The sequence below is a fragment of the Plecotus auritus genome (genome assembly GCF_963455305.1).
Source record: "Plecotus auritus genome assembly, chromosome: 1".
Lineage (NCBI taxonomy): Eukaryota > Metazoa > Chordata > Mammalia > Chiroptera > Vespertilionidae > Plecotus > Plecotus auritus.
The window spans coordinates 94,450,478-94,522,566 of NC_137770.1; the positions used below are offsets into that span (position 1 = coordinate 94,450,478).

At 42.3% G+C, this 72,089-nt stretch overlaps 1 protein-coding gene and 1 pseudogene across 2 annotated transcripts; both read right to left on the bottom strand.

The window, feature by feature from the left end:
* Positions 1-9,034: 9,034 nt before the first annotated feature.
* Positions 9,035-38,756, bottom strand: EGLN3 (egl-9 family hypoxia inducible factor 3). The gene is made up of 5 exons (XM_080667707.1): positions 37,925-38,756; positions 14,713-14,832; positions 13,020-13,156; positions 10,970-11,043; positions 9,035-10,111 (listed from the first exon to the last, which is right to left on the bottom strand). The coding sequence occupies exons 1-5, from the start codon at positions 38,279-38,281 to the stop codon at positions 10,080-10,082; spliced, it is 720 nt and encodes a 239-aa protein (XP_080523833.1). The 5' UTR covers positions 38,282-38,756; the 3' UTR covers positions 9,035-10,079.
* On the bottom strand, positions 26,963-28,753 carry LOC308254277 (intraflagellar transport protein 70B-like; annotated as a pseudogene). Its single transcript has one exon. The product of its transcript is annotated as an intraflagellar transport protein 70B-like (transcript).
* Positions 38,757-72,089: the final 33,333 nt, after the last annotated feature.

Here is a 72,089-nt window from a genome sequence, read left to right on the forward strand (position 1 = left end):
TTCAATTCCAGGTCAGAACACATGCCTGGTTTGCAGGCTAGATCCCCGGTGAAGGGTATGCAAGAGGCAGCCAATCAATGATTCTCTCTCATCATTGATGTTTCTCTCCCTCTCCCTTCCTCTCTCTGAAATCAATAGAAATATATATATATATATATATATATTTAAAAATTACGGGAGGATAAAGCCACTCAGAGTCCTTTAACATATTCCACAGGTGACCCTGGGGCAAGCAGAATAGGAGCGCACTGCAAAGAGAAAGACTCCCCTTTCTTCCTGTGGTGCCCCTCCAGCACCAGCTAACAATGCTTAGCATGTGCCCAGTGGCAAAGGAGAAATGTCTACAGTGTCTAGCTCCATTATCAAGGCAACGAGGCTGGATTTGGAGCTGAGAGGCAGTACACTGGTAACTGTCTAACTTCATCACTCCCCATTGCACCTCCTTTTCCTTCAACCAGCTCCCCAGCTGTCCGGGGCTCTTTACCTGGAACAGTACCCTAAACCCTCATTCCGGTGGAGCTGAGCCCCAGGCGGTGAGTGCCGCCTGAGGAGTGCCACTAGAGCTGCCCGTTATCCTTTATTCCGGGCATGGTAGTCCTAAGACAGACCCCTGGGGAAGCCCTGCACATGTGCCATCCATATGTCTCTGAATATTCCTTAGGCAGCTTCAGCAATCATTCCAGCCTACCTTGGGCTGTGCTGTTGTCACTCATTCTTGCCCATTTGCCTGGTAGTGACTTCTGAGGCCACAATGGCCAGGCTCTCAACATCCAAATTCAATAGACTTGCGTTTGTCCTTCAGGCACAAAAACCTCCAGTTAGCAGAACCCAGATTCAGGTGGGACAGGAAACGCTGTGTGAGTGAGTTATCATATAATCATTAAGCAAAGTTATAGAGAAAACAGAGGCACAGACACCTCACAAGGTGCACAGTTAAAAACAGCACAACTGAAATTCAAAACCAGACCTGACTCCAAAGTCCGTGCTGTTTCCAATAAACCATGGTGCCTCCCTACCATCTGCCAAGCTGCTATGAGGTACTGGGATGAAGTGTCGCACCTCAAGCAACCAGTGCTCTCTCAGCATCTAAGAGAATCGCCCACATCTCACAGACACACCCCGAGTTGTGCTTAGCTGCTCACAAGATTCCTTGCCCGTTTGTACTGTTTAATTCCCCCAAAGCAGCACCATCTACCCAAGAATGTCCAAAGTGTCTCACCTGTGTAGCTAGTTTCCCTCCCTTATCTCAGAGCTGCACCTTTTCCGAGCTTGAAAATACTACAAGAACCAGCTCCTGGGTCCAGACCACACTTCCTACCCTGTGGGCAGGGGACAGAGTTGGGCTCAGGTGTGGTCTTGCCGGAAAAAAAAAAGAAAAAGGCGTAAAGGCGTAACTGGTGGGGAGGAACTCAAGCTTCTGGAGAGGAACAGCTGACCTTTAAGGCGCCTCCGAGCCAGAGCTCGGCTGTTTAGTTAAAGGAGCAGCAGCTGTGAAGGAGCTCAGCCCTTCAGGTGGTTACAGGTCACTAACGCCTCTGCTTTGAGAGGTGGCGGGGTATGGCTAACAGCCTTGAAATGGCTGGATTTTATGAAGATGCTTCCTCCAGGGCACACGAGGGGAGCAGGAGAAGCACATGGCTGGGATTTGGGGGAAATACTAACTAGTACGTACAGTAAATACAGAGTAGTTCCCCCCCCCCCCTAAGAAGCCCCTGGCCATAATCTAATAAGGAAAGAAATGACCATGATATAATTACTCTCCTTGAAGCTGAAACTTCATAATAATATTACTTTCATTTGTACAGGTCACTCCCAAGATGTGGGTTTTAGACATGATCTAATTTGTACAGCTCAAGTGCTCAGTCCGGCCATTACTCATCCACTCCCTTCACTTCACCAGAGGCAGAACCCCCTTTGGGAAATGGGAAATGAGGAAAAGTGCCCTAGGCTGCTGCCACCCAACAGGGTGCCATTCCCCCCACCCCCTCTCCCTCCACACTCCACCAAGCTCCAGAGCCCCAGTCTCCTTCTACTCGCCTTCACCTCCTTCTGAAACTCACTTCCTGTGTCTCAGGCGCTTCAAGCCAGGATGTCCAATGGTAAATCTGACTCACAAATCAGTGCACGTGTGAGGAGGCAAGTAAGCAGCCTACCACTATTTCAGTACATTTTTCAGTAAAACACAGCTTTCACCTTTTGTCGAGTGAGACTAGGTGCAATTATTTCACTTCTATTTTTAACAAGGACCAAAAGAGTGAATGAGACGCTGTGTGATCTAGAGGGGCCTGCCCCGCCCACCTCCCCTTCCTAGAGAAACAGCCCCAACAGCTGGTGGGGAACTGGGTGATGCGCTGCCTTTCCCCTCCCCCATCCACCCCTGACCACCCCTTCATGCCTGCGTGGTACTGCGCTCGCTATCTCTTGTGGCTTACCCTCCCAACCCTGGTAAAAAAGTCCCTTTATTTAACTCTCCTCCAGTTATCCTAATTTGTACGTCATCCATGTCTTCCCAGGGCCCTGACTGGTACATGACCAAAGCGATGTTATTCTTCGATCCTCTGATATTAGTCTGCCATGCTGTGAAGCTGCACCATGGATCTCTTTTTGTTTGCAGCTTTTGTTCCCAAGTGCCTATCACAGTGTTATAGGAAATGCATAGCAACTGTATGTGGAATGCGTGACAAAGCTAAGTGATACTTGAGAGACGACCAGTCCACTGAGAACTACATGCAGTTGGAGGCCATGAAGTTCAAGTCTCGAGCACGTTCCCATGCACAACCCTCTCTGGGGAATGCAGCCAGTCACTGCAAACCCCACGCCACTCTCAGGTTAAAAGCGTTCTCTTTACCCTAGTGTTAGTTGGAGAACTTTCAGCCATAGCCATATTTAGTCATATTTGGGGAGGGGGCGTGTCAGGCAGGGCAAAGGCAAAAAAGAAAAAAAATAACGTATATGTACTTAACCTAGCTGAGATCAGCTTAACTCCTAACATGCTTGTCTGGGAAAGCCGCAGGCAGAGGTCACATGACAAACAAAACAAACAAAACCCCTTCCCTTCACTTGGGTGGACACTGGCTGCTTTCATTCATCTCAATCCTAGAATCATCCTGTCAAGTCAAGGCTCAGTCACACTGCAGAGCCCTAAGTGGCTGCAAGGCCACTGCCAAGGGGACATTCAGTCTCTTCTAATCACTGCAAGCCACAGCTGTCTTTTTTTTTTTAAGCATGTTTCCTTTATCAAGATAAGATAAATTCACAGACAAAAGGAAATCCACAGATAGCCCAGAGCGGGAGGAGAAGATAAGAGTGAATTGCCCAATTTAAAACAGGAAGGAACGTGGGCAGAGGAGAAAGTTTCCCTGACCTCAGAAGCTGAGCCAGATTCCCAGTACCCTGAGCAGCTGCTCTGGACCCAAAACCCTGGCACAATATGTTCTGCTCACACCTTCTGAGGAAGCCAGAAAAGGCAGAGAAAAAAGGCAGAAAAGACTCGTGAAAATAAGAAGCAAAGAGGAAAGGATGTAGAGACTGGTTAAAAATAAAACGTATCAGATGAGAATTAAGTCCTGAGAATGTTATCTCTCTCCACAGGAGGGTGGAAAAAAAATAGGCATGTCATGCAGAACGCAGGCCACAGGATGAATAAGCATAAAAATAGGAGGAAATGACCAAGCAAACGTGCCAGCAGGCAGGGGAAGGGCCTTGCTTGAGGTGCTAACTTTTCAGGATGAGGCAGATAACCATGGGGAAAGAGACCTTCCCCCTCTATACATTTTTCAAACTCTTTGCTTTTGGTTTTCCAAGTGCATTTATTATCTTTTTTTTTTTTTTTTTTAAGAAAATAAGGCTCTTTGGAAAAGATTCTTGGGAATTCCTACTTCCCAGCATTTTTATAGCAGGTAACCTGGGCCCAATGAATGCTTCAGAATGCAGAAAGTGAGCAACTAATTCTGTTCCCTTCATCCTTGCCAGGCAGCTGCCCACTCCTAACCACCCCTCCCCCGCCCCCCCCCCAACCCCTGCCACCACAACAGCTCTTCTGAGATCTGACCTGAGTTTGGGCTGCTCCCAAAGCTCCCTTCCAAACAGGCCCACCACACCCAGACCCTGTGTTAACTCCCATTCCCCTGGAAGCTCCCCAGTGATAAATGTTCCTTTCATTCCTTAGTCCCAAGTCAACTTCTACATCTACATCCACCAGACATCCATCATAAGGGGTATACCATTTTCCCCTAAATAGCCACAAAAAAAAAAAACAACCCACAAAGACTACTTGTTAAATTAATTTCTAACAACCCAGTGTTTATCTGCTTCAAAAATAATGAATTTCTCTCCACAACTCCTTAAATCTGTATGTAAAATTGTGACAATAAAACACAACAACTCTGAGATGTTTTTCTCATTTTAAAAAATGAATCATAAAATGGTCTTCATAAATTTTCTGAAAAATTTCAGCATTCAAGAGCATGAGCGGCAACTATTTCCAAAAAAAGCTGCCTTTTCTAAGTCCTAAGTTTATCAAAGGTCAAACAAACAGGATTCAAGAAAGAAATCTGATGCTTTTTCAACTCTAAGTCTTTCATAGTATTTAAGCAAAAGCGCTGTGTTTTAAAGAAATTAAAATGACATCCTTCTACAAGCCACTTTAAAAAGATTAGGTAGTGATCACTCAAGTGCCTTTGAGAATTAAACAATGTTTCTAAATCTCCTCTCAACTCAGAGGTGATAAAAGTATTCCCTGAGATCCCATGTCCTTGCTCAGTCTCTTCTTTTAGTTTCCATGTATCACATACAAGCATTTGTCAGTAACAGAACTCCACTGACAGCTCTACTTCAAGCCCAAGCTGGAATGTTAGATTTATCAGGAACAGAAAGAAATGTTTCCTTTCCTCCCCCTCAGAGCGCATCCGATACCATAGTAATTAACCTAGTTATTAATAACAGGAAAGGGGCAAAGGGAGGGCCAAATATTGTAGTCTTGTCATTTGGGCAGCTTTGCCAGGAAACTGCAGTTCAATACTCCCCAAGGGGCCCCTGGTCTATTCCCCAGGGATCTCTGGAGGTGGAAGGAAGGACTGGGCAGGGAGAGAATAGACACACATGCCTAATAAAGTCTGGGTGAAAGAGGGAAGGTACTTGTTTGTTTTCAGTCACACCTGGGAACAGCTCATTGGCCAGAGTAGGTGTATGAGTGTGGTGTCCAGGGGGGAGGTTGGGATATTTAATCTCCTAAACAAAGGAGTTCATTCTCTTTCACGCTTGGCCCATTTGGTTGCTCTTGGTTGTGCTGTCATGCTCCTTTGTTTGCCCCACACACAATGGACAATGGACTTCAAGCAGCCTGAGGCTAAGCCAGACCCATTTCCAACATGGAGTGGAAACTCTGGCCTCTGGCTTTTCTTTTAGCTCTACTGAATCCCCAGCTGCACTTCTTCCAAGACTGGATTAGGGAAATGGGCCTTTGGAAACCCAGAGATGTGATTCCACACAAATAAAAGTCACTTATCCTCTTGTGCCAGTCTCAGAAAATCCTTTTCTCAAGATATTGTAAGGAACCCACCCCCAGCACTCAGCAGGGAAAGGAATACCCCACTTCCACCAATAACACATCGACATAAGGGCATAAGGGTGGCAGCTTATACATTGTCTAAATGTCCCAATGCACTGCGGCCCACTGGGAGGTCTCCAAATTGCACCCAGGAAACCCAAATCTGTTTTCACTTCCAGATGGCCCACACTGCTGAACTGTGCATCATCGGTGACAGCACACCCCATACGCTCAAGCCCAGCATTAGTCAGAGGGGCCAATGTTGGACATATACCCAAAGTTCCTCCACAGTCCTGTTATGCGGGCAGGAAAGAACCTGTTGCAAAGTCGAGAGAGAATTCAAATATGAACTTGGTATTTTCTGTTCATGTGGTTTATATTGAAAACTTGACATTCCTTTAGGATGTTTGGCATGAGACCCTTGTTGATAATCAAAATCTATAATAATAAAAGCGTAATATGCTAATTAGACTGGACAGCTGAACGACCTTCCGGACGTCATTCCAGATGTCTTCCGGATGAAGCCATGGTGGTGGGGGCTGAGGCAGAGGTGGTTAGGGGAGATTAGGCAGGCAGGCAAGCAGTTAGGGGTGATCAGGCAGGGAAACAGAGAGGTTAGGGGCAATGAGGCAGGCAGGCAGAGTGGTTAGGGGTGATCAAGCAGGCAAGCAGGCGAGCGGTTAGGAGCCAACCATCCTGGATTATGAGAGGGTGCAGGCCAGGCTGAGGGACACCCCCCCATGCACAAATTTTGTGCACCAGGCCTCTAGTATTATATAAAAATATCAAGTAACAATCATTTATTTAAAGCTCCCTCTCTGCCAATTCCATTCATTCCCACTCTTTTGTTTGGCATCTCTTCTGCAGGTAGGAGACAGCAAAGGCAATACTGGGGAAGTTGGAAGTCTTGAGTCAATCCTGATGTGTTACCTCATCACTGTGTAACCTTTGACAAGCCACTCAGAGTACACTTCCTTATCTGTAAAGAGGAAGAACTGTCTCAGAGGCTGCAAAGAATGACTTGTAGAACAGCCATGGCATACAGGTATTCTCTGAGTGCTTAAACCAATTGTTTTATATCATGAGTGTTTAGCTACTGAACTTGGCCTTGTAAATATAAAGGAGACAGGCCATGCTAATCCAGTCTCTCAAAGGGCCTACACTGCCAACACGGTGAAACAGCAGCATATTAAAAAAAAAAAAAAAAAAAAAAAATCACATTTCGACAGATTGAGTCTAAAAGTACATTGGGTCTTTAATATAAAGGAGCATATATTATCCAACAGAGTTCAACTATAGCTAGCTTCACTTTGAAAAATAACTATTTATTTCCACTGTTTTGACAATAGTCTCTAACCAACTAGCTATTCAGTATTCTTGTAATGCCACTTAAAAGATTCAAGACTGAAACTCAATTTTGTACTATTTTCATTTTAAATAACTTTACTAAGAACATTCCTTGTGCTTGTCCTCATAGTTATCAACATAAAAGTACCTGACATGTCCAAAATCCCATTTTACACAAACTGCTGACCCAGCATGGCATTTCTCATCATTGCTTTCTGAAACACAGGAAATTTGAAGAGCTAATGGCCAAAGTAAATTAGGATGACCCAGCCTCTAAAAAATCCGAGTTATTTAAAGAAGGAAAAACAAAATCATGTCTGAATGGATAATTCATGATTCAGACAGCCTAGCATTTAATTGGTATTAACTACTCTACTGAAGATCTATTTAATGCACTCAGTAAGACCTCTTATATGCAAAAAATTGGATATTTGGTTCAAAATTTAATCTCCTGCCAAGGACTCTGCACTATATAGATGATGTAACACTGAGGTAGGCTCTTAATATTTCATTGCCAGGAATATAAAGGAAATTGATCAGATTATTTGCCAAATAATATTGCTTTAGCAAGGCTAAGTCCTCCCCTAAGTGGGCTGTCAGTGAAGCAAAATAGCAGACACTATTATAGCTGTATTTTCCAGGTTAGTCTTCCAGAACTCAAATTCATCCAAGAAAAACTTAGTGCATTAAAAGTTGATTTGATATATAGTTTATTAGTTTATAGGACCTTTGTCTGGAAGGAGTAAGCAAGGCCTAAAAGGTTTGATATTTTGGCAAGTCAAAATATTGAGCAAAATGAAAGATATAAGGCATATTATTAAAACATGGTATTCCTTCAGAATATTCTGTCATTCCCATGACATTAGTAATCATGGAAAAAAATCTTAGTTACAATTTTATAGATTATAAATTCCTAAGAAACAACCTTCTTTCTTTCTCTCTTAATGACATTTTTCAAAATTGTTCCAAAGGAGGAATGTGTCTGCCCTGTCTGAAGCTATTAGTGGAAGTTACCAAAGGGTATAATCCTTCATTCAATTTTCAGCTTCGTAGTGGTCAATGACCTGTTCAAATAGGTAAACAAATATGAAATGACACGATGCCTAAAGCTTTCTAAAACTCTTAGCCTAGATTTATAAGTCAACAATGAGAGATGTATGTACAAAAATTCTAGCGAGTCCTTCTTGCCAAAGATGAAGGAAATTAATCAGACCATTGACGTGCGAAGGTAGGAGAGGGAGTTTCTTCAAAGAGTCCTTGCTGTGTGTCAGGCACTATTTTAGGTGCTGGGAATACGTCCCGTTGATTAAAAACATACAAAAATCCCTGTCTTCTTTGTGCTTACACTCTAGAGCAGTGGTTCTCAACCTTTCTAATGCCGCGATCCTTTAATACAGTTCCTCATGTTGTGGTGACCCCCAACCATAAAATTATTTTCGTTGCTACTTCATAACTGTAATTTTGCTACTGTTAATGAATCGTAATGTAAATATCTGTGTTTTCCGATGGTCTTAGGCTCTACAGCAGCAGTTCTACAGCAGTGGGTTGAGAACCGCTAGCAGGGTCGCCTAAGACCATCGGAAAACACAGATATTTACATGTTGGGGCTCACCACAACATGAGGAACTGTATTAAAGGGTCGCGGCATTAGAAAGGTTGAGAACCACTGCTCTAGAGGAAGGATACAAGATAATAAACATAATAAGTAAGAAAATTACATAGCAAGTTAGAAGGTGATAAGTACTATGAAAAAAAATGAGAGCAGTTGTGAGAATGAAGACATGTCTTAGCTAGAAATTTTCTAAAACCAGAAAAGGAAAAAAATAAGCTTGTTTCTTGCAAAGTCTGAAAATGACCAAAAAAAATATTCCTGGCTCTTTAAAGTTCATGGGATTTCCAAGCAAGTAATTGAATGATTTTTAAAATATGAAAATGGAATTGAAAACTAGGAAGAGTAACTTTCATAGAGCAGACACTCGATGCAAAGTTCTTCAAGGATCGGTGCTTACAGTAGGACCCTCCACAGTTCCAGCAAGTCCCATGATTCTCCACACTGCCAACCGCAGTGGATCTGGAGAGTCCAGTCTGTTGAAAAAGGCAATTCGGGACAGAAACCGTGAAAGAACTCAAACAGCTTTTCAGGACATTTGTTTTATTTCCATTTCCTTTTTTTAAATACAGCACCCTATTTCTAAAAATTATTTTATTTTGTTAAAGAAGGGTGAGCTCATTTAAAAGGAAACTGAAGAATGAGAATGTCCACATTTCTAACTCTATCTCGCACTCAAAATGTTCAAATGCACACACATTTGTTGTATATCTGTACACCCAGATCTTTCAACACCAGTATCAGAGGTTGCTGACTCTAAACTACCAGGTACATTGTTCCCCCTTTGCTTTAAATTCAAATTCCATTTTAACAAAGCAAGTAAACAATTAATGTCTAGTTTTTGCCTCTGAGGAACTAGGTTCCCCAAGTAAGAAGTGAAAATAGAAAACACCTGGTGTTGCCATTTTTTATCAGAAAGTCATATGTTCAGTAAAATGGGGCAGAGGTCAAAAGTCCAGGTTGTAGGACAAGGAAAAAGGAATATCTACCCACAGGACACTTATAAATGGGTGACTGAGACAGCAGCCCTTTCTAGAGATAAGAATGTCATTAGGTTGAGATAATTCTACAGAAACACCAACAGCCCTGGGTTAAAAACATCTGGAAATAGTTCAGATGGCACAGATTCCTGTTTCTTGCTGTCAAAGGCTTCAAAGATGCCTCTCTGTGGCACCTGTCACCATTTTGTCTTCGTTGTAAGCCTCCTCCTTTCAAATCAGGAAGTGTACATAAAGTGCAAATAAGATTTAGTCCCTCGCCCATGCTTCTGGGCTCTTGTTTAACAGACAGTATTACCAAAGCTATCAGTTAAACCGCTGGCAAAAGAGGTCGTCTGCAGGTGTTTTCCGAGTTAGACAATGAGTTCATCTGGCAAAGAGAGTGTCTGAAGATGGATGCAGTCTTGGCAAGAAAACACAAAGTACCATTGGCAAGACAGGGATGTAAATGATGCAAGCAGGAGGGGGTTGCACATCACCAATTCACTGAAGAGGCCTTCTTTGGGTCTCAACTCTTAAAGAGAATTCAGGAACCATTGCTAAAATGAATGAGGCCAGCGGATTTCAGAGCACACAGTCAGTCTTCAGTGAGGGAAGAATCTGTTTTCCCTGGATTAGGGACAGAAAAGAAAATGAAGAGAGTAAGGAGTCAGATCTGATGAGTTTAATATCACAAATGTCACCCAAAAAGCTCTAGTAAATACCTCCCATCTTACACAACAAAATTGAGCAGAGTGCCTCCTGACAGAGTTTAGCAAAATGTGTTTTCTTAGTTGTTTGATAGGCATATAGTCCAAATGGGTCATGAGTTAGGCAATATTATGTATGCCTTTACTGCAGGATTTCTTAGATTACTTTTTCTTGGTTAATATGCCAATAAGGACTGTGACTCTTCAAGAGAGGAATATGATATGTAACATTTCCCATATTGTAGGGCCCAAGAATTTACCTTCTCATAAACTACCTTGGCAAGACTAGCAGGATTAGTGTTTCTGTAAAATGTATTTGGGAAAATGCTGTACTGAGGGGACAGGGGTGTTCTGAAGTCATATTCAGTTTATATCACATGAACCCAGTTTCCGTATTGGGAGTCACAGTCTCACACCAATAAATGAATCATTCTAGCTGGGTTCCATCATGTTTCCTTTGCAATGTGACAAAATTATGGGCAACATTTAATGTTATGTTGGATGGGTGAACATTAATAATAAAAAGTTAACAATTTCCCATCAATTATAACCTCTCATGCAAAAGTAGGCATTCACAAAGGATGTCCTTTGCATTTTTCTGATTTTTCCAGCAGAGCTAAGGCTAGGGTTTCAGGATTAAGCCCATCAAGATGTCATTATATATGAAGCTAAGGCACAGCTGAGAATGAACAGAGTAGATGAGAATATATTTTTAAAAATTAAATAAAAGTCAAGGATTGACTTGATCAAAAGTCACAGAAAATTATCAAACACATACTAGTTAAATTCCTGAATTTCTTTTTGGCTTCTGCTCTTTCATCAGCATCAAAGTACCAAACAGTCATAGCGTATCTGTGAAAGATAAGCAGATATAAGAAAAGAGATTTAAAAATACTACCAAAAAATAAAAATGCATACTACAATCTCCCTTCAGAGTCATTCATAAAGCCAACATTTAAAATGTCCCTTATTTTTAGAAATCCATTCCAATTTTAATTTAAAATACACTTCTCTGGTTTCAATTCTATTTAAATGTAATAAAACGTGTAAGGAATTCCAAGTATGCACCAGGCATCAATGTGGGCAATGGGAGTTCCAATGATCATGTGAATATATCTGCTTCTTCCTCAAGGAACTCAGCCCCTAGTGGGGAGACAGGCAATTTAACAAATACTGTAACAGGCCGTGCAATGATCTACACAGAAAGGACTAGAAGGGAATCATTCTGCTAAAGACTGGGAGACCCAACTTGGTGGGGAGAGCACAGAGAAGAGGAAGTGACCTCTGAGTGAAGCTTTGAAGAATAACTTACTTAAATGACAGGACACCTAAAACTCTCGGCTGTCTTTCTTTAGTTTTGGACACCGAGGCAAAGATGCAATGGAATAATGATGCCCTCAAGCTATCTACTGTATTCTCATTAATAAGCTTTATCCCATCTATGGGCTAGGCTGGAATAGGAGTTACTTTATGCGTGAGTTTTCAAAGTTCCATTTTATAACTATTATTAGCTACTCAAATTTCTATAGCACTTGATTTTCTTCAATGGCTTCCCATCAATGTTCGCTAATGTTTCCTATGACTCCGGCCATCAAGGGATTGTGGAATAACAAGGGAATTCTGGCACAAACCACAGGGTCCAATTATTATACCCATTAAGCAAGCCACAAGCAGGCTTTGGTGGTAGAATTAGTTACCTGCTCACCTAAGACACATTCCACTTTGACATTTAATATGTGACTCTGTGTGGGACTCAGATCTGTGACTTCTGGAGGGGGACACATAAATCTTAAGAACTTTACATGTGTGAACTTAATTCAATGAATTTAATTTAATTAGGCTTGTTAAGGTTTAGTCAATATCCTTCTACCCATGTTCTCACCCCTCGCCCAGATCTGCTATTCCCAATTCAAGCTGTAACCCACAGCACTCTAGTACTGCCTGATTTACAGCATTGACCATAAAACAACAGCAAATGAAAGGCAGAATCCAAAATTAATATTGTATCAAGAGTTTCTAGATTAATACTAAACAATACTAAGTTGTTCAGTTACTCTGAAAATCTTCCCATGTATGATCTAAGGACATGATTATTTTAATATTTTATATCCAATTGTTGGGATCTGATTGGTACAGTGAGCCCAAACCAACTTTATGCTAAGAAAAGGATAATAAAAGAATAGAAGTCAAAACAAATTCCTCTTTCTTTCCACAAGATTCTTTCTCTGCTTTTAACTGGCAACTCATAAACTCATCCAGAGTTGACCAGACAGAATTCCTGGTGTGTGACAGCCAACATTCTTGGGGAGCAGTTCAACATTAGGTTTTTGAAAGGAGTGGGGAAGAAAGGACAGAAGAGAAAAATACTCTGGGAAATTTAGAATCCAATACGCTCACCTAATGGAAAACAGTTTGTTAATAATTCAAACCGGCGATAGGTTTTGCATACTAAAGAATCCAAAGCGCCCTAGCTGGTTTGGCTCAGTGGATAGAGCCTGCGGACTGAAGGGCACACGCTCAGCTCAGATTGCGGGCTCGATCCCCAGTGGGTGGCGTGCAGGAGGCAGCCAATCAATGATTCTCTCTCATCAATGATGTTTCTATCTCTCTCTCCTTCTCCCTTCCTCTCTGAAATCAATAAAAATATTTTTTAAAAAGACTAAAGCTTCCACTTTAAGAAAAATTAAAATGGACTCCAAAGAGATTTGCTATCAACTTTGGGGTGTGGTTACTCCCTCATCTGCATAAGATACAAGTTTAGAGAATTCTCCAGGAACTGGTGTTTGTACAAGAAACTACTCATGAGGACTCGAGGCCCTGGCTGTTACCTGGTTGCATAGGAAGGCTGGACTTCATGTGGGTTCCTGCGGTCTGACCAGAAGAACAAGAGTCTGTCAAAAATGGGCTCCACATCTGCTACGAATGACTTCCCTTCTGGAAATATCCGCAGGACCCCACCATGTAGCTAAGGGCCACAAAGAAGGTAGATTATTTTCTGGCCTCATACATAGTTAATTAACAATGATATTTAAGACTTGTTTAAAAACAAAGCCATCTTCCAATCTCCACTCTAAGAATATATGACTCCTACATTTTTAATTCAGTCTCATACTTTGTATTAAAGTTTATTTCAAACTTGGCTAGAGCTATTTCCTTATTGACCTCATGCCAAAGGAAGCCTTCCCACCCCCCATTCATGAAGCCCATGGACACAAAATGGAGTTCTATTAGGTCCAATCATACAAATCACTAATATGCGACAGATTTTGACCTACAAAAAAACCCCAGCAATTTTGTATGGTTCAATCTAATTTTAATAGCTTCCTAGGATAGTCATCCCACATAATAATTATTCCCCTTCAATTAGAATTTACAGCTTTCCTCTGAACTCCACTAGCTCCTATATGACTCTGTTAGTTGGAAGTGACATGCTTTTCTTTCTGAACTCTCAGATCACCTTATCTGTACCTTTTATTACATGTGTCTCTCTTTTCATTGAATTGCTTTTCCATGCTACATGTATGCCCAATCTGTCCTACTAGAATAACCATAGCAGGGTAGAATGCAGGCCTCATACATCAGTGTTTCCCACAACACAATGCCTGGCACACAGGCACTCCACTATTTGCTGAATGGTTTTATATTTCACCATTTATTTTCACTGACCTGACAACTTCACTTGCTTGCCTGTAATACCACCTTTCAAATTTTTAAAGGACAATCAAGGGATGAATTCTAATCATGATTCCCAACAGGGAGACGAGATGAGCCTTGCCACTGATCCACTGGCTTCCCAGGTTTAGTTTCTCTGACTCCAGATAAAATGTCCTAGCCCGGCGACAGCCGGCAGCTGCCCCAATGAACAGGACATGGAGATGCAGAAGTTTCAAAAGCCAAACAGGCTTAAAAAGTTCTGACTTCTCAGACTCCTAAATCATCCCCAACGTTCAGAAGGCATACACATTCCAGACAAAGGTTTGTACGTGTGGGACCAGACTTCGTATCTCTATCTATCTATATGTTCAGAAATACAAAAATAAACCATAAAGGCTTTGGCATTCACAAACCACAGTAAGCCGTGGCAGGCAGCCACCAGTCAGATGTATCACCCCAAGAGAGGACTGTGTGGGAAGCCTCGCTTGGGGAGGTTATATCCCACAGCTCTATTTTTGTGGAATTCTCTCAATGTTGCTGCTAGAAGAAAAAAGTGTACATCTTATTCTGCACTGAGAGTCCCATCAGCTCTGGACTACACTAAAAACATCGATCCCTAAAATAACAAATCACCTTCTCTTCATCAACCACTCCTTCCATATCCTAATAATGACTCTACCTACCCCTGTAAAATTAACTTGATATCCATTATTTTCATCTCAACTTTAGTACCATGAGGTGTGGGAGGGGGTTGAAAAAGAAAAGATGCATCTGTGGGAATTATGAACTCCAAACTCTCCTCTAAGTCATCTGCCGTCTTTTCCTTTAGTTTCTAACCCCACACTCTATTCCCATTATTCCAAGTACCTTGGAATCCCAATTCTTGTTCAGATAGTAGATGCAGGTGATGCAGCGGCCGTCACCGTTGGGGTTGTCTACATGTCGAACATAACCTGTTCCATTCCCTGGGTAGCAAGCCACCATTGCCTACGAAGAAACCCCGAGAAAGATGGTTAACAAAGCTGAGACAATCTTCTCCCACTAGTGAACAGTTGAGTAACACGTTCTCCTTGGGTACTATGTGACATCTATAGGTGTCTGCTGGCTTCTTCATTGCATAAATTTGGACTTTTCAGCATACAAGATTTAAAGGCCAAGTCATCCCTATGGCTCAGCCCAGTAGAAAGTGGTTCAACAATATTTCCATGGTTGTAGAATGTAACCCATATACATCTCAGGAGGATGCCCACCTTTCTTCAACCCTCCTTTTTAAAATAGCAGTTTCCCCCCCTAGACCCACAAAATCGGAATCCCTAGGTATGGAATGTAGGGATTATGCCTGCTTAACAAGTATTTACAAATATCTTGGAGGAAAGGGTCAGGCTTGCTCAGTAAGGTGCTTAGGACAAAAGGAAAAGGGAAGGGTCGATGGGAAGCTTGTCCTAACTTGTTAGCATAGAACCAGGTGGCCTGATTCCTAGAAAAAGCCACAGACACCCAGCTTATGTTTCTCAATGTCTGTCTTCTTTCTACTGATCATTATCAAATCAGATGATAACCTTAAGTTCTCTTCCTTTTCCCAAGGGCTTCCTGTGTCAGCCAAGTGTGGGAATAAAGCAGAAAGTCATACTAAAAACTTTACTGAAAGTTACTATTAAGTTACTATAAATTCTCCTGAGAATTACTGTTAAGAGGGTAACAAACCTCTAATTGTTCTATGGAGAAATTATAGCGAGGAGTAGAAAAACATAGGCAAAGTGCAAAAAGCTAGTTCTTTTCACAGACACTGACATATTTCTAAAATATTTTATAGAGATGAGATATATACAGGGAAGATACTGGAACTGGCAACGTAAGATGAGAAAAGGGATATTTTTCCTGTTTCGGTCACTGATGTATTTTTAGTGCCTACAACAGTGCCTGATACATAGAGGTGTCTGTTTAAAATCTGGTATAAATAAATGAATGAATTAGTGAATGACTCTTTCCTCCAAAGCGTATGTTGGCATTTTACCTAAATCATTATAGATTTCTGTCATTTTTAAAACCTATCTTCCAATATACATGTAGCAATCCAGTTCATACTTTCTCTTATAAATGGCAGGATTGTTATATTGGTAAAATAATCTGTTGGATAGAGGCCCAAACTAATGCGCTGGTGCACTTAATGAATCAGCTTCAATGCCGTGGGTGCCAAGTCACTGCCAGTGGTAACACAAAGGCATGAACTAGGCATGTAGCTTTAAAGACGTCGCACACATTGCATACCTACTTAATACAAAGCCATACCTCTGGGACAATAATAAGTCTGAAGGTAACTTGGCTTTATGGTGCTCTTAAAGCTTAAGTCACCATATCTATCAAACTTTATATCCCTACGCAGCTAGCAATCCCATACCCTACCCTTTGAACATCCAAAAGGTCAATGCAATGTCATCTTAGAGATAAAGTTAGGCTGTCAGCTTGAACATCTTTCAGAAGGTGAAATGTTGAGGCTACTGCCATCAAGATTTAACAAATGATGGTACCACCAAGCAAAGAATGGCTTGGGGGAAAGGTGGCAGGCAGCAAACAGAAACGATGGGCCTCGCTGGGGAAGGAGAGATAAATGGAGTCACCAATAATGACTGGGGAATTACCCATCCCTAGAAGCAGCTATTAGGATTAGAAGAGCCACCACTGAGCCAAAAATGAAAGTCATTTAAGCTACAAATAATTATAAGCTGCGTTCCCTACCATCTCAGCATCTCCCACTGTGAAGCCCTGAAAAGAAAAAGTGCTCCATCAATGCTACGTAAACTTATATTCTCAAACAGCTCAACTCCAGGGAAAAGGTCAATTGTCTGGATGCCTACCACCTAGTTCACACTAGTTGCAACTATTTGTGTGATCCCAGGCTTGGTTTCTTTTCCATAAAGAGGGGCTTGAGTTACATGCCTCTGACAGTCCAAGAAGATCTAAGACTAAATCTAAGCATCAGCCCCCCAAAAGCAAGAGAGAGTTCTTCAGGGCATTGTGAAGTGCACATCTATCTCAGGGCCCAACTTAGACTCAAATATTGAAAAATTAGATACAAACTCACAAAAGCACATCCTTTACGAATTGCTGCATCTGAAAAACACACACAGAGAAAGAGCGAGCACATTCCAGGGGCCTTACCAGTTGGACAAAACCTCTAAGTGTCAGCAAAGTATCTGATTGCTCAAGCGAGAGGAACAGAGAGAATTCTCTGGCCAGAGTGAATCTTCACCCTTTCTCCTGGTTCCTGCAGCCACCATATCAAGTTCGAAACAATGGAAGGAAATCACTGTGGCCCTCAGTGGGCCTGTTAAAACTTCATACAGTCAATTTTATCAGTGTTTTCTGGACAACAGCCATAGGAGATGGGTCTTGGCTTGCGCACATTCCTGGCTATTTGCTGGTCTTTGGCACGGTCTAAAACCAGGAGGCTTAGGATACGTTCTAAAGCAAGGATCACGTCATTAACGAGTCACTCATTTCTGTGCCAATTTGTGCACGGGGCAGGAACAAACCCCGGAAACCGATTGGGTCAACTGAGCTGCTATCTAAACCTCATCAAGCTCGGGAAAGGATTTAGAGTATGTAAAGGAGGAGAATGCTTCAGACCAACAGGCCCAAAGTACTTTAATTATCATGTGACAAATGGGCCACGCAATGACACTGACACAGATCAGGAAGATGTCTCAGTTATTAAAGACTTTGTATTTGCCAAAACTTCCTGACTGGGTTAATATTTGAAATGTCAGTGTCATCTACAAACCCATATACTATATAGTCTTATAGTTCTATTGTTGGATGTGCACCTTAATCCACATATCCCCTTATGCATTTCGCATTTCTTCCTCTGACCCCAGTGTGGACACCCTCCCACCAACCTTACAGGCCTCTCCACAGCTCTGTAGCCAAAGGAAAATTAGCTGAGGGATGAACCCCTCCCAGGCTCCCAGGCTGGGTCCAGACCAAAGAAATGTATTCTAGACACTGTGGCTGTCACGTTCAGGCAGGAAATGTGTATGTATTCTTTCAAGATAGACACAGATATGTAAACTTTAACAGCCAAATACAGGTAACAAAATGTGCTCCCCAAATGCTACACGTGGAAAAGAAAACAGTTGCTCTATTAGAGTTATTGGTAAGCTGACTTCATAAACAACCAGATCGCATCAATCCCAAAGGTAAAGTTGAAAAATGGAAGTCCAGGCTTTCTATTCCAATGCCTAAATAGAGTGTTCTTGATTGAAACCAACTACAGCTTGATTCCACAGATAACCCATTTCAAAAATTGGCGTTGGCAACCTCCACTGTCCTTTCAGCAATGATGATCATTTTAGACTCACGGGTGGCAAGGGGGTATATCTGCTCCACCCCAGCCTCCAGGAAGGCTCACTAGTTCTCCAATAACAAGCAACAACACGGATTTTTATAGAAATGTATTTTACATCACGCATAACTTTGGAGCCAGATTCACTAGTATGACTTGATCTTGAACAAGTTATAATAAAATGGCATTTTACATAAATTTTAGCTCCACACATTGAAATATTAATCAAGTCTCACTTTATTTGCAAAATTTATAATAAATGGGAATCCATTTTTTAAATTGTGTCAAAAAATAGCATAACTTCAAAGCTGTCTGACTGAGTGACCTTTAAACTGGCATTTTGGTCCACTGCCAAATGCTAAGACCCATCTAACTGCTATGCAGAAATACCAGCCAATCTTTGGAAGGATTTGTTTTGAATTATGAATTGGTCTTGAACACAGCAGACATGGAATAAAATGCAATCTAAGTACAAAATAACCTGTACTTAACCTTTTTACATCTCAGTTTTCTCATCTGTAAAATGGGTTTATGGGGCTCGAAGGAGATACTCCTTATGCTGCCTAATGTTTACTATTTTTAAAGCTGATGATATGCATGCTTCTGTTTCCTCAACTGCGGCTTCAGTATGTCTCCTTCAGGGATCTGATCCTACTTAAGGGATTTGTAGTTTCAAATCCAGAGCTGGCAAATTCAAATAGCTTTTGGAGCTTGTGAGTAGCACAAATAATTGAAGCCAATCATGTATATATGTATGTGTCAGAACTCTGGAGTGCATGCTATGCTACCTACACTATGGAATTTACCTTCCTTTGCAATGAGGGCCCAGTATTACAAAATCCTCACATTCTAGGATAGCAGTAGACAACCAAACTGGATTTGTGGGTTAACACTCCTGAATATTTTTATCCCAATTTTTAAATTAGGGCCTCAAAAAAGTACATCAGGCTATATTTGGAGATCACTGTCTGAGTTCTCTTAAGAAATCGAGCCACCCTGCATTAGCTCCTGGGCTATACATGGGCACCTTCCCTGCTCTCTTCTCCAGGTTCAGATATTTGCTGTTCAAAGGCACAGCCTCACCACTCAATGCCATTCACATTCCACATGCCTCCTCCACACCTCCTTCCCCTCAAGTCCTTCCCCCGTGTCCACTGTGGACAAAGAGAAGGGGACCCAGGATCCTTCCCACTCCACCAAAAGGCACTAACTACCTGGAAAATTAGATGTGGAAAGAGTTGAGAAGAAATACACAAGACTATGCACATTCTTTAGCTTGGAAAAACAGCCAAGCAGCTTATCATAGTGGAGAAAGTAATAGCTGAAGTTTTCTGGCCAGAAATGGGTATAACTTATATTCGGGTGACAACAGCCTAGGTGACAAACTTGCCAATGTTTCTAGTCCGTGGGTAGAGGTGCCAAAGGCTATATTCCTGGGGTCATTTTTCTGGGTGGTTTGTGTTCAGCACAATTTTATTTTAACACGTACATTTAAAATGGACAGTAAGCAGGGCAGCCTGTGGTTGTACACTTTATGTCCTATGTTCATAAAGGCACCTGCTGGGGAAGGGGCCTCATTTGGTAATTCACTGTGGGGAGGTGTTGAGAACTGGAACAAAGGCACTGCATGTGCCAGCAGCTGCTCTAAAACTGAAATTTTCTTAGTTTAAAAGAAAACAAGAAATTAAAACATCGTTATGTATTCAAAGTGCTAAGTGAGGGCACCACAGGAAAGGCTGGTGTGGGAGAATAATGGGAAGATCTTTGCAAGTTTTGCTCTCTAAAAACCAAACAGAAAAACTAAAGACGGTGTTGATTAACTGAGGAACTTATATACTGACTAGGGGCCCGGTGCACGAAATTCGTGCACTGGGGAGGGGTCCCTCACCCCAGCCTGCCCCCTCTCACATATTGGGAGCCCTCAGGGAGCAGACCTAAGCTGCAGTCTGGCCTCCCTTTGCGGGAGGCGACCGGGCTGATCAGGGGAAGGCACCAGCCCCATCACCCCGCTGCTGCAGCCACTGCCAGTCACCGCAGCTGCAAAGGTATTTTCATCAACGCTGACTCCAGTCCCTTCACCATGAAAAAATGACAACTTTAAGCATTTTCAAGATCTGTCTTTCATAGGATATGACATTTCTTTTTTTATTTTTATTTTTATCCTCACCTGAAGATATGTTTCCACTGATTTTTTCCCCTTCCCTCTGATCCCAGGCTCAGCCCCTGCCCAAGCCTAAAGCCTCCGCCCCAGGCTTTAGGCTTGGAAAGGGGTTCCCCCACCCCCGCTCCGATCGCAGGCTCGGCCCCTTCCCAAGCCTAAAGCCTCTGCCCAATGGCCAGCTGGGAGTGACCTGGGTGCTGAGGAGGTTCCCAGGACCCAGGTATGTATGCAAATTAACCGCCATCTTTGTTGGGTTAATTTGCATACTCACTCTGATTGGCTGTGGGTGTAGCGGAGGTACGGTCAATTTACATGTTTCTCTATTATTAGGTAAGATATGCATAGCCATGGACACAGACAATAGCGTGGTGAAGGCCTGGGAGGGGTGGGTGCAGGGTTGAGGGGGTCAATGGGAAAAAAGGGGGGGAGCATATGTAGTACTTTCAACAATAAATTTAAAATAACACAAAAGATAAATTAAGCCAAAATGTCATTTTCCATTATTTTCCATTTGGCTGTGACAAGGAGTGAGTGAAGAAAACTCCAGAAATCCTCTGCAAGGGCAGTAACTGAGAGACGGAGGCCTTTCCCTATCCTCCTTGTCCAGGGGTATGTACTCTTCAAGGGGGTATGTACTCTTCACTTAAGTTAAATTACTACAGTACAATCTTCACAAGGCATCATCACAAGCTGATGACAACTGTGCAAAGCTTTCTCCAGGAGTTTCAAGAAAATGTCATTAAACAAAGTTCACATTGCTGTCAGTCGCCTCCTTTATGCAAAGTTAAACAAAACAGTAAGCTCTCAATGTGATGATGAACAACGCATACGCTTCAAAAGTACCTTAGAATTTTTACATGTTCATCCTCACTTCCTCTAGCTTGGCCTAAAGAAATTAGCTGTACATGGAGAAACCAAGATGGTGGCATAGGTAAACACCTAAACTGCTGCCTCGCACAACAATTTCAAAACTACAACTAAAAGACAAAACGGACATCATCCAGAACCACAGGAAGGCTGGCTGAGTGGAAATTCTACAACTAGAAGGAAAGAGAAAAGCACACTGACACTCAAAGGAGCTGCAGGAGGCAGAGGTACTGAGACAAATGCTAGGAGAGGACTGGCAACTGAGTACGCGGCTGGCTTTCTCTATAGGGAGGGAGACAAAAGCTCCTGACTGCTCTGAACTCCAGTTCCAGGCGAGACTCTGGGGACCCAGACTCATTCAGGGTGAAACTGGACTGTCAGGAAAGAGAAAAGCACACTGAGACTCAGAGCAACTGCGGAAGGCATAAGTATTGAGGCGCGCGTGCACGGAGAGGGTGGGCAACTGAGTATGCAGCTGGCTTTCTCAAGCGGGAGGGAGACAAAAGCTCCCGACTGCACTGAACTCCAGTTCCGGGCAAGACTCTGGGGACCCAGACTCATTCGGGGAGAAACTGGACTGTCTAGCAGTGGGCGGAACTCGAGGGCGGCTTTCTCTCAGAGGTGCTTGCAGCAATTACCACGGGACACTGAGACACAGGGGCCTATTAGGGCAGGGCTGACAGGAAACCGAGGCTGCCTGCTCTGCCCTGAGACTCCGCCAAATCCAAGCTGAGCACAGAGGCTCTTGCAAGTCTTGTCTCATAAGGGTGTCTCCAGCACAGAAGTTCTCCCAGCGTAGACACAGCTGATCCTCACAGCCAATTGGCCTGGAGGTTAATTCCTCCCAGTGATACCAACAACAATCAAGGCTTAACCACAACAAGACTGTGCACACAGCCCACGAAGGGGTGCACCAAGAGTGTCCACCTCAGGTAACTGGGGAGGCTGAGCCACTGGGCCCTATAGAACACCTAGCACACAAAGCCACTCTATCAACTCAGGGAAGCAGCGAAAATGCGGAGACAACGAAACAGACCACAAATGAAAGAAATGGAGGGCAGATAAAGAGCTTCAAAGATAAGAAAAAGCTAAAGGAGTTCATCAACACCAAACCAGTATTATATGAAATGCTGAAAGGTATTCCTTAAGAAGAGGAAGAAGAAGAAAAAGGTAAAGATAAAAATTATGAACAACAAATACATATCTATCAACAAGTGAATCTAAAAATCAAATGAATAAAAAATCTGATGAACAGAATAAACTGGTGAATATAATAGAATCAGGGACATAGAAAGGAGTGGACTGACAATTCTTGGGGAGAAAGGGGTATGGGGGGTGCAGGAAAAGACTGGACAAAATCATACACCTATGGATGAGGACAGTGGGTTGGGGGGAATAAGGGCAGAGGGTGGGGTGGGAACCGGGTGGAGGGGAGCTATGGGGGAAAAAAGAGGAACAATTGTAATAATCTGAACAATAAAGATTTATTAAATTAAAAAAAAAGAAATTAGCTGTAGGCAATGTAGGTACTTTAGAGAAAAAAGTAGGGAACTTTGTGCACAGTGTCATTAGCTATCTTAGCATCTTGTTTGTCATCTATCTTGCTAGATGACTTAACAGAGGCCTAGCTATTTCCTCCTAGTGCCTCTAGTTAAAGATTAATGTAACAAAATGAGGAGGGAATAAGAAATATGCTTTTGGGGGGCAACAACATGAGCTGTGTTCAGTCCCCACATTCCCCTTCCCAACGTTTCAGCATCTGACTAGAAGTTTCTGGAAATTGAGAACACCAGTCAAATATCTGGCAGTAAGTACAGCAGCCCCTTGACTAGCATCATTTTGTTTTAACATTGATGAGATGCCGTAGGAACTTAACTCTTGTTTACATTAATTAGCCCATGGTAAAATTGGTTTCATTATATAGTCTCAGAATCTATTGACAACATTGAGGATTTACCGTAATCCTTTCAACAAACCCCGTTACTTATTAAGTACTTTCTACTCTTCTGTTTTCTACACTGAGAACTGCTTCTGCCCTGTCATTTGCCTACCTCCACATTAAAAATGCCTCTGAACCTACATACACACAACACTGCTTGACACACATAATCTCATCTCCAATTCAGAACAATATCATCATGCCCCATTCCTGAATTTTGTTGCAAAGCAGGAACGTCAGTAATTCTGAAAATGAAAAGTAAGATATTGCAACCAACTTCCAGTGGCTCTGGTGAAGTGGGTCTGCCAGCCCCCTGGTCAGGCCAGAGCATCCTGAGCAGGGAATGTATCATCTTTACTTGAAAACCTGTCCCCAGGTAGACCTTCTCATCAGTGCCCTTGTTTAACTCTACTATGAACTGGGTCCTAGAACCAGGGTCATCCAAACAACCATCAACAACTGCCAAGATTCTGGAACTTTCTATGTAGTTCTCCTAGCTCAGTGAAAATAGTGCCATGAGATTCTTACATTAAAGAGCTGGGATCCCACCCTCACCCCCGGAAATGTGCACACATACCCGCAGTCACAGAGGACTCATGGGTCCTTAAAGTCTAACTGCTCTAGATCAAGATTCTATTCCAGGGATCCTGCACAAACTTAAGTAAATCTCCCTTCCCCAAGAAGTCGCTGAAGCGCTCAGAGGCCAGGAATGTAAGAGACTATTGTCATTCCTCCCTGAATTGTGGTTAATTCTTCCTCTTGGAGGGGATTCAGCCAGAGCCCTGCAATTAGGCACAGTAAACAGGCCCGGGAACATCCACACATCAATGCAGGCTGCTTGGGTTTGGAAAGGCAGCCCTTCCCGTGGCGGCCTGGCTCCTAGCCAGCTGGGTGACGGCTGAGTGACAGGGCTACGTGCGCTTCGTGAGGGTGGCAGCCAGCCCACACCCGAGCACACAGCCCGGGACCAGGGAGGAACAAGCATAGGAGAGCATCCCCCCTGCCCCTCCCCCCTGCCACTACCACAGTCACCAGAGAAATGTTTTGAATAAGGGCTTCCTTGCAATTATGAAATCGGTAAAAGCCAGGCTCAGGATTAAGGACATTAGGAGGCATTTAACCACATCCATTCTGATACCCTTCCCCAAATTGGAGCAGCTGCCATTTCCTGAGGACCCATGTAACCAGGTGGCACTTTAGGGTGGTGCTTTACACATATCACCTCATTTAATTTCCTGGTTACAGAGGTGGGGAGTGACGGGGGAGGGGGAGGGGTGAGCAGCAGTCATCTGCATGAGTCACTGCTCATTTCTCAGAAGTCATTAACCCTGGAAGCTATAGGGACCTAGAAGTTATCTTATTTCTATAGAAAAACAAATTCATGAGTAATTCTTAAAGCTATATGGGATAGGGAGTTGCAATATTTAACTTCCTTTGATGTGAGAAGCTGCCCTCTCTGAAAAATAAAACTTGACCTGTAGCTCTCTAAAGGCTCCAAGTGTAATAGAAAAAAAGAATGTTTGTGACTGTCTGGTTGTCAGAATATGGTTGTCTTTAAATTCTCATCTGAAGAAAATCCTGAAATACTTTAGGGAATCTTTGATAAGATTTAGGGAATCTTTAAATACAAATGTTAAGACAAGATTTTATTGATGGGTAATCCACAAAAAATACAGTTACCAATCAAAACATGTCCTGAAAAATGCCTGGAAGCAATATTTTAAAGAGAAACCAGGAAAACACTTTGCCTGCAATTCCCAGTGAATTTTAAGACTATTAACTTGGAACACTGAAACTGCTAGAAAAAATAAAGGTAAAAAAACTTCCTAGAAAACCAAATCTTATGTTTACATTTGCATTTCAGCATTTGGAAGAACATTTCTGCTGAATGAAAGAAATGACACACAGCAAATCAGTTAGAATTAGAACTCATGAAATTCAGTAAGCATATGTACTTACCGAACAAACATTTGTATAGTGCTGTGCTTCCCAAATCTTACCTCATTCAATATTCATGAGGCAGGAACCATTACTGCCTCCACTTTACAGATGAAGAAACTGAGGCAGAAAGAGGTTAAGTAACTTGTCTTTCTGAACTCAGTCAGCCTGGCTGCAGAGTGGGAGGCCTTAATAACCAAGTCATACTCTACCAGGGCAGTTTATCTAATGTCTAACATTAACCAATTCACCCCATTTTTGAGAAAACTAAGATCTTCAGTTCCACTTGAAGTATTTGATTCCCTCTTACCCTGGCCTATCATCCTTTCCATAATGATAGAAAATCACAAAATGCAAAAATATGAAAAATGAGTGTGCTTTCAATTGAGTCTATGAACTAAAAGCTCGGGGAAAGGGAGGAGGGTTGGGAGTATAACAAAAGGAAGGAGCAAAGGAAATTGACTCTGAATCCTGTGGCAAAGCACTAGTTGTCCGAGTTGTCTTTGCTTCAGTTACTCACTGCAGGACGAGCCCGGATCCATCCCACAGTGTACTTTCTGTAGCCCCTGCAGGGCCCATACCTGCTTCACATGCAATTGGTCAAAAGTCAGCTCAAGTCTGAACGGCAGGCTGCTCTGCCCCTGCCAGGTTCGATGGAAGGAAAGCAGTGTCTCCAGGACCTTTCCTTGTTAGCTCAGGTCCACAGCAGGCAAGGATTTCAGACTTGTTTCAAAGTCAGAAGATAAATTACCAATTAAGAAAAAATTTTAAAGTAAATACAAAATCATGCCTCCCTTGAGAAGACACGGGATGGGATAAATTTTCCTCATTCAGGTGCAACACTAGTTTAGGAGACATCTTCGCTCTCTACTCCCACATTAATTAGCATTCACTGAATACAGAACTTGCTAAAATTACGTTAAGTAGAACACAATGGATACAGACCCACTGTGGCTTTCAGGAGGGGTGAGATCCAAAAAACCACTTAAGAGTGGTAGAAAGTCAAAAGATCATCTGAGAGAGATGTATAAAGTATTTGGGGGAGCAGAAGGGGACTGGAAAGTTAGGCATGCCTGCCTCTGAGTCTGGGGAGCAGAAATGGTTAATTTAATTTCCTTCAAGATAGATACAAGCCCCATTTTACAAATATAGAAAATGAGAGTCAGACACAAAAAGTGGCAAAACCAAGAGTTCTGGAGCAATGCCTCACCCTAAGTGATAAAAGGTAAATAGTCAGCTGCACTATTAATCGGGAGGACAGGAGGTGGTGGGTAGAGCAGGGAGCAAGGGGAATTCCTAGGGCAGCTTCTGGCACAGGTTCAGCAGAGCGATTCCTAAAGCTGGCAGGAAACAGTGTTGTAACTGTCCAAATACGAAGGATTACTGTCATGGCAGTCATCCTCCCTGAGGTGTGACTGTTGGTAGAGCCAGCTCTCTTCGGGAATCCAATGAGAGGCAATCAAAGTACCTATTTGCCCTTTCAGATGAAAATGTAGTCTCGCTTTTTTTTTTCTTTTTTAAATATGTTTTTATTGATTTCAGAGAATCAGAAGGGAGAGGGAGAAAGAGAAAGAAACATAAATGATGACAATCATTTTAATCAGCTGCCTCCTGCCCACTCCCTACTGGGGATTGAGCCTACAACCCTCTGACTGGGAATCGAACTGTGACTTCCTGGTTCATGGATAGACACTCAACCTCTGAGCCCCACCAGCTGGGCTTTCCTTTTCTTTCTTTTTTTAATCAAATAATTGTAAAGTGTACAAAGTTCAACATGTAACAAAGTAAAGATGCCAATGGCTAAATACAAACAAAACAGTACAAACTACAGATATAAAGCCATTATGATACAAGCCATTATCAGACATGACTACATATTCCATCCTATAATCTCATAAATCAAAGCTTTTATCTGTCGGGATTCATATGTGACTGCATTCTTTCCAATATGCATTCTTTCCTCTCCTAGGGGTTGTTCAATAATGGCAGGTACATTCCCGCCATAAAGTTCACAGTGTTCTAGAAACTGAACACATTCTTGAATGACACTCTCACAAAACATGATCATGTGTTGTGACATGTTCTGTAATAAAGACAAGAAGCGTCTTTTGGCATAATACCAGGTATCAGTTCCAAGTTTTTTTATTATAAGGTTCTAAGCTTTTGATAACTTGAGAAATCCCAAAGTCATAATTTCCTTTGGCACAGTAAAGCGTCCCTATCACCAAATCCACAGATGGTAGGTTTTCTTATCTGGGTCATCATAGGAGAGCCGATCTTCCTCCTTTTCAGTCTTTCTCATCAACTCCTCAGCTTCTTCATTTTGACTTGTCATAATATATGAAACACAGAGGTTAGCCAGTACAGTAGCACTGACATTCAAGAAGTTGTCATAGTGCTTCTTGACTATGGGATCATGAAAACGGATGGCGTCTTTGTATCTGTTTTCATAAAGAGAACATGAGCCACATTCAGCTTTCACACATCATGGTCATTGCAGAATTCCACAGATTTGCGAAAGATCTTTTCTACCATTGAATAATTTTCAAGGTTCCAGTAGATATTTTTTACCTGGGCCATCAATACGGGAATATACTTCTCCAGGATGTCATCATATTCATTCATTGACATCTTCATCATCTCTATTGTGTCTTGCTTCCTGTACTTCTACGGTGAGTTTCCGAAGCTGCTCAGTCAGCATCCCTGCTGGTCCATCAAACTTAATAAAAGCTTCTTCAGGAGCTGTCTGGCAAGTGAGCATGGCACCCAAGAAGTCATAGAGACAGGGTGTGAGGAACTTATAAGTCAAGTGGCATTCTCCGCCGGGACCTGTGCTGCCATGTCAAAGTACTCCTATTTGCAGTGGAGCAGCGACAGGATGGCAAAGGTCTCTGGAGGAAAGGGCTTCTGTTGGAACAGAAACTAGTTTTTCAAACCCTTCTGTAGGCCTGGCCTCAGTGTTCATTAACGCCTGGTTGTGCAGGGGCACGGGGTCTTACTCTTCCTCTGCCTTCGGTGGCAGGTGAGGGCTTCCTGGACGCCTTATAGTTTCTCAGTTGGTATTCTATGGCTGCCTTGAGGTTGAAGGCTTCCACCAGCACAGTCTGGTGAAGGACTACAGTGTTGCCAACACTGCCAACATCAATGCCCTCATGGTCATGCACACTAGCTCTGGGTGCTGGCGGATGCCCCGCTCCAGTCAGAGATGTGCTTCAGCGCGGGGGCATATTGCCGGCTGCTGTAACAGCCCCAAGCCAGGTTGAAGGAAAGGTCAGGCCAGTAGCCCCAGGCCTGCAGGCCTGTGAAAAACTTGGGACGTGCAGCTTGATACTGTTCCCTTGTAAAGCAAACAACCCAGGTTGACCTGGCCATCTGACTCGTTCTCACCCCCACAGGCTTCTCCCCCTGCCCCACTCAGTGGCTACTCCAGCAGGCTCCTGGCCCCGGGAAGATGCCCTCGCTGTGGTAGGTGGGGTTGTGCAAGAGGAGGAAGGCGACCCGGGGCCTCCGGATAGAGGCGGGCCTTGGACAGAGCCTGGCACAGAGCACTGGGCCGCCACTGGGAACCGCTGCCACCGCAGCAGCAGCAGCAGCCCAGCAGGGACAGGCTCCCCGGCTCCGCTGCAGCTCTCCCGCACCACAGCTGCACCGCCTCCCGCATGAGCCAGCACACCCTTCTGGGCGCAGCCCAGCCATAACTGCCAAAGTGGTTGTGCGTCCTAGTTACCAAGGCAACAAGCCAACCGGAAGCGGAAACCGTTAAGAATGTTTGCGGGGGTTATTTCTGGGGTGTTTTTTTTTGCATGTTCCCAAAGTTCCTTTTAGCGGAAGGACCATACTAGGATTAGGAAGTCACTAATGGAAGGTCTTCATATCTGATCTCACCCCTGAAGAGGCCAAGATTGTGAGCATCCTTAGTTTGTGAGAGGAAAGGAAGTACCTCCAGGTAATTCTTAGTCTCACTTTTCATTTAATTCCTTATATTTAAATCCTGGAGGAAGATATTTCTTATTGTATCCATATTATAAAAGTCAGGCTCAGAGAACTGACTTGCCCAAGGTCACAGTGAGATGAAATAAAATGTAAAAGGTCCATCCTGTGGTGGTAGGTAGTGACTAAATTGAGTTAAAATATCAAATCGAAATCAAACTTATTCCTAAAGAAGTGGAAACGGAGGTCCTGAGATGCCACTTTCCAGGGGCTGAGCCAGGAGCAGAAGCCAGGACTCCCGCCTCACGGTCCACAGGCTTCTCTGGCTCCTCTGAAGCAGACCTGTGTGCATGAGCTGCCAGCATCCAGCTGTGGCTCCTAGAGCCAAGCATGGAATTCCAACGCGGAGGAAAGAACCGCACCAATTCCCTCCTTTACGATGGGTCCTCGTAGCACGTTAATGCAGTAAAATATTTAAGCGCCGTGACATCAAATTAGGGACCATGCTGCAAAACCGTTTTTGTGGGGTTTTTTTTGACATCCTGACATCCTTTGAAATCAAAGTTCCTTTTGAAAATGAAAGTAAGTCAACAAGCACCTATGAATTGCAAAGGACTGTTCAAGGCACTAAAAGTATATATTAAGTTGATATCTCTGCCTTAATGGAATTTTTAAGTAAATGTGGGATTAGAGGAAGCAGCCAAAAGAAATAAATGTACTAGGGCAGCCTGGACTGAGCCACCCACAGAGCTCTAGGGAGCAGAAGGGAAGACTTCATGGAGAAGGCACTAAGATGGATACTGAAGAGCAGAACCAAAGGGAAGCTCAGTGTGCCTGGCAAAATCGGTTCCTAGCATTTCAGGGATTGGGAGAGAAGGAAAGAGGTAAGCATCGCAACCCACAGGTTGAGAACCGCTAGCAGCGTCGCCTAAGACCATCGGAAAACACAGATATTTACATTACGATTCATTAACAGTAGCAAAATTACAGTTATGAAGTAGCAACAAAAATAATTTTATGGTTGGGGGTCACCACAACATGAGGAACTGTATTAAAGGGTCGTAGCATTAGAAAGGTTGAGAACCAATGGTCTAGAGAACCAAAAATAGATGTCACTGACACCTGGAACTGAGTTTTCCATTTTGTCTTCTTCCCACTGGCAAATAATCAAGACGGCAGTCATATTCTTTGATTCTTTGTATTTTGAAATTACTTTATATGATAATAGTATTTTGGCTTCATTTGGGAAGGAAACAATATTTAATATGAGATTGATACATTTACTTCAAAAATTGAGAAATATTGATCATTGTATCTCCTAAAGAATCAAAAATTGTCTTGACTTAATAAAGAGGTATTGACAATGCACTGAACATGGAGTACTCTCAGTAAGTAGGTACAGGATGAATCCAGCATAAGATCTGGAAGCCTGCATTATACAACTGCAAACCCACGTGTCTGTAAGGCTGAGACTGGGTTGGGGCAGGAGGTGAAAAATATAACAGTCACTACCAGCTCACCAAAAACAAACATAGAAACTCATGCACAAATCCCAATATCAAAAGATACAAAATTAAGGTAAGAGGCATACTTGTTGAAGATGGAAATAATGGAGGGAAGTGGGGTATAAATTCTATGTATAATGAGCTGAGCTAACTAATCTCTTGGCAAATGGACACATAGCTCTGAATCTGAGCCAAATCAACGGCTCTGGGCAATCTGCCAAGGCTGAATTCCTTAGTCTGGCATCATAAAATGGTTTGCCTGTCGCACTTACAATTCCAGTGCCTCTGGATTCAGCTACCCGCTGGGCACCCCTGGCAGCTGCCCAGCAGAATACATCTGAACTATCATTACTGTCAAAACATGTGCATTTGACAAACACTACAGAAAAACGACACCCATTTCTTGGAGCAATATTAGTTAACAGCTACAAAGTGGTGCTACAAAGGAATTATCAAGTCTGTTGCAGTAATAATTAACAAAGAATTAATAATCTTCTCCATAGTGTGAACCTGCAAGCTGCTCCTTAGTATTCAAAAGGCACAGGTCAAAATGTCACTTAATTTACCTGAGGCTACAAAGGTGAGTCCAAAGCAAAGAGGTCTTGCCAAACTCAGCAGAGGCAGCCCACAGTGGAGATGCCCTCTAAGCTTTTTAATGAAATGCATGATGCTGGGGTGCTTAGAGATGCTTCTCAGAGGTGCTCTGCTCATTATGAGACAAACCCTACCCCCATCTGTTATCAGAGATGTCTTCCATACATTGTTGTTCAGAATAGAGCAGTAACATGCAAGGCTGCCTGTTATTTATAAAATCTGACATTTTTCTAGTCAGAGTCAGGAATCAGAAAAGAATACACAGTCCTAGCCGGTTTGGCTCAGTGGATAAAGCATCAGTCTGTGGACTGAAGGGTCCGGGTTCGATTCTGATCTAGGGCACATGCCCAGGTTGCAGGCTCAATCTCCAGTAGGGGGTGTGCAGGAGGCAGCCGATCAATGATTATCTCTCATCATTGATGTTTCTATCTCTCCCTCTCCCTTCCTCTCTGAAATCAATAAAAATATATTTTAAAAAAGAAAGAAAAAGAAAGAAAGAAAGAAAGGAAAGAAAGAAAGAAAGAAAGAAAGAAAGAAAGAAAGAAAGAAAGAAAGAAAGAAAAGAATGTACAAAATTGCACTGAGCTGAGTGAGGTCAGAAAAGGAAATAATTCATGACAACCAAAAGTTGAATGTACAGATAGGCTTATATAACTCCTTAAAAGGATGTTTGTCAATTTTAAATTAGAATTATGTTTGAAATTCACAAATAAAATGCTCATGCAGCTGAATTAACCTACCAACCCTGTCTCCCAGTCTACCTGACTGTGGAGCAACCCCAGCCAGGCTAGCCCCCCTCTATTAAAGCACCTTTGCCTAGGCCCAGGACCCCAATCCCTTGCAAGACCTCATCTCTCCAAATATAAAAACTGCTGAATGATTGAATGACTGGATAGATGTGATTTCTGATACCTCTCTTTAGCTCTAAAAACCTGTATCATTAAAGTTCGGTATAGTTTTGGTTACTAATTTTGATCACTTAATTTTAAATAGAGAAACTGGAGAAAGCCTGAAGAAGAGAAACAAAAATGACTAGTCAGTGTAAAAGTATAGTTTAATTAGAAAAGAGAAAGCAAAGTTAGTGAAAACATTTCACACCACTCAACTGTCAGCTTCTTTAGGTGGTTTTATAATCACTTTTCACCTCCCTTCCCCCATCCACTTACAGGTCTCCCACAGTACAAGACATTTAACAATTTGTCAATTAACAAATTAAATTGATACCCCCTGACTTCCCACTTCACTGCAAGCAGATAAAGTTGTGGTTGAGTGGCCAGTGGCCCAAAAGTGAACAAAAGAAATTATAAAGTACGCACACATATGCACACCACACCTTTCTTCTTTGCTTTGTTCCCAAGTGTTATTCAACAAAACAGCCAAAAGACACCATGAAAACCACCCAATTGAAAAACTGGCTTCACAGTCACCGAGCCTGTATTCTGTAAATTATTTCCTTGGATTAATTTCCTTCCTCCAAGAGCTAAGTTATTTTTAAATACAAAACCTTTTATAGGAATCCCTCACATCCTTACAGAAAAATGTTCCAGTCTTTCAAACTCAGTGCCTCCTCCCCTAAAATAGCTGCTTCACAGACAGATTTTTAAACTTTTTAATTACAGAGACACTGTTTATGGATTTAGTCCTCAAGCCCCATGCTTTAAGAACTGCACTTCTCGAGGGTCCAGGCAACCATAGTTGTGATCTATGATTTCACATGCCCCACTACCTCCCCAACCAAGGCTGATGGGTCCCCTGAGCCAAGGCAAGACTGTTATCCTTCTCCAAGGGAATGAAAAGGAGATTCTAGAACGTTGGTCAAGTGTTTGCTGATCTCACACTGAGGCTGAGGTGGCCACTGTGGGGAAGGGAGCCATTTTGAGCCATGTGCATGGAAAAGCAGAAAAAGCTGAACGGAATGGAGAGCGGGGAAGAAATAAAGGGCATGAGCAGAGAAGCAAAGATGGAGGCCATCAAGCGCCAGAGAGAACTAACACACAAGCTGCCCTGGGTAGTTAGGACTTTCTGGTTCATAGTTCATGGCTCCACCTACTCTTCTGTGAACCATGACTGCATTTCCTGCACTTGGCTCCTGAGAGAGATCCTGATCTTCAAAATACATTATCCCATTTTTGCTTAAAGCAGTTTGCAACCATGAAAAGCTCCACTGAGTATCGGGATATTCCTGACATCGCATGAGAAGGGTGGGCCAAACTGTTATTGATAAATAGCGAAGGGACAAACCCACCACTTCGCAACACTTTTTCTTTTATTCACAACTTATTGCTGTTTCATCACTTCTCTGCATTGTTTCCACGGGAGAACTGATCTTTCCTTTCACAATACAACCCACATAATCCCATCGCCAGAACTCCTCTAGTCAGGGATCCTAACAAGCAACCTTGTTCACAAACACTCTCCCTGCCAGTAACAGTAGGAAAGCATTAGCACAGCCCTCCATTCTCTTCCTCAACTGTATTAGCTGACCCACTGCAATGTTTGGGTTTTGTCTTTTTCCTTTTTTAGGCTTGAGAATGAATCAAGTGTGAACTAGAGGATCCTGCATTCAAAAGTATAAGTGAATGTTAAGCTCCATGAGGCAGGGATTATGCCTGTTCACATCTGTACCTCAAGCCTTGCAGAGTATCCCACGCCGAGTGAGCACTTGCTGAATAAATGAAGGGATGAAAACTAGGAGCATCATAGTCAAGAACACACTCTGGAGTCAGACAGAACTGGGTTAGAATCCCAAGTCTTCCACTTACATTAGCCTATAACGGTGGTCGGCAAACTGTGGCTTGTGAGCCACATGCGGCTCTTTGGCCCCTTGAGTGTGGCTCTTCCACAAAATACCACGGCCTGGGCGAGTCTATTTTGAAGAAGTGGCGTTAGAAGAAGTTTAAGTTTAAAAAATTAGGCTCTCAAAAGAAATTTCAAACGTTGTACTGTTGATATTTGGCTCTGTTGACTAATGAGTTTGCCGACCACTGGCCTATAACATTTATGAAGGCTTAGAACTCTGCTAAGAATTTTATGTACATCATCTTATTTAATGCTCCCTCCCTGAAAAGTTTAAGGTATTATTATCCCTCATTTTACACTTGGTGAAAATTGAGCAACTTACCTACAGGGTCAGTACCTGGCATAAGCTCCTAGCTTTTATTTTATTTTTATTAACTTGATTGGGGTGACATTGGTTAATAAAATTATATAGGTTTCAGGTGTACAATTCTGTAATACATCATCTGTAAATTGTACTGTGTGTTTACCACCCCAAGTCAAATCTCCTTCCTATACCCTCTTCTACCTCCTCCTAACCCCCTTCCTCTCTGGTAAGTCCCATGCTATTGTCCGTATCTGTGAGTTTTTCCTAACTTTTATGATAAACTGCTTCTTACCACTGACTTCGTGACCTTAGGTAAATGACTTAATCACTCAATTTGCTGAAGATTGTGGTTTTGAAGACTGTCAGACAGACAGTGTTTTTAAAGTGCTTATTAGTACAATGCCAGACAGAGCAAACTGCTCATTAAAATGTAGCTATTAATAGTTACTCACTAGTGAGTCTACAGTGAGATGCTTCAAGCAGAACATTCGGTTCTATAAGCTACATGTTCGCTGGAAAACAGCCATTTCTAGGCAACCAAAACAAAAGGAGCAAATTATAACCAATATTTATCTTGGATATAGTCTAAAGTCTCCAAAAGGAAGTAACAGATAAATCTTTTGATAGCCTGAAAGCAATGATAATGCTTGCAGTTAGGGGGCGCCATACTGCTGTACTACATTATAGGAAACCACTGCCCCACAGTCTTCACCACCCTAGGACTTTTCTCTAACAAAGTGGAGGTAGATAAATTCTGACCTGTAATAACTTTTTTGGCAGGGAAGAGGGAACCCTTGAATATTTATTTCCATATTTTTCCACAATTTCCATTTCAATTCCAATATATATTCCTATTTTATTACCAATGCCTTTGCTATTGCTTTATTGAGATAAAGGGCATTATTACATTATTCAATGACCTTTAAAAACCCAGGGGGAAAAGTACTTAATTAGAATCAATACACTAATAAGCACAGAAATTTAAAGTATCTGAAAAAGAATTGGTCTAAAATAAATGTATGCATTGGCAAATGTTGAAAATGGGGGATGGGAGTTCATTATACTAGCCTCTCTAAATTAACATGTTTGAAATTTTTCATTAAAAGTTACAAATAAATTTTTAAAATAAATTTACATGTTCTGCTTTTTAAAAATTCAGTTTTTCTAAAATTGGGTATGATAAAAGTGGGTCTATAATACTCTGGGAAGCAGAAGAGTAAGGTACTCAGTTGAAGGAAGAGAAGTAAATAGCTTAAATTAAGGTGAAACTAATATAAATCATGTAGAAATGCAATGTGTTTCTACAATGCTTTAATAATGAACTTCAAACAAGAGACCCAAGGCCACAGACATTACTAAGGAGACTTCTTTATACAAGCAAATCAAACTTTTAAAAAAATTTACTATAACAATTGTTTGCTTAAACCTGATTTGCATTTGGTTCTAATTGGTCAGGAATATCCCGATCTAGAGGTGATTTTTCTAAAGGGAAGGAATGAAGAGCTTTGTGCCAACATAGCCAAAGGGGAGTTGGAAATCTAGGTATGGACAGACAATGTCTCTTCGGTGGACAACAGATGAATTTCCTCTTTTCAATTCACAGTCACGTTCTGTTAACTGAAAGCGTTAACTGTGAAGTTATTTGTTCTACCCAGAAGATAATCCATAATTGAAAAATCATATCTATAAATCTTGTTGTCCTTAGCCAAGTGCTTTTCATCCCGTTTGAGGAGTTAAATTCTAGCCTAAAACCCTACCACTGTTCATTAAGTCAAAGCTAAATAAAAATACTTAACATTCAAACATGTTAGTGACCTCTTTCTGCCAATTAATTCTGACCTCCTTTAGATGAATTCTGTTCCTAGAATGCCCAGGGAGGTGGGGGGAGAGGAGGATTCCTAACGCCTAAGTTTAAAAGAAAGTTTTAAAAACTGGTAAGAAGCCATCTGCTCTTCCAAGTTGAAGCTACAAGCACCTCTGCAATACTGAGGCTAACCATTTCCCTCCCCTCTCCTCCCCCACCGGGGCCCCAGATGGGCAAGGTGCAAATATAAGACTGATCAAGACAAACAGCTTTCTAATCCACCATCCAAATGATGGAAGAAGAGTAGAGCAACAATAACATCAATCTTCTACTGAGTCCGGCTAACTCTGAGTTTTCCCCAAATCAAAGTAAAAGTTAGAAAGCAGCATTTTCTTCTAAGATTTACTTTTTGTGTCAGATTAATAACGATGTCTTCGGATATTCTATTCATGTCCCCCTAGTTCGAAAGCAATCTATTTCCATTCACCCACTCCAACCCCTTCATTTCTATACATTTCCAGTCTTCACTACTTGCACTATATTAAGAGTGTTCCTCTCAGCTTATGGAACAAATGAGACAACAAGGTGTGTTATCACAGGATGAATCTTAAATTGAGAAATACTACCTATATGGTTGAAGAATGGTACAGAGGTGAATGTTCACCTTCCTTCTCACGCTAGGATGTTTAGCCTTGCTGTGTTAAAGTACAAGTTTTCTATGGTTCTGAGTGCCCCTTGACCGGTCCCCAATAAAAGAAATGCAAATCACTCTGAGAACTGCCACTGGAAAACAGGCTGGATTGTCATTTGTAGAAAAGACTGAGTGGCTAGACTATCCCAAGTGAATGTACATGGTACTACATGTTCCCACATTTCTGCCAACCTACCTGTAAATGTTTCCAAGATAAATTTCTACCCACGGAGTCACTTCTGGCTGTGAACGAAAACATAATTTCTTTCCAGAGGTACTTGACTACCCTCTCCTGATCACGTAACCCGTGGTTTTTGTTTTTCATATATTTTATTGATTTTGTTACAGAGAGGAAGGGAGAGGGATAGAGAGTTAGAAACATCGATCAGCTGCCTCCTGCAACACCCCCTACTGGGGATGTGCCGGCAACCAAGGTACATGCCCTTGACCGGAATCGAACCTGGGACCCTTCCGTCCACAGGCCGACGCTCTACCCACTGAGCCAAACCAGTTAGGGCATAACTGGTGGTTTTGAGTAGATTTCCCCATCAACTGAAAGTTAGGAAAGGGGAGGTGGTGGTGTGGGCTCAGCACCAGGAGAGAATTTTCAGTCAAGCAGATGATCTAAGTGTCCTGGGTGCAACAAGCCAAGGGCAGCACTCAAAAGTGAAGAGGAGCTTTACTCTTTCACAGGGCAAACTCTTCCCACACCTGCCAAACTCCACAAACCAAATGCCACATTGCAAAATCACAGCTGTCTCCAGAATTCTTTAAAGTGCGTTCATAGGAATCCCCTTTGAAATCAATGAAGGGCAAATATTAGGTGACTTTAAAGTGGACAGTTAAGATCATGAGTTCACGTGTGTCTCGGATCATACACAATCTTTCTAACAACCTGTCCCTCGTTTGGACTTATGAGAACTTCCATGTCTTAAAATCAGACCAAAAAGCCACCGCTTGTCCGGCTTGTACCACCCACCAGAGCCATTATTTCAAAGTTATCAGAAGGTCATTATAATTATACACCTAAGTCCCTTAGCATGGATTTTCCCTGGGGGATGGGAAGACCAGACTGACTTCTTTCTTGCTTCTTGATTAAAACCTAAAGTTCGCTTGTAGCCCTGCGAAGGCGACAGACAACAGACTCCGAATGTCTCCGGTCCCTGCGGGCTGCAGCAGCGGTGGGGCGCCCGCGCGCGTCCTACCTTGGACCTCTCCTTGACGTAGTATTTGCCCAGCCGGCTCCCGCAGTACAGGACCAGCCTGTCGATGAGGGACAGGAGAAAGCTGATGGCTTCGCAGCCCTCCTCATTGCCCCCGATCCACGTGATCTGGTCGCCCCTCAGGTGCCGCTTGGAGACGCCGGCGCGCGGCCCGGCCAGCTGGCCGTCCCGCAGGACTCCGTTGCTGTGCAGCTGCTTGACGCGCTCCAGGACGCAGTCGCCCACCACCTCGCCAAGGAAGTTGTCCAGGTAACAGAAGCCGACTTCGTGCAGACAGGGCACGATGTACTCCAGGGCGATTTTCTCCAGATCCAGCCTCATGATGTGTCCCAGAGGCATCTCCCCGGCAGAGCGGAGCTCCGGGACCCCCAGCGTGCACCGAGAGTGAGACCTACGCGCGCGCTCAGCCGCGGCTCGGGTAGCGTGGCCCTGGGTTCAGCTACCTGCGGCTGCCCCGGTCCCCGAGCCACTGCAGCGCCAGGGAGACGGGAAAGTTGCTGCAACTCTGGGAAGAAGGGATCCAGTTCCGGACCAGCGGGAGTTGTGGGGAGTTCCACGACCCAGCACCAGACTGATCCAGTGAGGATTCCAAGGGCCCCTTTTGGAGACGCGGAGCAACCAATGGTGCGGCGGCGGCCCCAGGCGGGGAAAGGCTGAGGTCCAGCCCCGCAGCCGGCCAACTCGGCGCGTCACGGGCCCCGCCCAGGCTCCGCCCCTGGACCGCCTCGCGGACAGCCCTTCCCCCACTCCCCCCCATCCCCGCCCATCACCCCCGCCGGGGTCCACCACTCCGCCGCTGTGCCTGTTTGTGACTAGGGGAGGGGCTGGCGAAAAGACGGGATTTTAGAATGCTATAGATTTGCATATGTTTTGCATAAAATCCAAGAACAAACTTGAAAACCTGACTCCCAGCTCTGAAAATATAAATGGAATTAATAGCACCGTTTACTGCCACATTCTGGCTGCTCATCTCACAGGCTTTTGAACAAAAAAATAAACCTAGGGACAAATTATCTGTATATTAAATAGTGATCTCTTTCTAGCTTTACCATCATGATGCCTTTCCTTATTCCCTTTTCCTCAAGTCAGGAAGTTCAAGCCACTGAGCGCCTGAGAGAAATTCAGTTTTAACTAAAATTAACAAACATTTCTCTAACCTCTACTGTATTCAAGACCCTCTGTGCTCAATGCACAATTAAGAAATGCTGGGTCATATCTGATTGAAACCTGAAAATACCTATTTTACTTTGCTGGATGTTTTCATTGACTTATCTTTCAAGTTTACTCAAATATGGTGTTCTGAAAGTCTGCCTTCAAAATTAACCACATGCTTGTATATCAGCCAGTTAGGTATGTCTCCAAAAGATAGACTATGTTCTCATCTCACTTTCCCCACAGGAAGGGAGGGAGGAATATCACCAGAAGAGTTTTTAGTTACCCAAAGATAAGCTGACTGCTTTATGGGGTTTTGTTTATTTATTTTATTTCCTAATGAACGCCAGAGATAAAAATCAGGAAAACAAAATTCATAAGTTGGATGCAAAGCTATTTTCATATTTATAATTTTACATTAGTTTGCACTCAGGTTCTTTTAAGTTGAACAGGAGGATGTACAGGTTTTACAGGCATTGCTTAATTAATACACAATCCCTCTAGCTTTTTCACTTTTATTCTCCTGCCTATACCCTTCTCCTCTCTGCATGTGAGAGGAGAAATATGAAAGGAGGAATGGAATGAAGTCCAGGCCAAGAACAAAGAGTGGAAGAGGAAAGGGACACTGCTGCTCCATGATGGAAAGAAGCAGATAGAAGGAACGTTCAAGAAGAGTCGGCAATGGGAAACTGGTGAAACCTCCAGTTATAATGAGAGAGGTTCTCAGCCAAGAGGGCAAGTCGCTGGCACTGTTGGTATGACCTTTCAGGAGGTCCACTAGCATAAAGGCTTGACTTGGCCAGCCTCAAGGAGCTGTCTAAATTCTCACAGCTGCTTCATGATGCCTGGAGCCCACATGCTTGGACCTCCAGAAATTAGCAGCTAATAGTTGTCTAATAATGTGGGCCTGGATAGATTGTGGCTTCCGGTTTGTGCAGCTTTGGGGACTGTTGTAGACCTCCAAAGTAGATATCCCTGAAGAAACCAGAATTTAAGGGGGGAGAGGGGTTGACTGATAAACCTTGGTAGATGGCTGAAATGTTTCCAGTTGAAGTCTATGTAGATGCACCTGAGACTCCTAGGAATCATTAGGAAGCAATTTACAGAAGACCGGTAACCTGCGGTAGCAGGTAGTGGAGGTGTGTGTGCTACGCGCCATTGAGACGGCTCTGACTCCCAGCAACTCCATGAATTAGTGATGTTCACAATGGCCTGTCCCCAACAACTTGTGGACCCATGCGGTGATGGGTAATATACAGAAAATTACATACCCAACTTCCAGACTCTAAGTCCCAGGACTGGGTACATTTGTCTGACTATTCAAATAACATTTCAATAATTTTAGAGTAAAGTTCTAACTAGTCTAGTTGTGATTAGAGCATGTTCTAATGACTGATGGCCCCGAGCTGTTCTAGATTACTTGGTTGCAAAGAATGGGCCGTTCAGAAGGGTATTTAATCCCTTGTCACCATCCTGCTTGGCAAGGGCACTGATTAATCAATCAAGGGCCTCCCAATCACCATGATTCTGCCAGCACTGCACTTGGCTGAAGAGCTTGAGATACGGTGACTGGCAAAAAGCATAGTGTGTGATTACATGGAGGGTACAGACAGGCTGGAGCCATGCATGGGCTCCGAGCCTAAGTATCTGAGTGGCGAACTCCAAGCTAATTGCTAAAGTGCATTTGTTTAGGTTATTTGCCCATTAATTTGTGTCATTGTAATAATTAATATTAAAATACTTTTCATATGGATAACTAAAACAAATTAATTTCCCTGTAATTTAATTACAACAACATTCATTGTCTTCCAGTATACATCTGCAGTACAGATGCAGTTGTTTTCAAGCATGTGGATAAGACAGGGAGAAAAGAGGGGTGTTGAATTTCTTTGCCTTAGAATTTGAAATGAAAGGGATCCTTATAATCACCTAGTCCAATTTCATTTTCTTACAGATAAGGAAACCAGGGCCTAGAGGGGATGGCCATTAGATAACTTTCTCAAATAAGGTCTCTGGTGAGTGGAAGAGGAGTCTGGAATGCTCTGTATTCTCAACTAGGACAAAGACAGCACTCACTCTGGTCCCACTGACGTATGTATGATTTTTTAGGATGTAAGACTTACAAAACATAAACTGAACCCTTATAAACTGAACAATTCAATGGCATTTAGTACATTCACAAACTTGTACAACCCCTGCCACTCTCTAGTTCCAAACATGTTTACCACCAGAAAAGAAAACCCTCCACCCCTTAGCAGTTACTCCCCAATTACCCAGCTCGGAACAAGCACCAATCTGCTTTCAGTTGCTATGAATTTACCAACTCTGGATATTCCCTATAAGTAGAATCATGGGACATGGGACCTTTTGTGTCTGGTTTCTTTCACTTAGTAAAATGTTTCCCAGGTTCATCCATGTGGTACCATTTACCAGCATTTCGTTCTCTTGTATGACTCAATAATATTCTATTATATGGATAGACCACATTTGGTTATTCATTCATAAGCTAGTGAACATTTGGTTGTTTCCATCTTTTGGTTATTGAGTACCTGCTTTCAATTCTTTGGGGTATATACCTAAGAGTGGAATTGCTGGGTCATATGGTAACTCTGTGTTTAACTTTTTGAGGGACTGCTAAACTGTTTTCAAAAGGGCTGTGTCATTTTACATTTCCACTAATAATATGGGAGTTTTCCATCACATTCACTTTTATTTCTCATGAAAATTTTCTGTTTCTTCTTCTCCTTCAATGTTCTGCCATGCCTGAGGCTCCCTCCCTGAGCATTATTTCCTGTGTTTTTGCCATGCGATATCATCAAGAGGTCTATTGTTACATTGAATGACTTCAATGTGAGCAAGGGCTATCTTATTTATTAATTTATTAATTTATTAATTTATTAAACAAACACTTTTGTTAACACCATATTCCAGGCACTTTGCTAAAAGTGTTATAAACATTACTTTGATTAATTCATATAACACTGCCAAGAAATAGGTACTATTAATATTCCCCATTGTGAAGATAAAAATGAGGTGGAGAGAGAGAGAGAGAGAGAGAGAGAGAGAGAGAGAGAGAGAGAGAGAGGCTAAGGAATTTGTTCAAGGTCACACAGTGAGAGAGTAAAACAATGATGGGAAAAATCTGAGAGATTCCAACGTAGTAAAATCAGGGCGGTTGGTGGGGGGGATTATTTCAAGCTACTTGCTTGGCATGGCAACAGTTTTGCCCTTAATTACTTTATTTTTTTATCCAAAATGTGTTTTTGATTTGGAGTGCTTTTAGTGCTGCTTCCTTCTGAAAGAGCATCCTTCTGTCAGCCTTGCTTTTCCTCCTATTGGCCGACAGAGGACAGTGAGCAGCCTTCACAAGAAACGACCTTTTGTGCAGGGCCAAGAAGTGGTGATTTTATAGCACCCTGGGCGTTTCACAGGCCTGAAGTGGGAACTGGGGCTCTGCACCAGGTGCTTCTGGTGTTTCCTCTGCTCCTCTTCTGGAGGGGGATGAAGGAGGTCCTAGTGAGAGGCATGCTGGCGTGGGGGCCACCACCACCGGAACGGCCCTTCAGTGCTCTTTTTATTGTAACTCTTAATTATAACACTCTGACCCTGCATTGACCACTTTAGTTATCCGTTTCCTTACTAGTACTTGTAAGCAAAACTTACCATAAATTACTTAGGGGACTACGTCGAGGGGAGCCTTCCAAACTACAAGTTAAGATTTGCTCCTTGTTCCTTGCTGCATTCCAAATATGGTCCAGTGTTTCCAGGAATTGCACATTCCACTGATGTACACTCTGAGAGATGAGTCATTGGTAATGAGCCACCCCTCTGTCCACTGGGTTGCATGGGTCACCCCTCAGGACACAAGAAGCACATTTAACTTCAATGGAGCTGCTGGAACAACAGGGCAGTGCCTGAGGGGATTTGTGCCTGAGCTCACTATGAATTGGGTTCTGAGTAAGATGCCTTTGACTATAGCCCATTCCCTGTGGAGCCCAGCCATCCTCCTTCTTCCCAAGTCTAAGGGGAAAGGAAGTGACTTTTTATATAGGTTCTTAATTATTTCTAAGCACATGGACAAGTTTATGCCTCTCTCATTAGCTCTTTGATAATTCTGGCCATGTACAGATTCTGAGAATGTGGCATATCAGAAATTTCATTAATATTTTCAAATTCAGCTCTTGTTTAAACTGAAAATGTTCAAAAAGCATTTGCTCTGGCTAAAAACATGGCAAAAAAAAAAACACGGTGTCAGTCGTGAAAATATAACAGTGTCAAGGTTATATTAATATGGAGCATTTTAAAGAAACATTTATGCTTAATTTTAATAAACCCTTTACAAAGGTGTTTCCATCTGTTAGAATTTCACATCTTAATGTGTCGTATTTAAAATAACCTTTTTATTTTAGAACAGTTTTAGATCTACAGGAAAGAAAGTTGATTTCACAGAGTTCCCATATACCCCACACCCAGTTTCCCCTGTTGATATGTGACATGAGTATGGTACATATGTCACAGTTTATGAATGAATACTGACATATTATTAACTAAAGTCCTTATTGTATGCAGCTCTCCTTTGTTTTTACCTAATGGTCTTTTTCTTTTCCAGGACCCTAGTGAAATTGCGCTGTGGTTAAAATTAGTTCACAATGTTTTCGGGAAAGTGTACGCCAAGTCAGTCTTTTCAGCCCTTTAGCTCCTGTAAAAACTTCTAGAGAGTCGCCTTGAATGGTTTGGCTCAGTGGATAGAGCGTCGGCCTGCGGATTAAAAGGTCCCAGGTTTGATTGCAGTCAAGGGCATGTACCTTGGTTGCGGGCACATCCCCAGTAGGAGGTGTGCAGGAGGCAGCTGATCGATGTTTCTCTCTCATCGATGTTTTTAACTCTCTATCCCTCTCTCTTCCTCTCTGTAAAAAATCAATAAAATACTAAAAAAAAAAAACTTCTAGCGAGTCCCCTGGGGTAAAAGGGTTGGATACCAACAGGACATGGCTTCTTCTGTTCCTAAGAGCCCATTGCAGGGGCTGAGGCTTGGTGGCAACATTCAGAGGCACCCTCTGCACAGCCAGGAGTCTCCCGGATTCAGGTGCTAATCCCTCTTTCTGTCTCTGGCCTGTGCTGGGAGGAGGGACTGCTAAAGGGTCCAGTGCCCTGGGATTCACTGCCCCAAAAGGCCTCAGCTTTTGCTCACACATTTCCCTGCTCCCCAGCTCCACAGAAGGAGCTTGACTGGTCTGAGGCAGTGGGTCCATCAGAATCAAGCTTACTAGTATTAAAACACAAATTGCTGACCCCACCCTCAGAGTTTCTGTATTAATAGGTCTGGGTGGTGCCTGATAATTTGCATTTCTGGCAGGCTCCCTGGAGCTGCTTCTGCTGGGGGGAGGGGCGAAGGGAGCATATTCTGAGATCCATTTTCCTAAGCTAATCAGTATTATCCTGGTGACTGTCAGTCTAGCAATAGGCAGGTCACCTAAACCAGCGTAATCCAGTGGTTCTCTGTCCTGGCTGTACATGAGAATCACTTGGGAGCTTTTAAAAATTACCTCCAGCTGGGCCCCACCCTAGACTAATAAATTAATTTTCTAAAGATAAGGCCAAGGTCCTGGCTGGTGTGGCTCAGGTGGTTGGAGTGTCGTTTCATACCACCAACAGGTGGCAAGTTTGATTCCCAGTCAGGGCACATACTCAGGTTTCATGTTTAATCACCAATCAGGGTGTGTATAGGAGGCAACCAATGAATGTTTCTCTCTCTCACCTTCCTCTCTCTCTCAATCAAATCAATTTTTTTTTAAATTAAAGACAAGGCCTAGACAGTTAAAAAATACAATAGCAAATAAATAAATAAACAAAATAAAAATGAAATACTATTAATACATAAATAATTCAAAAAGCACTCCTGTTGATTTTAATGTACAACAGAATTGAAACCACTGGTCTGCTTAAACTGAAAAGATTGATATCCTGCCGAACATGGGAAAGGAAACAGGCAGCTCTGAGGCCTCTGGCAACCATCTAGACACCAAGAAGGGAGCCAGTCTCGGGATGAAGCCAACACCCAGAAAGGCGGGACAGAGTGTTGAAAGGACTTGAGACCTTGGTGACATCACTGAATGGATAATCTCACTATTCTGGGAGCCTGTCCTACCTCTGGACTTCTAGTTATGTGAGATAACACATTTCTTCATTTGTAAAGCCAATGGAAGGAAGTCACAGTTCAGCCACTAGTAGTCAAAAACATTCTAATAGATAACATGAGAGAAATGGTTGCCAAGTGGCCGTCATAATGGGTCCACTCTTAAAGCCACCTTGTCTCCGTGTCACCCTTCTGCACACTCCAGAGGACCAGCTTTCTCATCAGAGGTCTGACTCCATGAAGAGAGACAGAGAGGACAGCAGGACGGTTCTAGTACAGCCTGCAAATAACGCTCCTCCCAGCTCTGGCCTGCATGCATTCCCAGCTCTGAAATTCTACAGTGTTTCTTGCTTCCCAACGAAAGAAATGAACAGGATAGGAAAAGACCTGGCATTTAACCTTATGTTTAAAATAGTTCGTTTTCTCTTTCTACCTAAGCAAACAATCTCATAATAGTCAAACTACAGATTATGATTATATTCTTTATAAAACTGTTTTTATAAATTGCAAATTTGTTTTCAAGCAATAATTCCCTTTTTATATTTACAATAGGAAATTGGTGGTAGAACATAAATATTAATTACTGGGAACTAGTTGGAACAAAGTAAATGTCCAGCAAGTGTTTTACTGCAAAAATTTTGTACAGTGGGTTACAGAACCGAATGTAGGGTAAGAGTCCCTTTTTGAGAGAGAGAGAGAGACCCCAAGATGCTATTAATGATGGGTTCTGAGTAAGTGGGAATATGGCAGTTAATGTCCTGTTTGTATTTTCTAATTATTCTCTAATGGAAACATATAGCCTTTGTAGGGAAAAAGAAATGTGTATTTGTAAAGAATATGGGATTCAGTGGCTTATTGGCTCTAGTACCATTCCCTCCATCGTGTGCACTGTAGGAGGTGGCTGGAATCCTGACTTGAGTTTCCCAGACTCCTTTGCCAGCTGGCTCAGTTAGATGCTGCCGGTGGGAAGCACTGGTGGGAAACTGGATGAGGGAGAGACCCTTTATTTAAAGCTTCTGGCAGTGGCTGTGGTAGCAAACAGCGGCTGTGGGCTCCAGGAGCCTCGGCAGTTCCAGCAACAGCATCGGTGGCTGGGGCCATGGCCAGCTCCAGCAGCATCCGCAGCTCCACACAGTGTCAGATGCCAGACACTTCTGGGCTCTGATAACATCACCACCACTTTTTTTCCTGCAGCCTTGGGAGTGGTCCTGCCTTCCTGCAGACACTCACCTCTCAGTTTCCACACCTTCCCCTTTCTATTTCTCTCACCTTCCCAACAGTTTTGTAACTACAGTAAAACCTCGATATAATGGACTAATTGGGCAAGGGGGTGTCCCTTAAAGCCGAAAGTCTGTTATATAATAAAATAGGTTTTCCAAATGCATATGTTAAAAAATTAACAAATTAGTTTACCTGTTTTTACTTACGCAGACACATTTTGTGAAATTAAAATTAAGTATGTATGAAAAGTTTAATTTTGGAAGAACAAGGTTGGAGGGATCACAATACCAGATATCAAGCTATATTACAAAGCCACTGTTCTCAAAACAGCCTGGTACTAGCAAAAGAACAGACATATAGACCAATGGAACAGAACAGAGAACCCAAAAATTAACCCAAGCCATTATGCCTAATAAATATTTGACAGAGGAGGCAAGAGCATCCAATGGAGTCAAGACAGTCTCTTCAATAAATGGCTTTGGGAAAATTGGACAGATACATGAAAAAAAAAAAAATGAAACTAGATATCCAACTTACACCACACATAAAAATAAACTCAAAATGGAAAAAGGACTTAAACGTAAGACAGGAAACCATAAAAATCTTAGAAGAATCCATAGGCAGCAAAATATCAGACATATGTCCCAGCAATATGTTTACCGACACATCTCCTAAGACAATGGAGACTAAGGTGGAAATAAACAAATGGGACTACATCAAAATAAAAAGCTTCTGCACAGCAAAAGAAACCATCAACAAAACAACAAGAGAGCCCACTGCATGGGAGAACATATTTGTCAATGTTATATCCAAAATTTATAGGGAACTTATACAACTTAACGAAAGGAAGATAAACAATCCAATCAAAAAATGGGCAAAGGACCTAAATAGACACTTTTCGAAAGAGGATCTACAGAAGACCAAGAGACATATGAAAACATGCTCAAAGTCATTAATCATCTGAGAGACGCAAAGCAAAACAACAATGAGGTATCATCTCACACCTGTCAGAATGGCTATCATCAACAAATCAACAAACAACATGTGCTGGCGAGGATGCGGAGAAAAAGGAACCCTCATGCACTGCTAGTGGGAATGCAGACTGGTGCAGCCACTGTGGAGAACAGTATGGAGTTTCCTCAAAAAATTAAAAATGGAACTCCCATTTGACCCAGTAATCCCACTTCTAGGAATATATCCCAAGAAACCAGAAACACCAATCAGAAAGGATATGTGCACCCCTATGTTCATAGCAGCACAATTTACCATAGCTAAGATTTGGAAACAGCCCATGTGCCCATCAGCAGATGAGTGATTTTAAAAACAGTGGTACATCTACACAATGGAATACTATGCTGCTGTAAAAAAGAAGGAACTCGTACCATTTGCATTAGCATGAATGGACCTGGAGAGCATTATGCTAAGCGAAATAAGCCAGGCAGAGAAAGATAAATATCACATGATCTCACTCATTTGTGGAATATAATGAACAACATAAACTGATGAACAAAAATAGAGCCAGAGACATAGAAGCATCAAACAGATCATTCAACCTCAGAGGGAAGGCAGGGGTGGGGGGAGAGTGGGTAAGAGATTAACCAAAGGACTTACATGTATGCATATGAGCATAACCCATGGACACAGACAGTAGGGGGGTGAGGGCATGTGCTGGGGGGTGGGAATGGCCAGGGAGAGGTCAATGGGGGGGAAAGGAGACACATGTAATACTTTAAGCAACAAAGAATTTAATTAAAATGTATATATGTAAATTTAAAAAAAGAAAAGTTTAATTTCGCAGAAAAGTTTTCTATATGTATTAAAGTAATTTTAAATTTATACTGAATATGTCTAGTAAATGGTTGCATTCACCAGTCACCAACAGTAAACAAATACACAGGGCCAGGGCATGGCTTAGCCCATATGGGGACATCAGCCACGGGCGTTAAAACTGCTGGAGAAAGTCATGCCAGGAGACAACAGAACCAATTACCATGCACCATGTGTTGTGATCACGTGCTATTAATTCACTGAACATTGTTTAGGTGCCCTGACTCTTGGGTTTAAATATGTAGAATACGGTTGTAGATATATAATATGTATTTATATTGGCAAAATCACTGCAGTGTTTTTTCCAATATATGGCCTATTCACTAAAATTTATTAAAAATAAAAGTGAATTAATAGCCAAAACCGGTTTGGCTCAATGGATAGAGCGTCAGCCTGCGGACTGAAAGGTCCCGGGTTCGATTCCGGTCAAGGGCATGTAACTTGGTTGCGGGCACATCCCCAGTAGGAGGTGTGCAAGAGGCAGCTGATCGATGTTTCTCTCTCATCGATGTTTCTGACTATCTATCCTTCTTCCTTCCTCTCTGTAAAAAATCAATAAAATATATTTTTAAAAAAAGTGAATTAATAACAACAACAAATAACCTGTTAATTTAACTATAAGCAAATCTTGGTTAAAAGCATTTTAAAATTAACAGGGTGTTAATTTTCAAATATGACTTCCTGACCGGAAATTTTGTCCGTTAAATCCCAAGTCCGTTAAATCAAGGTCCATATTGAGAGTTTACTGTACTAGAAGTTAAAAACATTATAACAGATAACCTAGTTTTCTTCGGATAAATTCCCTCTGTTTGAAACATCTAGAATGATTTCTGTTTTCCCAACTGGACACTAACCGATATACCTACATACTGTCAGTTCCTACATCAAATTCACTGACAACTCCTTTCAATTCTCCTGCCTATTGTAATTCCAACCTTTCCTCTCCTGTCTGCACTGCCACCACCAGTCTGACCACCATCATCTCCCACATGGATTACTGCAACAGCCTGCTCTTAAGTCTCCTACTTTTACACTTGCCCCCCATCAGTCCATTCTCTACACAGAAGCCTGAGCAATCTTCCTTAGACATAAAATATATGGCCTCACTCTCCCTTGTGAAACCTCTGCATATAAAGTCCAAACTCATTAACATGGTCCATGAGGCCCCAGGGACCATCTCATCACTGCGCCTTGTCTTCCTCACTCACTGGGACCCACTCACACCACTTTTCTTTCTGTTCTTGAAACAGGCCAAGCTCTCTCCTACAGTGACATTGCTTGTGGCACCTTCACCTTGGAATACACTTTTCCCTACCCTTTATAGAGTAGCTTCTCATCATTTGCTATGTTATTCCTTCAAAAAAGCCCTCCTTACCACCTTGCCCAAAGTGGGCATTGCCCATCTCCGCTCCTTGTTTATTTTCTTGCCTGTCAAAACTTGACTTTTTTTGGTCTGAGAGCAGAGACATATTCATAGTATTTCCAGTGCCCAGCGCAGTGCCTGACACAAATCACATGTTCACTATACACAGAAATCAAGGAAGTCAGATTTATTCTTGATAAATTCTTGATTGTTGGATGTTTAAATTGTGTTTCCTTAGAGAATAACCCAAAAGTTAATGAAAATCTAAAAAGTAAAAAGAACAAAAATAAACATTTCAGAAAAATAGACTGAATTGATAAAATATAAAGAGCTGGAAAGCCATCCCATGCAATAGCAGCAAAATGTTCTCCCAAACCTGATTTGGTCCCAGTTCTTCTGTTGACAAATTTGCTTTTGCGTACATTAATTAACTCTGCTAGCTAAAATTGACCCAGGTATCCAACCTGGGTTCTGAGTCACTTTGTGTGGGACAAGCAGAGAATATCACATAGGACTGGATCTCTTCTCAAAACACTGTTAGCTCTTGAGTTCTTATATCCTTCAGTTAAACATTCATTCATTAAGGCAGTCAGTTGGTCAACAAATATTTTCTTGCATGCTTTCCATGTGCCAGGCACTCTACTAGGTGCACATAAATAAGGACAATGATTTCAGGGAGTGATTAAATGCTGTGAGAAGATACAACCCGGTGAGTTGTGGAAAGGCACCATCAAGTCACTGGTCGGAGAAACCTTGCTTGAGAAGGCAAACCTTGACCTCAGGCCATGGTTACTAAAAAGAAGCCAGCAGGGCCACATTGAGACTTTAGAAGCCTTAAACAGGATAAGATTGTGACGTACTCCCTCCTTCACACTCACCCCCAGTTGATTCAAAATAGAAGAAGCCAACCAAGGCTTAAAATACATGCAAAGAATGTCAACAAAGTTCCGATACCCACTCCCTCACCCATGACAACTGCTTGAATACTTCGGGGGAAATATTTAAAATCAAATTTGTTCCAAATTATTTTCTCATTTTCAGGGCTCTTTCTTTGCTGGTTTTCCAAATATATGTTTCATATGTTTACTGAGTTATCTACTACTTGGAGCCATCTATGCAAAAGTCTGAGGAAAGAGCATTCCAGGAAGAGACAAGGGCAAATGCAAAGACTCTGACATGAGAATTTGGTACATACAGCCTGTGGGCCAAATACAGTGTTATTGGAACATGGTCACGCCCATTCTTTGCGTGTAGTCTATGGCTTCTCTCTCACTTGCTGTAAGTACTGTCTCCTTTCACTTGGTTCTAGCACAGCCATCATTACAGCACAACAGCACAGGCCAGGCAAAGCCTAACATACCTACTATGTGTCCCATTACAGAAAAGGTTGCTGATCCCTGGGTTTTATTTATTTACTAGAGGCCCAGTGCACAAAAATTCGTGCACTGGGTCGGGAGGGTTCCCTCAGCCTGGCCTGCCCCCTCTCACAGTCCAGGAGCCCTCAAGGGATGTCTTACCAACAGCCACAGTCTGGCCTCCCTCTGCAGGAGGTAACCGGGATGATCAGGGGAAGGTGCCGCCCCCATCACCCTGCTGCTGCTGCCACTGCCTGCTACAGTGGCTGTGAGGCCTGAGCCCTGGGCCTTGCAGCCACCGGGGCTCACAGCTGCCAGGGCTCACAGCTGCCAGAGCCCATGGCTGCCTGAGCCCCGGGCCTTGTAGCCACTGTGGCTTTGTCCAGATGGACGTCTGCCCTAATTAGCATGTTACTCTTTTATTAGTATAGATTTTTATTTATGAAATAAGACCAAAAGCTGTTGTGAACTTTTTTAGCTGTGGAGGGAGTAGTTTTATTTTACTTTTAAAAAAGATAATGTAGGAGAGGAACAAACTTTCCTCTACCCTGAAGGTTCTTTCTTCTGGCTGGTCTAAAAATTAAATAGATATGAGACAGATTAGCAAGAGAAAATAACCAAATTTAATACATTCATATGTATGGGAACCCTGCATACACAAGAGAATAAGAGACCCCACATAACTATGAGGTTCAGAGATAGAAAGAGGGCTCGAGGTACTGTATAGGAACATCCTGAGCTAGGGATGGGCTACTGCACCTTGGGGGCTTCAAAGGGCCCTGCAGGGCGATAAGAAGAGCAGATGTTTAATAAACAAAAGTTTTCCCTGCCATGGACTTGGGTCCAAAAGGTTATTGCTGATAATCTCTTATTATGAACAAGGCCCCTAATTCAAGTTCTTTTAGGTAGTTAAAGGGAGGGGCAGAAGTTTCTCTTGAGCCTGCAGCTAATGTTGCCTTTAGCTCAGACCAATCTGCATGCCACTGTGGCATGGCTTGGGGTGTCTCATTCTGGACCCCCACAATGACTTTGCAGCTGTGTAGAGAGTGGTTGGGAGGAGGATGGGTATGGCAGAGAACTGATGGGAGTCAGGGTGAGATGCTGGGGCTTGGACTTGTGTGGGAGCACTAAGCATCAAGTCTCCTGAAAGGCCACCCCTTCTGCAGTTCCAACAACACAGGCTTACTTATCTCCTAAAGGGGTTTAGGTGTCCTTTTGCCGTGTCCAGCTTGTTTCAGTAGAAAAAGATGCCTTTTGAGCCTTCCCATCCAATTAATCATCTTATTTGAGAGGCCTGTAATGTGTTTCTGCTCAATAGCTAGCCTTAGTAGGAACTTCCGGCAGTTTGGGGATGGAAAAGGAGGCTATGTAATAAATATGACAACCTCAGTGACAGAGTGATTGGATCATAAATTCCAGACTGGGAAGATCATGGGGATAGTGACGGCCCAGGCCTATAACTTCCATAGCAGAGGGTTTATCTTTGCCTTAAGCGAGCCCTGTCCATCTTGTGAATCTGGGTTAACACAGCTGTGAAATGCTAGACCCCTCGGAGGTGTAACCACCCCCAAGGGAACACATTATCTTGTTTCCTGTACACCATCTCTATTTACTGCAATGGATTCATGTAATCTTCCTTACCTTCCCTCATTTAATCCTAAATGTATAAAATAATTGCAGAACTGCTATCCTCTGGAGCATCTTCTCAGACACATTGAGATGTTGCTTCCAGGCATGTCCTCAGTTTGGCTCACATAAACTCATAAAATATTCTATAGGTTTGGACGTTCTTATGTTGACAGTTTGGTATCCCATTTAGTTCCCAGATGGTCCCCCAGGGCCAGCTGTCAGAACCCGGAGTTACACGTGATGGATGCCGATGCCGTTCTCCAGCGTCTCCTGTGACTAGCAGGTGAGAACCTCGGGAGGTCAGAGGCAGAGTTCTGGGGCAGTGCCCCTCTGCCCCTAATCACAGGGCAGTCTTCTGGACTTTGCTCATAAGCCTACCTGTGTGGGCTGTCCTGCTCAAGAGCTGAGACTTTATCTGAAGCAGGCCTGTGTCACGTTAGTGTGCCCCATAGCAACACGGCCTCTTTCCCTAACTGGAGAGCTGAGTCGCCGCCTGTCTGGTGGCTGGTTCCTCTGTGCACCGGTTTCGTCCCCAGCACTGGCTCCTACCGGGAAGGGAGGTGCAATGGGGCTGTGGATGGTGACGGAGGTTGGAGTTTCTAACAGAATTTCCTTGGCTGATGGAGAATGGCTGGTTTCTACCCTATCTCTTTTGTTTGCTCTCAATATATAACTGTATATATAGGTTCAGTTCAACTTTTTAAAAATAAATTGTTTTCCTCCTACTCGTGGATTTGAGTTGGAATCTTCAGTGTGGGACTGCTCAAAGTGGCCTCGTTTTATAAGTCTGAGGGCAAATCGGATGGCAGAACCCGAGAGTCACAAAATAATGTTAATAGAAAGAAAGCTTTGCCCTAACCGGTTTGGCTCAGTGGATAGAGCGTCGGCCTGCGGACTCAAGGGTCCCGGGTTCGATTCCAGTCAGGGGTATGTACCTTGGTTGCAGGCACATACCCCGTGGGGAGTGTGTGGGAGGCAGCTGATCGATATTTCTCTCTCATCGATGTTTCTAACTCTCTATCCCTCTCCCTTCCTCTCTGTAAAAAATCAATAAAATATATTTTTTTTAAAAAGAAAGAAAGCTTTGTAGAGCGTTTTTAGCTACTTTTTAAAAAGAAGAAAGGAAAGAGGAAGGAAGGAAGAAAGAGAGGGAGGGAGGGAGGGAGGGAGGGAGGGAGGGAGGGAGGAAAGAAGGGAGGGAGGGAGGAAGGGAGGAAGGGAGGAAGGGAGGGAGGAAGGGAGGGAGGAAGGGAGGGAGGAAGGAAGGAAGGAAGGAAGGAAGGAAGGAAGGAAGGAAGGAAGGAAGGAAGGAAGGAAGGAGGAAGGAAGAAAGGAAGGAAGGGAGGGAGGAAGAGAGGGAGGGAGGGAGGGAGGAAGGAAAGAAGGGAGGGACGGAGGGAGGGAGGAAGGGAGGAAGGAAGGGAGGAAGGGAGGGAGGAAGGAAGGAAGGAAGGAGGGAGGAAAGGAGGGAGGGAGGAAGGGAGGGAGGGAGGAAGGGAGGGAGGAAGGGAGGGAGGGAGGGAGGGAGGAAGGGAGGGAGGGAGGAAGGGAGGAAGGAAGGGTATGAGAGTATATAAAATATAGTGGAGCTACTCCTCAGTTTGCCTCCTCTACTGAAAAAAAGTCATTAGAAAACACACCATAGAGCTTCTTGATTTATGTGTCAGTAATTTTTCCTGCCAGCCGGGTTTACTCCCCACCCTCCTCAAAGTTTCTCCACGCCCCCCACCCCCCACCCCCACTCCTGGAAGCAGCATGTGATTGACAACTGGCAAAAAGAAGGTGAATACCCAGTGATTTTTCCAAGAACTGTTTAGGGCTGCTTGCCTCCAAGAAGACTGGTTGGCTTAGAGAATGATCTGGGAACTTGATGTTATGTTGCCATCTTCTTGTTAAACACGACCAGCTGTGTTTCAAATCAGAGGTCAGAAATGCCAGGGGAAGGAAGAGCTCTGGAGGTAGGATGGCTGCTCTGAGCTCAGCCGCTCCAGGGCTGAGAGCACTAGGCTGGCAAAGGCAGGGGGCACCATGACATGGACGGAGGCCACGTGGACCTAGTTGCAGAGGTTAGTCTTTGCGTTAGAGTGGTTTTGGAGGCTTAAGAAGAAGGTATAGGGCTGGGGGCTGTGCAGGATTAGGGGTAAAGCATATCAGAATCACCTGTGAAACTTTTCCAAGCTCTCACATTTGATCCATCCCTGTCCTTCATCCTACTCACCCCTCACATCTCTCCACACCTCCGCCACCGCCCTCACTGGGGTATGAACCTCTGTTACTAACAGGCATGTGCCCATCGCCCAGGTGTGTTGGGGCCCAAAGTGTACACAGGTTTTGTGAAGCCTGAAGCCGATTCAATTGCAGGGGCCCTCTTTAATTACAGAATAGCAAATATAAAATGTCTGCAACCCAATACAAAATGCACCATAAGTGCTCCAGTGCCACAAAGGATCTGCCTCATTCTTCTTAATAACTGGTGCTCCTTTATTGTGTGAAGGCACTCTAATCTATTTATCCATTCCCCTACTGACACACCCGTGTACTGTTTCCAGGCTCTTGTTATTATATAAAACACTGCCAAGAGTACCTGTGTCCATACTATACATCAATTCCCACGCTTGAGAGAATATCTGTAAGGCAGATTTCTAGAAGTAAAAATCATTGGGTGAAAGGGTTTGTGTTTGTAATTTTGATAAATATTATCCAATTACTCTCTATAGAAATTGTTCCATGTCACACTCTTAGCAGGAGATGAGGGTGCCTGATTCCCATCCCCTTGAGGATACAATATTATTGTTTTATCTTTGTTAATCTGATAGATGAAACACACTCCTGTGGGAGAGTTTAAGTACTTTTTCATATGTTTGGGCAGCATATGTGGGTTGCTTTTCTGGTAAACTGTTCATATCCTTTGTCCATTTTGTTTTCACATTAGACCAATAATCCAATTAGTCTTTTTTTTTTTTATTGGATTGTAAAAAGCCTTTCTATTTTAGGGAAATTAGTCCTGTACTATTAATATACAGATCTTCTTCCTAGTGTTTTATTCTTTATCTCTGACTTGGGTTATAGGCGCTTCTTAATGTCATCAAATTTGCCCCCCAGGGGAGAGTTGTGTTAGCTGTTGGTGGTCAGCGAAGCGCCTCTAGAAAGGCAGCACTTGAGCTGACACCTGAAAGCTCTCACCTGCCTGTGCGTGTGTCTCACGCAAAGAGCAGCCAACAAGAGCTCTAGTCAGCAGGCTCTGGGCAGGCACATCTGGGGAAGGTAGAGGAACTGCGAGGGGCCAGCAAGCAAGGTGCACAAAGGGGCGAGAGCCAGACACGCCCAAATCGGGGGCATCTGAAGGCCAGGGCAACAAGTGGCCCGGAGGGGACCAAAAATCAATGGGGGAAAACGATAGAAAGGTGCTTCTAATAATTATCACGGCCCAGTGTGGCATGTGCTCCATGAATATTCATCAGTGTTTCTGTCCCTGGAACTTTTCAGGCAGAGGTGTAACACAGCTGGGTGGAAACAGTAGTGGAGACTCAAGCATTAGATGGGAGTTCCACCAGGTGACATTTATTGTATATACCCCTGCTTTCTCTTTCCTCGTGGTTCCTCTCCCTTTCTGTTCTTAAATTTTTATTTCTCCCTTCCTTCCTCCCTTCCTCCCTTCCTTCCTCCCCGCCCCCTCTTTCTTTTATCCGTTCCCATGTGATAGTACTGCCAATGGTTTGTTCTTGGCTCTTCTGATAGCATTAAAGGCCAAGGTGATATAGTGTTTACATGAAAATAACTTTCTGGGGAGTGTTGGGGAGGGGGGAAAGAGATCAACCAAGGACTTGTATGCATGCATATAAGCACAACAAATGGACACAAAACACTGGGGGAGTGGGATGAGGGCAGGCGACAGGGGATAGGGGAGACTGGGGGAAGGTCAAGGGGGGGAAAAAGGAGATATATGTACTACTACATGTAATACTTTAAACAATAAAAAAATATTAAAAAAGAAAATAACTTTCTACTTTCAGCGATACCTGCTTATAGCTATGCCATGCATGTACCTGGCACTAGAACCCTCTTTGACCCAGGACTCCCTGAGGGCAGAAACTACATCCTTTCCCTCCTGTGCTGTCTCCTGGTGCAGAGACACAGATCCAATGGGTGCTCAATAAGCAGGTAATGCTAACATGCACTCACAGGCTGCCTCTGCAAAATGGCTAATTGCAGAAAGCATGGTTTCCTCTTAACAACTGAGATGTAGGACCAGTGAGGACAATGACTGGTCCAAGGAATCAGGACAGGAAATGCATTTGAGGTAAACCATCATCATGGATGGAGCCACTAAACTAGAACGCAGTGGAGAAGGTGCTGGAAGCAAGAAAAGACAGAAAACATCCATGATATTTCTAGCATAGGAACATCTTCAAACTTTAGACTGATGCTGTTACACAATACTGGATTTGGAGAGATGCCAGGGTAGGATCTGAAACTGAGATGGGAAGAAAAACAGAGAAAGAGGACAGAGCAGGCTGCGCTCAGAGCCTGGCCAGAATGGAAGCAGCCCAGTGGGGGAGCTGGGGAGGTGGGATAGAGAAGCGTTTACAGCAGTGAGAGCCTTTGCTAGGCCAAGAACTGCTACGTGCTTTACAACTTTTGCCTCATTTAATTTCACAGCAGCTCTGAAAGTTACAGATTATTATCCTAGTTTTGCAGTTGTGGAGACTGAGGCTGAGTAAAGTTGAGTGACTTCCCCAAAGTCACACAGCTGGTAAGTGATGGCACTGGGATTAACCCGCCTGCTTCTAAGGCCTCCCTCTTTCACTCCACCCAGAAAAGAAGTTCCGTGTTACGGCCCAGACATTGCCTGGGCAGCCCAAGCAGAGGTCTCCAAGTGAATGTAGGATGTGCCTTCAGCCAGGTGACCTGGACCAGCAGATATGCTCTGGTCTTGGCAGAAGAAAGGAAAAGAGAACCACAGTGACAAGTTTGCTTGGCTTGTCTCACCAGCCAAGTCCACATCATGGTTGCTCCAGGGTCATCTTTTAACCAAATAATACCTTAGTCTTTTGTTTCCTCCAGGAGAGATATCAATGTACTTACTTTGGTGCACCACGTTATTTCCATTTTCCTAGGGCCACATTCTCTTGACACATTTCTCTTCTACGTGTAGCAACCACACTAATTTGGAATCGGAATCCTACACACAGAGGAAAAGCATCCAGTAGGAAAATAAATGCTAAAATGCCTCTTCTTAAACCTGAAACTAATATAACACTGTATACCAACTGTAAATGGAAAATAAAAATTATTTGTAAAATAATTTAAAAATAAGATGCTTTTTTGTTTTTTTTACCCACCATGGATATAGTTGGAGATGGACGTGGTCCTGCTTCAAGCACATTGCTGCACAAGTAGATACACAGCACAAAGAATCCTAAATGTTACATTGTGCTCACTGTTTACATTATACAATGTATTGAATACAAGAACAAAGCCAAACATTTGCAAATGGGGACAAGAGGTAAGCAGCCCAAAATATAACAGAAAGTAGGAGTTAGTTTTCTGCTTTTTAAGAAATTGATGAATCCATTCCACATGAGTCCTTGCCTACCATAATATATGGGGTGTCCCCCCCAAAAAATGTATACACACTTTAACAGCTGATAGCTCAATTTTGAAAATGAAATGTATTTTAATAAACACTGTCTTAATAGTTATTCAAATTGTGTGTATACCTTTTAGGGGACACCCTATACTTTTCTTATGTGGGTAGATAAAGTATATCTATAAAGCTGTTATCATGGAACAAGTTCAAACAAAAAAAATTTACAGAACATAGAGACTATTTCTTCTGCAAGTCCTGAATTAAAGAATGCCAAAAACCAATAGAAGATGAGTGAGCACCTGTTGACGTATGACTAGGCCCTCGAAGAGGTTTCCACCTTTAAGCCTTCGCCTTTTGTCTCACTGTCTATTAGCACCTTCGTGTGCCACTCACATGGTAAGTGTGTGAAACTCAGAGTAAGTCACTTCCCCACTCTGAGTCTCAGGATTATCACCTATCAAGTGAGGGGCACAGATGCCATAGATACTCAAGGGACCACCTACCATGGTTTAGTGCAAACTGTACATCCCACTGCCTCTTCCCATTCATTTTATGGTCTAAGCCAGAGCTGGTGGATTTGTGAGTAATGCTAGAAGGAAGTGCAAAAGGTCTTCTGTGCTTTTCTTGAAGTAATACATGGACACAGTGTGCATAAAACACTCCACCACCACCCAGGCAGGGTCCCTTCTCTACCTTCTCCTTAAGGAGCAGACAGGACTGTTGGTTTTGTAATATCACATGACGCAGGTCTCATAAAAGTTAATTATCTCATGAACCGAAATACCAGGGCTTGATTTTATTCAAAACTTAGTCTAGCCTAGTTATAAGCAAATCATCCCATATATAAAATCACTTAGAATTTAGTTCTTTTTTTTTTTTTAGTTGCCCCATTTTTTAAAATTAACAATTATTTTTATTTGTCCTTTGACACTAATGATAATAACAGACAGTAAACTGTTCACTGAACTTACGGTTGCGTAACTTTTGCCATGCGTGTCCATTTGATGAACCTTGACACTTGGTTAGAAAATGTGTAATCTCATAAGAGCAGGTTTTCTCAAGACAAACCATTCTTGAAAACAAGTTAGAAGTTTTTGTCTTTAATTCCTGTTTTAGACTTGTTATAAACATGCAAGTTTATTTCCCAGTTGATTCAATATGCCATCTCTAAATCTTTAGGGAGAATTACAGAAATGGAGATAAAATCTTGGTAATTTATGCAATTTTATCACTTCTACTGATACCATAAAAAGGCTCCATCTGTCAAATTATCTTCTTTAAAAAAAAACAAAAAAACCTTTTATAATTTTCTTTATATGGGAATGTTGAAAACGAGTAGTTTAAGTATCTGTGTCATGAAAACTATTGATGTTTCAATAAAATCTGTTCTTTCTAAATTATCTGTTCTTAGCCTCTTTTGAGAGGAAACTTCAGTTTCTATCATTTGTTTATAATTTGCTTGTGCAGCTTGGGATTTATTGCTTTGAGTGAATATATTATGGCATGTTTGGGAAGTGCAGAATAAAATATTCTTATGTTAACATATTCTGTGATTTGGATTCCAATCCATAACCACTAAATCTTTCTTTTGAAAATTTCTGCTGCCTCAGTTTTATTGAAAGCACAAATAGGAAACATAAAAAGAAGAGAAACCTAGTTGAATCCCATCTTTGATCACATATTTTAAGCCTTGTTTCTGTATCAGAGGCTGTGTGAATGCCAATGCACCTGAGCATCAGAGCTCCACCAGAGAAACACCTCACCACCACTGCCACCTGTTTTCTGATTTCTAATCTTAATTGGGCTCTCGTTGTACTAATGTTTGACTAGTGCTCTCATTCTCTCAATGACTATGCCTGAGCTTCACTTTTCTTTTGAAGGACCCACCTAGGATTGTAAAACAAAATACAGAATGCCCAATAAAATTTGAATTTCAGCCTTGGCCAGTATCCTAAGTGGTTAGAACTCAGCCCGCACACCAAAGGGCCTCGGGTTCAATACCAGTCAAGGGCAAGTACCTGGGTTGTGGGTTTGTTCCCTGGCCCTAGTCAGGGTGCGTGCAGGAGGCAACCAATTGATATGTGTCTCTCTCATCTCTCTCTCTCTCTCTCTCTCTCTCTCTCTCTCTCTCTCTCTCTCTCTCTCAAATTCAATGGAAAAAATATCCTTGGGTGAGAATTAACAAAAAAAATGAATTTCAGTTAAACAATTAATAGGTGTGTTTTTTCTTTTTATGGTTTTTAACATTTTTTAGAGAGAGAGGAAGGGAGAGGGATAGAGAAATAGAAGCATCCATAGGAGAGAAATGTCATCCATCAGCTGCCTCCTGCACACCTGCTACCGGGGATGGAGCCTGCAACCAGGCATGTGCCCCAACCAGAATCGAACCAAGAACCTCTTGGTTCAAGGGTCAACCCTCAACCACTGAACCACATTGGCTGGGCAGCACTGAATAGTTTTTAGTGTAAGTCTGTCCCCTGCAATATTTAACATGTTCTATATTTGCATTTGCTAAATCTACTGCTAACCTCTCTTCCTCTTATAGCTAACTTTGTCTCATGATGGAGCCTTTAACAAGAACTCCCTCAACTTCCAGCCAACTCCTCTTCAAATTTACCTTCCTTAGGATATCCAGTGACCTATTACCTGGCTCTCTTCCACCCCAGTGACTAGCCTGTTCCAGACCAGCCTCCAGGCTGAGCTCTGGACTGCCCTTCCCTGACCATCTCCTGTGTGAGATGTCCTGACACCAAAGTGCAGAGCCAGAGACAGTGTTGTAGGGAATGCACCCTGCAGCAGCCAGCACGGGATGCATATGTTGAGGGGAGAAGAAGCAGTTTGAAATGTATGGAACCAGAAGCCAGTCTATGGAAAACCTCTTTCGAACTTTATAGCTCAGATAGGAGAGAAACCTGATAGCTTTACCACATTTGACAACAATCTTACTTACATGGCATCATCAATAATTATCCTGACGCTAAAAAAAGAAACAAAAACCTTTCTGAACTATTTTTACAAGTGCAAACAATTATGCTAGAGGAAAGATTGAATTACTTTTTTATTTACTCTATGGAAAGTAATAATTATAAAATCATATGAAGAGGAGATTTAAAACTAGGAAGTCAAAAATTTAGGGGGAAATTATGTTAGAGGTATTTAAAAGAGTTAATTTTTTTTTAAATTATGTGATTTTCTAGAGTTTGTGAAGCTTGTGATATTTGCCAACTTTTAAAAATTTGTAATTATTGTCATTTATTTTCTCATTCTAAATATTTATTTTTGTGCCTTAATTTGTATTTATAATTTTGTATTCTTTTTCTTAAAATGGTCCCCACTATTATGTGAACTTCAAGGTCCCATTCAAACCTGTATTCCCCCCTGTGTGGGGAAATGCCAGAACAGGAAATGCCGCTGAATTATCATCAATCAAGGAGAAAATGTATAGAGCCCTTACCAGGTGGCAAGGGGAGTGGACAAGGAATCTAGAAAATCCCTTGAGGGAAACAAGCAGTGAACTTGATAAATTGCAGAAATGATAAGCAAATGCCTTGTTGGCAGTTCTTTACACATTCCTGGAGTTCTCTTCACTGACAAGTCGGGTTCATTTTGGGAGAAATGACTCCTCTTCCTTTGTTCAGCCCATAAGTCATATTCCTCAGGATTCTGTTCTTATCCTTCCCTCCTTACTGCACACAATTAAAAATTAACTACATGATCTCATCTATTCCCCTGGTTATCATCAACAACTATAAACTAACTAGAAGACTGGTGCATGACATTCATGCACTGGGGGGAGAGGGGGGGCGCTCAGTCTGGCCTGTGACCTTTTGCAGTTCAGGAACCCTTGGGGGATGTCCAACTGATGGCTTAGGCCCGCAGTCGGCCATCCTTAGCGCTGCCGCAGAGGCAGGAGGCGTTAGCCCAGCTTCTAACTACGTTGAGCATCTGCCCACCGGTGGTCAGTGCCCATCATAGCTACCGGTCTTTCCACCGTTCGATCAATTTGCATATTACCCTTTTATTACATAGGATGGTGTTCAGCTCTCTCTATCTCTAGGTCTCACCTCTCTCTCAAGCTTTGTACTCATAGAAAAGCTTCTGAGGTTTTTTTCTAGCTCACAGTGGCCCCGCAAGCTGCCTTCCTCCCAGGCAACCGTCATGTGTAATATGCTCTTGCCTCCCAGCCACAGTTGGTTGGGTCAAGGGCAGTCACCTAATCCAGGCTGGGTCAATCAGAGTCTCTGTTGCTATAAACTTGGGATTGGGAGACAGAAGCACAAGATCAATAGGCTTTCCTTCTTCAGAGAGCTGGACATGTGGGGTGAGCCTCTCCCCAGCAGAGAAACCTTCAGAACAGGCCCGGGTGCAGGGAAAGAGCAGAATGAACCGGTGTGCTAGGAGAAGCAGGGGCGATCTACAACAAGAACAGTCACTTAGCTTCCAGGTCTTTGTGTCAGGACCTTTCCAAGAACCCATTGGCAATATACCTCTGTATTCACTTAACAAATTTCTCATTTTAGCTTAAGTTAGCGTGAACTGATTTCTATACTTATAACCAAAAAAGTACTTCTAACTAACTATTACTAGTAGATATAGCCACTAGTTCAGATCATAAACTCCAATTAATCAATCTAAAGGCACTACCAAAGAGGATTCTCTTTTCCAAACAGAGGAAATCCTGCTATTAGGACTCATTTGAGGTAATCTGAGAATTTTTTTCTAAGTAGAATTTTGGAGCTCACCTCAATTTGACTACGGAAAATTTTATTGTTAATTATTGTATCAGCTTCATTACAGTCATTTGGATCACAATCCAGTTGTTTCTTTATGGATACATAACTTCATATAAACTGGATTTCCCTATAGGAGACTGAGATTATTTCAACTTTCCCTAAAGTGATAGAGTGAGCTACAAATTGATAAAAATTATCTTTATGAGGGTTTCCAATAATAATTATAGGAAATATTTTCTAACATGGCATATTATATTGGAATATATGCAAATAAGCCCTTATTTACATTTTTAAGACCTACCTTTACCTAATGATGCAAAATACAGCATTGTTTTGATAACCATTTTTTTTAAAACCATTATACAACTGCATGTTAAAGAGCTTTAAAATGTAAAGAAAAATAGGTTCCCATATGAATAAGATGTGTGACAGAGGAGTTAATTTCAAAACTGTTCAGGAAAGAGAAACTTTTAAAACTCTCTTTAAAAGATATATGTGCTAGGTCCTGGCCAGTGTGACTACTAGTAAGTGGTTAGAGCATCTGCCTTTGCATCGATTCCTGTCACGGGCATGTACCTGGGTTGCAGATTCAATCCTGGCCCTGATCAGAGGTGTGTGTGGGAAGCAACCAATCAATGTACCTCTCTCACATCGATATTTCTGCCTTCTCTCTCTCTCTCTCTCTCTCTCTCTCTCTCTCCCCTTCCTTCCCTCCCTTTCACTCTCTCTAAAAATCAATAGAAAAAATATCCTCAGATGAGGATTAACAAAAAGTAAAAAAGATATATATGTTAGAATACTTATTGCATGCAGCCTTATCTAAAAATTGGAAACAATCTAAATGTCAAAAAATTGGAGGTTGGTTAAATAAATCACAGGGTTCTATGTAACGATTTAAAATGATGATGTAGGATTATAATTGTTGATATGAAAATATATTCAGTGAGGGGAAAACAGGTCATAAAGTGGCAGGTTCCAATCCCATTTCGTAAAGTAAGTAAATACATACATACATACGTACATACACACTGTATGGATCTGAAATTTTGAATGATGTGTGTCAAAGTGTAAGTGACAGTGCTTTCCTTCAGGTGAAGGAAATAGGAGCGAACTATTTTAATTTCTATATCTTTTATTATCTGGGTTTGTTTGCTTATAATGCATATATTTTACCTTCATAGTTAGAACTAATAGTTACGTTATTCTCATTTTGAAAAATCTCTTTACTTCTGAAGGGTAGAGTTAAAGGGTTTTGGTGTCAAAGGGACAGCAGAGGCTTCCCTAATCCAACTCCCTTCACTACCCACCTCCTACCTCCAGAGCTGGAATCCCTTCTGGAAGTTTCTGACAGTCACTCAGACTTAATTCATGAGGAACTAATTACTTTCCAAGTATAACAAGATAATTCTGATGAAGCAGAATTCCACTTATGACAGAAATAGAGAGAAATATAAACTACTTTGGGGGCTCCGGGGTATGGTGAGCCCCCAAGAGTGTGGTGTGTGCCATGCTCAGGTGTCCTGTATGAGACAAGGAGAATAATTTGTGTTCTTCCTGAAAGGGGTGGAGGAGAGGTTTGCAGAGAGAGAGAGATAAGAAGAGAGTGCATTTAGCGAGAGGGAGAGAGACTGGGGCCACTGCAGCCACCTCTGAGAGGGCTGGCCGGAGTCTTTCTGTCAGTGCACTATGCCGCTCTTTTGTTTTCCTGTGATGTTAACAACTCCTGCTTTACTGTGCCCCACTCTAATTGTGTGTGTGTGTGTGTGAGAAAAGCAAAGTTGGGGTGAGTACTATCTGACCAACATGCTGCATATCAGACACAGCACAGCTGCAAGCAGGCACCTGGGGTCAGCATTAACCACAGGGAAGGCTTTGCCAAACTCCTGGGGGCGGCTCAGGACCTTCACCTGAGGGATAAGAGTAAGTCCATTTTACTTGGAATTCCACATTCAGAGGCCCCAGGTGCCATCAGGTCTCTAGGCAGATCCTCCCGCTGATTCACAGCTCTCTTTCTGCCTCATGGCAACTCAAAATCTGCTTCTGCGGCCCTCCATTCCTTTGACCCTACTCTGTAGCAAACCAGAGTCAGTTTAATCCCTGTTCTGAATGCAAGGTAAAGGAAAGAGGACACCCTTGAAATGTTAAAACAAAGTAATTTTCATTCCCCGTAAGTAGTGTTATCCTATGACCCCTCACTCATTGACTCAATGGGGTTCACTGCTTCATGGAAAGGCTAAATTCCTAACTAGAACAAAGTCATCGCTCAGCTTAGATTATCTAAGGAAATCTCTTCATTTCACAGCAAGATAATTCCAGGCTTTGTTAAAAGAAAAAAGGGTTTTGCCTAAACTCTCAAAGTTTTCTTTTTCAACATTTGAAGAGCAAAGCTCTGGGGTCTGAGCACAGAGCTTTCCAAGAACGCTATGATCTCCATGCTGACAGCCGTACTCCTGGGAGTACATGAGCACTTTCTATAGGTGCATGGTCACTGGGAATTTTAAGGGAACAAACTCCCATGTGTATTCTTTCCTGTTACTACTCTGCCTTTAGAATTTGCAGATTAACCTGCCTTTTCAAAGTGTTCCCCCTCCTTTACAAGAGGAAAGCATACCTCTTACCATCCAGGACCCTAAACTGGTGCATTGCCTTAGGGTACAAAGACTTCTGGGTCAGCACATGCTAGACAGGTGGTTCTTCGGCAGGAGTGCCAGGTGAGCTCATAGGAAGACACTGAGGCTCGGGGACCTTATTTCATTCAGGCTGCAGAGTCATGCGCAGCTCATTGCCTCATCTATTTATCGTTGTTTCTATGTATTAGAATTCAGAAGTGATATGGTTGCCATGAGAACTTATATTGAAATATTGACTTAAATTGAGAAATAAAATCAAGACTTATCCTGACAGAAAGTAACGCTGATTTGGCTGATTGGTTAGGCAATAAAAACTGACTTTGCCTGTTAGGTTCTGTGTGAATGTTTTCCATACATGGAATGAGCAAAATCTAATGTTCTGAGGCTTTAACAAAAATATACTTAGAGCATATATTCAATATAAAATATACCAGAGATCACATCTTTTGCAACTATTAAACTTACGATAAAAAAAATCTAGATGTCAACCAAGGTGTTCAAGCTTTTCAGAATTCGTTTAGAGAATATGAAAGGAAGAGGTTTGCTAAAAACCAGTATAGAGAGACGGGATAGGATGGACAGGCTTTTGATTGGACGTGAGGGTGAAGGAAGCTGGGGAGGAGAGGTGAAGAACCAGTGGTCAGATGTGAAAGTGGGAGCTCTCCTCCCTACACCCTTGAGCAAACTTAAAAATCCAAGAGCCATTGGGGAGCAGGGAGTACTAGGAATGGATAAAAAATATGGGAGAATCCAACACACAAGGACTTGTTTCTTGCCTTCCAGGAAATAGTAGCTCAGGAAAATTTCAAGTATCTTAGTCCCAAAACACCCTGGAGTAACAAGACATGGAAATGGTGGCGGAGAAAGCACTGAGAGACACAAGCTTAGTCACATGGTATGAAAGAAATTTCCAAATCCCACATGACCTAGTGAGGGATAGACAAGGTGACTGGGAATTAGGAATGGCCTGATCTTTAGACAAACATGGCTGAACTTACTGGGTACAGTCCTACTCTTCTCCCCATCTCCTGCCTGTGCCCTGATGTCATTCAGGGAGAAGAAAGGAATCTAACACTGGAAGAAACTCTGAAGGAGGCAATTTTAAATCAGCCTTAGGACTCCTACCCTGCATCTGTGAGTCATCAAATAATTGAGACATGCAACAGTTTTCTCATCAGAATGATATATAGTCATTGAGTTTTTGAAGGAACCTGGAAGATTGGCCCTCTGCTCTCATTTGACAACTATGGAAACAGAAGCGCAGGGCAACAGAGTGAGCGGCTGGTGTTTGGGAGCTAGAACGGGGAGTGGTATTCCCACTGGCTCACCCTAAGACGGGGTCTTTGCTAGTGCTTTATGGTACCAGCCTTCTAATGCTTTTCAGAATGTAAATCCTACCTGCTCAGTGTGGATGCTCTTCGACCTTTAGGCGGACAGAATTTCTAGGAACACCTGACAGTTTACACTGGTTAACTGTACATTAAAAGAATAACAGTGAAACAAACTTCAGAAATATTGTTATTAGGATCATGAAAATACTTTAGCACAGCTGCCCAATAGCATTTTATGTATGCAATTTTAGAAAAATGTTCTCTATTGGCCCCATCCAATATTGTGGTGACTGGTGATTGAGGCTATTGGGCACTAGAAATGTGGCTAGTATGACTGAGGAAATGAATTTTTTAATTTAATTTTAATTAATTTTAATTTATATATAAATAATCACATGTGGCTAATGGATACTGTACTTATTAGAATATATATATTCCATATATGTATATATTTCATATATATATATGGAAGGTTCCTCTTCTTTTTTGTCACAATTATCAGGAATTTGTTTGAAACTCATCATTTTTGGCCTACACACCAATGTTTTTCTCATATATTTAACCTAATTCTTGAGGAGAAACAGTTTGTTTGATTTTAATATTGTACTAAAACAGTGGTCATTCTCTGGAAGAACAAGCATGTTCCTTGGAAGGCCAAAGGTTGAGACTTAATCTTAGTCTCTGAACCAAAACTTACTGGTATTGTTTATTTAGTTAAATTTTTATTTACTTTTACTGTGCCTATGATTTTAAATTCAGTTTAGTAGTCGCATTATCAGCTTTAATAATTTTTCCCTAATTTCTTCCATTTTCAAATGATATTTGGTCTATAATACTACTGTATTCATTATCTATTGCTGTGTGACAAATTATGCCAAAACTTAGTGACTTAAAACATCTACATTTTAACTACCACGGAGTTTCTGGGGTTGGGAATCAGGGCACAGCTTAGCTGGGTCCCCTGGCTCAGTCTCTCATAAGGCTGCTATCAAGGTGTCAGCCAAGACTGCAGTCAACTCAAGGCTCGACCCAGAGAGGACCTGCTTCCAGCTCCTCCTATGGCTGTTGGCCGACCGTTGACAGAGGCACTAGTCCCTTGCCATGGAGGCCTCTTTACAGTGCTACTCACAACAGCCGGTTGGCTGGTGGCTGACCTCAGATCCTCGCCACATTGACGCTTGCATGGAACAGCTCACAACATGACATCTTGCTTTACAGAGAGAAAGCAAGAAAATCCAGAGAGATAGTGTGAGCCAAGAACACAGTCTTTCGTAATCTAATCTCAGAAGTTGACATCCCACCACTTTTGCTGTATTTATTTATTAGCAGTATGTCATTAGGTGCAGCCTGCACCCAAGGTGAGAGGACTAGACAAGGGGGTGCATTCCAGAAGGCAGGGACCATTGAGAATGAACTGAGAAGTTGCTCTCCACAATTACTTTAAAGAAGTCTCCTTTTCTATCTGGCCTAGTCAACCCTGAATCTGAGGGTCAGTGCTACCGAGAGTCAGAGTGTGGGTGAGTCCAATCTCATCCAACTGGTTAGCAGGAGAAGTAGAACCAGAATCCAAGTCTCCTAAGTTTCTGATAAGTTCTCTGTTTTCTGTCATATGTGATGCTTGGTTAGGTCACCAGCACAGGCACATGGAGCCCCACAAGGCCAAACAAAAGCATTTTACCATAAAATAAAAATAGGTACTAAGGTTTTTTAGTAGAAGAGTGCTATGACAGAAGCGATTTTAAAGTAAGGTTAGTGTGAGGACTATAAATGGATTAGAGAGAGAAAGACAGAAAATTATAGTAATTCCTATTTGTTTCTAATTAGCATATTTATGATCTAAAGTTTTGTGTTTTGTTATTATTAAGACACCCCATGTGTTTTCATAAGTCCTAATAAAATCATCTTTCAAAGAATTATTTGGGCCAAAAAATATATCAAGTAAAATACTACTTTGGAAAGTCTATAACCAAATATTATAACAATATTTTCACATATATGTTGAAATAAACTCTAAGAGTTATTTTTAGTGAATTTCAGAGATGGTGTTTTCTACTAACATAGGAAGCTCCTGCGAGATTCAGGACTTGAAAACCCTGAGAAGATACTATTTTCTGTAAAATGTTTTAAAGTATTACCCTTCAACTCCAGCCATGACAATACACAAACTTGCATGTAAATGATAGGATGGTGTGGCAAAGTCTTCTACTTATCCATCAATATTCATCCTCATCTTTTTCTTTCAGTAGTAAGTTTTCTGAAGTTTAGCTGGGCACATTGCCCATTTAAGACTACATTTCCCAGCCTTCCTTGTAGTTAGGTGCAGCCATTAAGACTAAGTCTGGCCAATGGGGTGTGAGTAGAAGTGATGTACCAGTAAGTCATTCCTAGTTGTGTCCTTAATGGGAAAGGTATGTGCTCCCCTTACTCCTTCTCCCCTTCAGACTGGTTGGAATGCACATGTGATGACAGGAGCTGGGAGCAGTCAGAGATGAAAGCTCCCATAACAGCCTTGGAACATCTACCTCTGGAAATTTCCATGATTGTTATAAACTTCTTTCTTCTGTAAGCCACTGAGTTTTGGAGTCTCTGCCTTAGAGCAGTTTATACTATACTCCACTGTAATTACAGATTCATCTTTCCTTTATCTTGGTTCTCTACCCAAAGAAATAATATACAGGTACCTAGGCTAATGTGTTAAGGAAAAGGGATGTATTAGGCCATGTTAAAATCTTGCTTTCCTCTCCTACTTATCCATGAAGTTACCAGGATCATAGTGTCAGTAGCAAACTCCTAATTTTTTTTATATTTGGCTTTACTCCCCCTCCTTATTTGCCAATAATTAAAGGAGCCATAGTATCAGAAGCTCAGACTTGTTAATGAGCCAATGATAATTTTCAGTTTCCCTCCCTCAAGTTTGATCAGGGTCAGAAACTAGAGATCTATTCAGTTTGGGGCTGATAAATGCTTAACCACTGACTCTCTAGGGAAACACAAGCCTGGATTTCCATGGTATAAATACTCCCATTATGTCCAATTTCAAGCTAGCAATATGAAGTCACTGAACATAAGGCCAGGAAGAAATGTTCACAAATGACATTTCAAGCTAATACTAGCTAGTTCCAGAACACTGGGATCTATCCATCAGTTACCTCAACCTGGGACTGTTTCTGATTCCCTTTCTTGGCTACGCTATGGAGAAGGATGCTAAATTTACAGTGATATGCAGCAGAAACAGAAAAGACAATGGTGGGGGAGGCTCTGATGATGTTTGAACTACAGCTGGAGTCTTACTTTCACCAGATCTGATGCTCCTGCAGTATTATTTCATCCTTTTGGTTCAAGTCAATGGTTAGTAAACTTGATTGCACACTGGAAACACTGGAGAGTTTTAAAAATTAGCAATGTCTGAGTTCTAGCCTCAGAGATTCTGACTGGATTGATCTGGACTTGGAGTATTAAAAGTAGATAATTTTAATGTGCATCCAAGGATTAAAAACACTGATTTAAAGTAATAAATCTCTTATTAATGTGACAGAGGGTTGGTATTAGTAGTAGTAGTAGTAGTAGTAGTATTTTGGTTTTGGCACAAAGAGGAAAAGTCAACCTACATGGCTTGGCAAGAAGGGAAGAAGTCAATGGTAAGGTCAGACCATTTCCTTAGTGAAAGGAAAGGCAAAAGAGGAGAGCCCTGTGGTCTGCCTTCTCTGTGGGTCCTGAAAAGAACCTGAAATATTTTTGAACCTGGAAACAACACTAGTGATTCTATCTTTTTAATTAGGAATGTAAGTAAGATAGGAAATGCTGAAATCCTAGGAGACTGTTATTGATCACATAATCACCTCTGCTATGTTTTGAGTCTATAGAAACTATGAAATCTGGCTCAATTCTTTCTATTCATATTAGATCTGCATCTATTCCTAAAAGCAGGTACTAAATTTACTGGTATTAAAAAATCAACAGACATCTTGGTCATGTAGTTTTTGACCATTATGTTAGCCTCTGAAAGAAGTTGTAATTAGAATTTTACAGATTAATAAAAGTGCTAGTTTACTAATGGATCAATTCCATGCAGTATTATTTCATCCATACAGGTGATATAAACAAGATTATAAAGATCTGTTGAGCCCAGCCATATGGTCAATAGAGGGGCAGCATGAGATGGAGGATGAACATAGGAACAGGAAGCCTGGGTGCTAAGCTTGACACTGTGCAAGTCTGATGCAATTTCCTGATTTATAAAAGTGAGGGCATAGGACAGGGTGACTTTGGCCCCTTCAACTTTAATATTTGATAAGGTCTCTCGAGACTGAGACCATCATTGGTGTCAATGAACCAAATGGGTTCTTTCTCATAGGTTTGTCAGACATTGACAACTCTGAGAATGAGTGCATATTTTTCTAGGTTACTAAAAGGGGTGAAATAGCAATGCTCCATCCAATGTCCCACCCCTGGCCACAATCTGTTTCATTTAGAGTCTAATTTTTAGACTAATGTTTAGGTACTTCTTTCCCCTCCCCCCCCCAACTTTTATTGATTGATTGATTTAGGAGAGAGAGAGAGACAGACAGACAGACAGACAGAAGAGAGTGCATCGATTTGTTGTTTCACCTATTTATACATTCATTGGTAGCTTCTTGTATGTGCCCTGATCTGAGAGCAAACCAGCAACCTTGGGGTATTAGAATGACACTCAACCAACTGAGCTCCTGGTCAGGGCCTCCTAAAGGTACTTCTAAAATTAAATAAGTTTGAAGGCTCTATATCCTACCATTTTCCACCAGGAAAGTTTAGTCCATTGTCAAAGCAGTAATGGCTCTGAAGGTCATTCAATGAAAACATTTAGCTATTGAGTCTTTGACAAACAGCTTCAATTTAGGTTACATCTTTGTAATGATCAAACAACTATCAGTTGATTCACTTAAACAACTAAACTATGTAAAGGGAGAAAAAAAATGAATTATTTAATATTATTTTGACTAAAACAGAAAATGCTTTTAGATTCTTTTGCTTTTAAGCCAGTCCCATTAGACACAGTCTAAAAGATAACAGAAATCGTGACCTTCCTTGTCTTCCTCCAACTTAGGTCTGGATGGCTGCGGTTTTCTCTTCAGGCTGTGTAACACCCCAGCATGATCTGAAAAGTAATTAACTACTTTAGAAGTTAATCCAGCATATACTAT

Coding starts and splice junctions, on each gene's coding strand:
- EGLN3 (XM_080667707.1), bottom strand. CDS start 38,281: ATGCCTCTGGGACACATCATGAGGCTGGATCTGGAGAAAATCGCCCTG. Junction 13,157..14,712: donor ACAAGAATTGGGATTCCAAG/GTACTTGGAATA, acceptor TGTGGCCCTTAG/CTACATGGTGGGGTCCTGCG. Junction 10,112..10,969: donor GAAATTCAGGAATTTAACTA/GTATGTGTTTGA, acceptor TCCCTAATCCAG/GGAAAACAGATTCTTCCCTC.